Raw genomic sequence first — 72,089 nt, forward strand, 5'->3', positions numbered from 1 at the left:
TTATATAATTATTTAAAAAAAAATAAAATCTTTTATTAATTTTTTTTTTTATAAATTTCATATTTATTTCTTTATTTTAAAATAATTATACGAGGTTTGACTACCATTATCTTTTCTATTGCATCAAAGCTGACAGAGTCAAGCATTTATGTGTGAAAGCAAGTAATATTATTTTGTTTGCATCCACATACTCGAAAAAGACCCCCACCCACTTGAGCTAAGGTTGACGGGCATCCAAATTACCATGCTACCCTTAAATTTAATGCATGCCGTTGCGGCGTCTAGATAGAACCAATTTCCTTTCGTTAGCTTGCGTTGAATGGTAGTATCCGCAGCAGTTAAAAGGGTGTAACCGGTCCGGTCCTATTCGGTTTTGAATAAAATTTAAGATTAAATTGATATGTATTAATTTTATATTTTTTAAAATCGATTACGCATCGGTTACTCTCCTAAATCGATAATTTTGATTTTACCGATTTTCGGTCCTGTCCGATCCGATTTTCTTTTTTTTTAAGACTATTGGTATAATTATAAATTATATATTAGTATTAATTATAAATTATATATTTAATATTAGTATTAGTTATAAATTTTTAGTATTAATTATAAGTATAACTATAGTCTATAGTCTATTAGTATTATTTATAAATTTATATATTGTATTAACATTTAATGTAATAATTTATAAATTATAATATGAAATTATTTCATATATGAATATATATATATATGAAATTATAAATTAACATTTAATATATAAATTTATAATTATACATTATATATAAAACTTATATATATTAATATTTAATATATATATAATATTTTGTATAAAACTTATATATAAAAATATTTTCTTTTATATTTTTTTTATCAACCGGTCCGCTTCAGTCTGGTCCAGTCTAAAAAATGCCTAAACCGAAACCGGACTGAAATTGATCGGTTTTCACATTCTAAGAACCGGTTCCGAACCGGACCGGTTCAAAACCGATAAAACCGGTCCGGTTTTTCGGTTTACCGGTTTGAATTTACATCCCTAGCAGTAGTGACAAATTACAAATTGACTCAAAGAAAAAAAAAAGTCAATTTTTATAAAATTAATTTATTTTTAATTAAATTACATTATTACATTACATTATTACATTAATTAATTGAATTTATTTTCTTTTAAATTATGTTAGAAGGTCATATTTTAAAATTTTTAATCTAAATTCAGAGTAAAAAAAATTCTGAATAGAAAACAACAATAAAGAAAGTGTAAGTATTGAGTTTTGCATAATTTAGATAATGAGTAGGTAATTATTAGATGAAAAAATTAAATATTTAAAATTAAAAAAGTATTTCATATATAAATAATATTTATAAAAAAATATTTAAAAATATCTAAAAATACTTCGTTGTACAAAAAGCTAGCCAAAGTATTGTCGCTGCTGTCTCTTGTTACTAGTCAAGTTAAAAAATAAATTTACAATTCCTGGCGCTATATATGCCTAACAAACAAGGACACATCACTTTTTTTTCTTTAACAATAATTTCATATGATTTGAAATAAAACATCACATATTATAATAAAAATATTTTAATCGTAAAATGATTTCATAAAAGTAAATTTATAAATTAAAATAACTTGACGTGATATGTTAAAAATTATTTTTCTTGTAAATTAGATCTAACATAATATATGAAAGCATGTCAATTTATAAATTTATTTTTATGAGATCTCTTTGTAAATGTAGTGCTAGCTTCTCTTGTGTAATTTAGGATGATAAAATAAAAGATTAAGATTAAGAACCATTGTTTTCATTTAAAATAGGTCTGCACCAAGTAGATTTATAATGTAATTATTTCTCTATAAAGCTTAATTATGTGGCTAAAATAAGAAAGAAAATTTAATTAGATTCCAAAAAAAAAAACTTATAATGAGTGCTTCTCGTTTGTTACATGAGAAACAGCCACTCAGACACTCAAATGTGAAAGCAAATATCATGCATGCTCGGACATACTAGAACATGACCCCTATCATGCTGAAACTTCTAAGCAGATTCATGGTGTCCAATTTGGTAGAAGCAAGTTAAGCATTAACCACTTATTTTTTTTCAAATGATAGCTTGCTCTTTTGTCGAGCAGAAGCAGTGGAATAGGCTAAGATTCTCAACTTTCTTGATATCTATGAAAAGGCCTTAGGACAACAACTCAACAAGGACAAAACCTCCATGTTTTTCAGCGTAAATACAAAGAAGCTGATAAGAGAATACATCTTCAGACTGGCTGGAATTAGAGCTACATCTTGTTATGAAAAACACCTTGACTTACCTACCCTAATTGGTATGTCAAGGTATCAAGCTTTTAAAGGGATTCTGGATCGAGTTAGAAGTAAAGTGAGCATTTAGAAGACAAAACTGTTCTCACAAGTTGGGAAAGAGATTTCACTGAAGGCTATGGTTCAAGCTCTTCCTACCTATTGTACGGGGGATTTCAAGTTGCCTAAGGCACTTCTAAGGGGGCTTAATAGAGTTATGCATCATTTTTTGTGGGGCCAACAACATAATAAGCACAAAAAAGTCCATTGGGTTTCTTGGAAGCAAATGGAGAAGGCCAAATCTGCAGGTGGTTTGGATTTTAGAGAATTAGAAAATTTTAACCTTACCTTATTAGCTAAACAGTGTTGGAGGAAACTTCAGCAGCCTAACTCTCTAGCCTCACATGCTCTTAAACTCAAGTACATTCGTAGTAAAAATTTATAAAGGACAAAGAAGTAACATTAACAACTAATTTATTAAACTTAATTATGATTTGTCAAAGGAAATATCATTTTAAAACAAAAAAGGCTATGAACACAAACAAGGGGTAAATCTCATCTTTGACCGATAACATATGATTCGAAATAAGAATCTTTATTATAGTATTTTATGCCATAAATTCTATGTTTCCTCGATCTATTTATAATGGACAATATATATTACTTTTCATCATCAATTTTTCATTCGTTGTCCCACTAATTTATGAGGTACATTTCTAAAGTAATTTTTATTTCAACCATTTAAATAAAAAAATAAAAAATATAATTGAAGCTTAAGTATGTCGTTAAACTCAAAAATAAAATATAATTGAGAAATATTATATATAGTTTTAGATCTCGTTTATTTTTATAAAAATTTTAATCTTATTTTATTTAATCATTACAATTTTATCAAATTTTTATATAAAATATAATAAATAATTTAATTTTTTTAAATTTTAAAATAAAAATAATATTAAAAAAATATATTCTAATAATATTTTTTTTAATTTTTAATTTCTATCTCAATTCTGAAAGCAAACATTATTATTTTGTATTGCATCCACGTACTCGACAAGACCCCCACCCACTTGAGCTAAGGTCGACTGGCATCCAAATTACCATGCTACCCTTAAATGTAATGCATGCCGTGCAATTTGCGGCGTTTACCAATTTCCTTTCGTTAGCTTGCGTTGAATGGCAGTATCCGCGGCAGTGACAAGTTACAACTTACAACTGAAAAGTCCGCTGCATTTCAAAGCATTGATTAATAATAGTACAACGATGCACTTACACTTTTTTCATTATTTTTTATTATTTAAATCAGAACTAAAAATTTGAGAACATTACATTTTTTTATAATCTAAAAATAAATAATTTTAATCAACCAATGCAATCATATAATTTAATTAAAAAATAAATTTAATTTTATAAAAATTGACTCAAAAGAAAAAAAGAATGTCAATTTTTATAAAATTGATTTTTTTAATTAAATTACATGATTATATTAATTGATTAAATTTATTTTATTTTAAATTATGTTAAATGATCATGTTTTTAAATTTTTAATCCAAACTCAAAGAATAAAAAGAAAATAAAAATATCTGAATAGTAAAACAATAATAAAGTATGTATAAGTATTGAGTTTTGCATTTAGATAATGATTAGTTATTATAAAAAAAAAAAAAAAAAAAGATAATGATTATTTAATTATTAGATAAAAATTTTAAATATTAAAATTAAAAATATATATTTCATGTAAATAATATTTAGAAAAAAATATTTAAAAATAACTAAAAATACTTCGTTGTACAAAAAACTAGCCGGAAGTATGGTCGCTGCTTTCTCTTGTTACTAGTCATACATGCTATATCTGCATATCCAAACAAGGACACATCACTTTTTTTTTCTTTAGCAATAATTTCAAATGATTTGAAATAAAATCTCACATATTATAATAAAAATACTTTAATCGTAAAAAGATTTCATAAAAATAAATTTATAAATTAAAGTGACTTAATGTGATACGTTAAAAGTTTTTTTTCTTATAAAGTAGATCTAACGTAACATATGAATGTATGTAATTTATGAGTTTATTTTTATAAGATCTCATTGCGGCTGTAGCGTTTCTCTTGTGTGATTTAGGATGATAAAATAAAAGATTAAGATTAAGAACAACTGTTTTCCTTTAAAATAGGTATGCACCAAGTAGATTTATAATGTAATTATTTCTCTATAAAGCTTAATTATGTGGCTAAAATAAGAAAGGAAATTTAATTAGATTCCAAAAAAAAAAAAAAACTTATAATGACTGCTTCTCAATTGTTACGTGAAAACAGCCACTCAGAAACTCAAATCAAATGTGATGGTGGGGAAATCTAAATATAACACATTCAGAGGCATAAAGGATAGGGTGTAGAACAAAATAAGCAATTGGAAAAATCATTTCCTTTCACCCTCTGGAAAAGAAGTTTTGTTGAAGGCAGTGGTACAATATGTCCCAACTTATGTAACATCCCGCTCCCTAATAAAAACATTTTAGAATTTTTGGGGAGCCAGTGTGCTACTATTAAACTTAAACTTAAAAGTTTTTTTTTTAACAAAGTGCCAGATGCAAAAAATTTTCATAAATAAAACAACATCAATAAATATTGAAAATCCAAAATAAAGTCTGCGAAAGCACTTATTTAAAAAAAATACGAAAGTCTCATGTCCTTATCAAAAAATAATTTATTTAAACCTTAAACCATAAAACAAATCATAGCATAATTTGTCTAGGCCTCTTCCTCGCCTCCCGGGGATCAAGTCATGTCCTACAGTCTCATCCTCATAAATGTCATTACCTGGATGGTTTAAAAACTTGAAAATAAACTAAAATGAGTCGAAGATTCAGCAAGAAATCCATCACAACGTAAACATAATAAACATAAGGTTTTCGTAAAAGTTTTCATGATGAGGGTTTAAAATTCATGACTGTTCATACTGATGCACGCTATGCACGACTGATTTATCTGAATTAACTGTAACAGCCCGCTAGAAATTCATTGGCGAAATTTCTATTGACTTTAGGAATCTCGTGAAAATCCCATAAGTTTTTACGAATCGACCTATTGCATAGGTTTTAGTCTGTCAACATAGTCAGTGTTATCACTCACTATGCTGTTAGAAATATGAGTTTTATTTATTTGAGGTGGTTAGAAGGGTCAGAATGCTTTATGGTCTACGCCATTACACTCAGTGGATTATTTAGGATTTTATGGCACAATATCTTATTTTCATAATTCCGGACAAAACGTCTGTTGGAAATTGTGAATTTATTTTTTAGGGATACTTCGAGGTTAAATTTCGGTAAAAGATTTTCACTATAAGTTAATATGAATATTTAGGAATTTTTAGTACTAAGTTTATGATTCACTTTTTCGAAGTGAATAGTAACCTCGGTAAGCGCACCGATTGCAGTGTTTCGAAATCACAGTGTGGAATGTCCAAATTGGATTAGAGAAGTTTTATTTGGACACTTGGCAAGATCTTAGCCACACTTAGTGAATAATTTTAGACACTTGGCACCATAAGGAACGTTTGTTGGATTTGAAGGAATGAAGGTGTGAGATCATGTCGCTTAAGCAAAACTTTGTTTCATCTGCTCAACCAAATTGTGCCAGATCAAAGAGGTTTTCAATCCTAGTGAAATTCTAAATGGTGGGAATCCAATCGAAAGCCCAAAAGCTTGGTTGAAATCGAAACCCTAAACGGTTTCCCCAAAACCCTAAAGTTGGCCTCTAAATATTTTCTAATCCGATTTTTAGCATTGTATTTAATCACTTGATTAAATCACTTCCACATGCTATTAATCCTTCAAATTTGTGTTAGAACATCATTATCCAACCTTGTTAACCTTGAAAAATTGATTGGGCCAAGTGATATTGGATTTGGGCTTGATAGCAACCCAAACCCTCTTTAAACCCCAAATTTTAGGCCCATTCGGTTTAGGCCCATTAAGGCCCACGAATTTGGTCACCATAGGATTGCTTCATGGCTAAGTTTTGTACCCCCACTTGGTTGGCCAGATCTGTACAAGAAGAGCCTAGAAGGTTCTTGAAAGACAAAGCAAAAGGGCCACCTCACTCTTTCACTCTCACACTCCACCTTGAGAAAAGATCTTGGTCTGATTTTTATGAGAAGAAAAGGCCAACACTCAACCATTCCTTCAGTCATATCACTTCCCATAACTTGTGTAAGAGGCTCTTCAGTCCACTTCCCACGAAAAAGCAACTCTCCTTTACACTTTTCCTTCCTAGAACACAAAAGACACTCTCGGACAGTTTTTCGTACCTCTTTTGAATGCCTGTTTCGAAGCTTTTGTAAGTGTTTCCTCGCAACGTTTCCTTCATGAAAGTTGTTTCTTTTGGAGTCTAGTTTACGTGGATATCTTATTTGTTCCATTTGGAGATCATTTGATTGGTAAAAAGTTGTTTAGACCCCAGAAAGGTCATTCTGGGCGATAAACTGGAGAGTGTGTTATATTTTGGAGTTTTTGACCAAGCTAATGAATAGATCTTGGTCCGAAATTTTTATGGAGTACTGTTAACATGTGTATATGATTATTGGTTGAGGATTTGTTGCATGATTACAAGTTTTGGTGAAATATTTTCTTAGGTCTAGAAACTTAGAAACTGGAAGAGGAAAAACAGTTTCTGTTTTGAGAAAGTTTAAATCTTTTATGGTTTAATCTTATTCCAATGGCTTTGATATTTTTATTGGAAGATCCTAAGCATCTTATATACATGTTAGAATGTTATTTTGAAGATATTTGATGTTAGTTTCGAACATATGAAATTTTATGGAAGGAGATATTCGGTTAGGCCAAAGTGATGATGTTCTTGGCTAAATTTATGTTTTGGTTGATGTTTACCCATGTGATCTTGAGTTTGAAGCTTGGATCTGTTTTAGGACACCTTTTTGAACCATGTGATGTTTTGGTTTGAAGATCACTTCTTTATAAGTCATGGATCAAGAGGTTGATCAAAACAAGTTAGAAACAAAATTCTGTTTTGAACTTAGAAGAGAAACCAAAAAGTTCAAGTATGGTTTTAGTGATTTTGATGACTTTTGTTCATGATTCAAAACATTATTATTCTTAAGAATATGTTATGAGTGTAGTAGAAGAAAAATTTTGGTTTAATCATGAGTTTTGAGATTTGAAAGAATTACAACAAAAAGCAAAGGAAATAGCCTTTGTAAGTTTCGGCCATATAGAGTTTTGATGGTTGTGTTTAGTTTTAAATTTTTATGAATTGATATTTGAGTTTAGGACAAAATTTACATAAGGTATGTAAATTTTGGTGATTTTTGAAGTTATGATGCAAAATCCTTAAGTTAGGGGTAAAATAGTCATTTTCCCACATGTAGAGGGTAAAATGGTAATTTTACTCTAAGTTGATATTTTTCCATATTCCTAATTGTTAGTGATTAAGTTCTAATTTTTAGAAATCACTACTTTCAGTTTCCCGTGATCGCACTTGAGTTTTGTCTCGAAGCGCGAAGATCGAGGTAAGTTAGCTTTTAACTTACTATCAATTTAATGTGTATGTGTGATAAGTAAGGGAACTAAATTGTATGTATGCATGTTATCATATGTGCCATGCCAAGTCATTACATATTTATCTGTTACACAGAATTTATTCTGTCATGAATTATTCATCTGTTACACAAGATATTCTGTCACGTATTGCTATACATGCTATACATTGCAAGTATGTCATGTTAAGTTAAGTATGCCATCTGTTACATGTATTTCTTGTCATGTAATATTCATTGTCACATGTTACGCCACGTTAAGAAATGTTGTCTGTTATATGGTATGCCATGTTACGAAATGTTGCATGTTACATGTATGACATGTTATGAAATGTTCTCTGTTACATTTATGTCTCGAAGTATGTCATGTCTGTCGTCCTACGTTCATGTCACGTTATGTTACGTCAAGATTTCTGTCTTTTATGTCACGTTCATGTTACGTCACGTTACGAAATGTCATGTCTGCCAGTTAAGTCATTCATGTCAATCACGACCCTAAGCGCTAGGATGGGGTAATATCCTAGTGGAACTCCTTTGTTCACGCTGGAGTGTCTAAATAGGTGTGAAATTCCCTGGGTTGACGAAGTACAGTCAACAGGTTGCGAATGGGGCCTAATTAGCTGGTCACCGGAGCGCGCCAGGCACTAACGCCGATGGTGCCACACATTATGTTACGTGTGTCCACAGCAAGTGTGGCACAAACAGATAAGTCATGGGGCCACAACAACTGTGGAGCATGAAGTATGGGGCCACAACAACTGTGGAGCATACACTACGTGAGACACAGCAATTGTGACACGTAGAATACGTGGGGCCACAACAACTGTGGAGTACGTATTAACGCACTCACAGCTGGTATAGAAACCTGTGATGTGATGCGGTAATCGGCAGGGACACACGGCTCAAGGGGACCTGTGTAGCACCCATATGGTCACGTTAATGATTAAGTCTATTGAATAAGATTCCAAGTTCAAGTCATGTTTCACGTTATGTTATGTTCAAGTTTACGTTCACGCAATCATGGTAATCCCATGAGACAAGAATATGTTCCAAGTTCATGTTATGTTATGTTCACGTTTACGTTATGTTCCAAGTTCACATTTATGTTATGTCATGCTCAAGTTCAAGTTCAAATTATGCATGTTCACATTCATGTTATGTTCAAGTCCATGTTATGTTTCAAGTCACGTTCATGCTAAGCTTCAGTTTCAGTTTAAGTTATGCCAGTTATGTTATGTTGTATGTCAAGTTATGCTATGATTACTTACGATTTGATTATGCATTCATGCTTTTACTGCCATGCATGCATCATTAACCTGTGTGGAAGTTTCTTGTTAACTTGCTGAGATTTGTAATCAAATCTCACTGTGGTAGTCCCAACTACCATTCCCCCCGAATGGTAGATTTTGTTACAGGATCTGAAGGAGAATCGGGAATCGACCAACTGGAAATGGTCGACTAAGCGACGATGCGATGTAGGTGTTAATACAGTAGTTACCTCAGATTACTACTTGTATTTGTAGAGTTCAATCTCCATCACTCTTTTGATCACAACCATATGGATTAATATTGTGATCTCAGTTGTTTAGTATGTCATTATGTATGAAGTATGTTTTAAGTATTTGGGATATTTCGGTTTGGTGCATAGTATTGCTAAAAAGAAAAATTATCCGCTGCGAATATTGCATAATGCTAGATGCATGTTAGGAATATTGCATCTTATATGTCATGAACGGGGGCAGGTAACCTTGTGTTGCATGTCTCGACGCTTCAAATGTCCGTCCGATCCCAAGCGGAATTTGGGGGCGTCACAGGGTGGTATCAGAGCAATACGTCTCTGGGTTTAAATCCACATGTCCTTAGGAAATGCACCAAATATTAGGCTTGAAATTTTAGTCTTTACTAGGCTTGAATTTCTTGAAGTATAAGAGATAGTATGTGGCTGTAACACGTGTACTCGTGTGATTTAGGAAGTGACATGACTCGAGGTAGGATACCTCAAAACCCTGAGGGAGTTACAAATTAGGATAATCAGAATCCCCCGATGGATGGAGGATTAGTTGAAGCCGTACGTTTGCTGACTGACATGCTTAGACAACAGCAACATCAGCAAGCACATGTACCCAGACTCGAAGTCAGGGATTGTCTGTGTGAGAAGTTCTTGATCCATCATTATCCAAACTTTTCTGGTAATGAAGAGCCACTAAAAGCCGAGAAATGGATTATGGATCTCAAAAGGACAGACGAGATCTGTGGATGTACTGAGGACCAAAAGGTTCTATATGTTGTATACCTATTCTAAGGAGAAGCTGGAATATGGTGGGATACACAAAGGCAACTTCTAGTTAGGGAACTAGGAAGTTTGGATGCATTGTCTTGGGAGAGATTTAAGGAAGAGTTGACAACGGATTCTACCCAGATTCTATCAAACAGCTAAAGGCGCAGGAGTTCGCGACTTTAACTCAAGGCAGTTGGACCGTAGAATAGTACGTCGCTAAGTTTATGGTGTTAGGAAGGTTTGCACCACACTTGATTTCTACTCAAAGGATGCAGGCAAGAAAGTTTCAAGCTAGACTTTAGCCATGGATCCGTAGCCAAGTAGCTTGCCTAAGAATAAAGAATTACCAAGAGTTAGTAAACGTGGCCACGATAGCAGAGACTGAGCAAAGAGGTCTAGCCATCCAGATCAATACCGAATGAAAGAGAATTTCATTGTATGCTACTGAAGAAAATCTAGAAATGAAGAAGATGTCTACTGGACCAGATAAGGGAGAAGGCATCGAGACTGGTAGCTCAATACTGACCACGTACCCAATATGTGGGATGTCCGGAAAGAATCATGGAGGCAAGTGCAAACTTACCCAAGGACTCTGTTTCAGATGTGGCCAACTTGAGCACTTGATCAGAAATTGTCCTAAAAGAGGCCAGAGAAATGGAACTGTTCCCATTGGAGATTCCAAACCAAAGCCACGACCTCCAGTACTAGCTTAAGTGTATGTACTTCTAGAGACGCAGATGCTGACGCCCCAGGAACTAAAGGAGTTGGCGCCGTTATTGATATTTTTCTAAGACCTCTGTATTGTTAAGCTTATTTAAGGTTGATTAGATTGCAATTGATGGTACTATTGCATTATTGATACTTTGGGTAAGTTAAATCATTGAGGTTTATAACTTGTACACAGTTTGATTCAAGCGAGGCCCTATTTTTAGTGATTGTGGTATTGCACGAGAGTTTAGTTCGTACTCTGAATTGTTACTAGGTGATAAGAGTAACATTTCTTATTAAGAGTATTTCCATTCATACCAGTGCAGATATGGAATACCTTTTAGTAGTACGAGGAAGTATATTCAAGGTTGATGAATTAGTATCCCAAGTATTTGGAGTTTGTTGTGATTCGAAGGTTACAATGAAAATTGTGTTCGGAAGAGTACAATGTGTGAGATAAGCTTTGGCTTTAGTAGGATTCACTTATGATAATAGTTTTATCCAATCGCGAATAAATGGTTTTTGGCGAAACATCGTGTTTGTGGAAACCTAGACTGCCCTTATATTGGAGATATTTATATGGGGAGTAAAATCTTGTCTTAAGGATTTACGTGAACAGTATGATCAAATTCTTTGGATTAGAGTCAGAATAAGAGGCAACTCATGATGGATAGAAGAGCTATGTTAATCATAAGAGAGAAACTCTTGAGTTGAGGTTAATAGCTGATCGTTTATCAAGGTACCACCTAGGAGGAGGAACGATTCGTGGTGATTATGAAGGAGTAAGCTAGTCCTAGGTAGATATAATTCCTTGAGGAAATAGAGAATGTGAATTCAGTTGTGTATGGATTAAATTCTTCCAAATTGAACTGCATGAATACTTGAAGTTTTAGATTTAGAGAGTATGCTGGTACGATTTGACCTACCTTGTGGAAGGACTCCAGTACAAATTGATATGATTTGAGAGAGAAAGAGTTAAGAATGGTAGATATATATACACATTGTGGTAGTTCTTTGAATAGTGAAGAGAATAGTGATTTCTTTTAAGCAAGGAGTCAGTATCCTAAAAAGTCTAGAAGTCATTAAGTTTAGGCAGTAATCTTTGGGATTGTTATACCTTAATGTTATAGTGATAGTCTTTTTGTATAACCACGTGATGGTTATAGATAAGAATAGTGTTGACTACGAGAAGAAGGCGTTATTTCAAGAAGAACGAGACCTGCCCCTTGGGCGTGATGAGGCATCCAGTGATGGGCAATAAGTTGGTAAGCAACTTTTTCATTTGAGCGTATTTTATGTTTGTACTTACGTTGATTTCGAGGACGAAATCTTTTTTTTAGGAGGGGAGGATGTAACAGCCCGCTAGAAATTCATTGGCGAAATTTCTATTGACTTTAGGAATCTCGTGAAAATCCCATAAGTTTTTACGAATCGACCTATTGCATAGGTTTTAGTCTGTCAACATAGTCAGTGTTATCACTCACTATGCTGCTAGAAATATGAGTTTTATTTATTTGAGGTGGTTAGAAGTGTCAGAATGCATTATGGTCTACGCCATTACACTCAGTGGATTATTTAGGATTTTATGGCACAATATCTTATTTTCATAATTCCGGACAAAACGTCTGTTGGAAATTGTGAAATTATTTTTAGGGATACTTCGAGGTTAAATTTCGGTAAAAGATTTTCACTATAAGTTAATATGAATATTTAGGAATTTTTAGTACTAAGTTTATGATTCACTTTTTCGAAGTGAATAGTAACCTCGGTAAGCGCACCAATTGCAGTGTTTCGAAATCACAGTGTGGAATGTCCAAATTGGATTAGAGAAGTTTTATTTGGACACTTGGCAAGATCTTAGCCACACTTAGTGAATAATTTTAGACACTTGGCACCATAAGGAACGTTTGTTGGATTTGAAGGAATGAAGGTGTGAGATCATGTCGCTTAAGCAAAACTTTGTTTCATCTGCTCAACCAAATTGTGCCAGATCAAAGAGGTTTTCAATCCTAGTGAAATTCTAAATGGTGGGAATCCAATCGAAAGCCCAAAAGCATGGTTGAAATCGAAACCCTAAACGGTTTCCCCAAAACCCTAAAGTTGGCCTCTAAATATTTTCTAATCCGATTTCTAGCATTGTATTTAATCACTTGATTAAATCACTTCCACATGCTATTAATCCTTCAAATTTGTGTTAGAACATCATTATCCAACCTTGTTAACCTTGAAAAATTGATTGGGCCAAGTGATATTGGATTTGGGCTTGATAGCAACCCAAACCCTCTTTAAACCCCAAATTTTAGGCCCATTCGGTTTAGGCCCATTAAGGCCCACGAATTTGGTCACCATAGGATTGCTTCATGGCTAAGTTTTGTACCCCCACTTGGTTGGCCAGATCTGTACAAGAAGAGCCTAGAAGGTTCTTGAAAGACAAAGCAAAAGGGCCACCTCACTCTTTCACTCTCACACTCCACCTTGAGAAAAGATCTTGGTCTGATTTTTATGAGAAGAAAAGGCCAACACTCAACCATTCCTTCAGTCATATCACTTCCCATAACTTGTGTAAGAGGCTCTTCAGTCCACTTCCCACGAAAAAGCAACTCTCCTTTACACTTTTCCTTCATAGAACACAAAAGACACTCTCGGACAGTTTTTCGTACCTCTTTTGAATGCCTGTTTCGAAGCTTTTGTAAGTGTTTCCTCGCAACGTTTCCTTCATGAAAGTTGTTTCTTTTGGAGTCTAGTTTACGTGGATATCTTATTTGTTCCATTTGGAGATCATTTGATTGGTAAAAAGTTGTTTAGACCCCAGAAAGGTCATTCTGGGCGATAAACTGGAGAGTGTGTTATATTTTGGAGTTTTTGACCAAGCTAATGAATAGATCTTGGTCCGAAATTTTTATGGAGTACTGTTAACATGTGTATATGATTATTGGTTGAGGATTTGTTGCATGATTAAAGTTTTGGTGAAATATTTTCTTAGGTCTAGAAACTTAGAAACTGGAAGAGGAAAAACAGTTTCTGTTTTGAGAAAGTTTAAATCTTTTATGGTTTAATCTTATTCCAATGGCTTTGATATTTTTATTGGAAGATCCTAAGCATCTTATATACATGTTAGAATGTTATTTTGAAGATATTTGATGTTAGTTTCGAACATATGAAATTTTATGGAAGGAGATATTCGGTTAGGCCAAAGTGATGATGTTCTTGGCTAAATTTATATTTTGGTTGATGTTTACCCATGTGATCTTGAGTTTGAAGCTTGGATCTGTTTTAGGACACCTTTTTGAACCATGTGATGTTTTGGTTTGAAGATCACTTCTTTATAAGTCATGGATCAAGAGGTTGATCAAAACAAGTTAGAAACAAAATTCTGTTTTGAACTTAGAAGAGAAACCAAAAAGTTCAAGTATGGTTTTAGTGATTTTGATGACTTTTGTTCATGATTCAAAACATGATTATTCTTAAGAATATGTTATGAGTGTAGTAGAAGAAAAATTTTGGTTTAATCATGAGTTTTGAGATTTGAAAGAATTACAACAAAAAGCAAAGGAAATAGCCTTTGTAAGTTTCGGCCATATAGAGTTTTGATGGTTGTGTTTAGTTTTAAATTTTTATGAATTGATATTTGAGTTTAGGACAAAATTTACATAAGGTATGTAAATTTTGGTGATTTTTGAAGTTATGATGCAAAATCCTTAAGTTAGGGGTAAAATAGTCATTTTCCCACATGTAGAGGGTAAAATGGTAATTTTACTCTAAGTTGATATTTTTCCATATTCCTAATTGTTAGTGATTAAGTTCTAATTTTTAGAAATCACTACTTTCAGTTTCCCGTGATCGCACTTGAGTTTTGTCTCGAAGCGCGAAGATCGAGGTAAGTTAGCTTTTAACTTACTATCAATTTAATGTGTATGTGTGATAAGTAAGGGAACTAAATTGTATGTATGCATGTTATCATATGTGCCATGCCAAGTCATTACATATTTATCTGTTACACAGAATTTATTCTGTCATGAATTATTCATCTGTTACACAAGATATTCTGTCACGTATTGCTATACATGCTATACATTGCAAGTATGTCATGTTAAGTTAAGTATGCCATCTGTTACATGTATTTCTTGTCATGTAATATTCATTGTCACATGTTACGCCACGTTAAGAAATGTTGTCTGTTATATGGTATGCCATGTTACGAAATGTTGCATGTTACATGTATGACATGTTATGAAATGTTCTCTGTTACATTTATGTCTCGAAGTATGTCATGTCTGTCGTCCTACGTTCATGTCACGTTATGTTACGTCAAGATTTCTGTCTTTTATGTCACGTTCATGTTACGTCACGTTACGAAATGTCATGTCTGCCAGTTAAGTCATTCATGTCAATCACGACCCTAAGCGCTAGGATGGGGTAATATCCTAGTGGAACTCCTTTGTTCACGCTGGAGTGTCTAAATAGGTGTGAAATTCCCTGGGTTGACGAAGTACAGTCAACAGGTTGCGAATGGGGCCTAATTAGCTGGTCACCGGAGCGCGCCAGGCACTAACGCCGATGGTGCCACACATTATGTTATGTGTGTCCACAGCAAGTGTGGCACAAACAGATAAGTCATGGGGCCACAACAACTGTGGAGCATGAAGTATGGGGCCACAACAACTGTGGAGCATACACTACGTGAGACACAGCAATTGTGACACGTAGAATACGTGGGGCCACAACAACTGTGGAGTACGTATTAACGCACTCACAGCTGGTATAGAAACCTGTGATGTGATGCGGTAATCGGCAGGGACACACGGCTCAAGGGGACCTGTGTAGCACCCATATGGTCACGTTAATGATTAAGTCTATTGAATAAGATTCCAAGTTCAAGTCATGTTTCACGTTATGTTATGTTCAAGTTTACGTTCACGCAATCATGGTAATCCCATGAGACAAGAATATGTTCCAAGTTCATGTTATGTTATGTTCACGTTTACGTTATGTTCCAAGTTCACATTTATGTTATGTCATGCTCAAGTTCAAGTTCAAATTATGCATGTTCACATTCATGTTATGTTCAAGTCCATGTTATGTTTCAAGTCACGTTCATGCTAAGCTTCAGTTTCAGTTTAAGTTATGCCAGTTATGTTATGTTGTATGTCAAGTTATGCTATGATTACTTACGATTTGATTATGCATTCATGCTTTTACTGCCATGCATGCATCATTAACCTGTGTGGAAGTTTCCTGTTAACTTGCTGAGATTTGTAATCAAATCTCACTGTGGTAGTCCCAACTACCATTCCCCCCGAATGGTAGATTTTGTTACAGGATCTGAAGGAGAATCGGGAATCGACCAACTGGAAATGGTCGACTAAGCGACGATGCGATGTAGGTGTTAATACAGTAGTTACCTCAGATTACTACTTGTATTTGTAGAGTTCAATCTCCATCACTCTTTTGATCACAACCATATGGATTAATATTGTGATCTCAGTTGTTTAGTATGTCATTATGTATGAAGTATGTTTTAAGTATTTGGGATATTTCGGTTTGGTGCATAGTATTGCTAAAAAGAAAAATTATCCGCTGCGAATATTGCATAATGCTAGATGCATGTTAGGAATATTGCATCTTATATGTCATGAACGGGGGCAGGTAACCTTGTGTTACATGTCTCGACGCTTCAAATGTCCGTCCGATCCCAAGCGGAATTTGGGGGCGTCACATTAACTGACTGATCAGACTTAACTGATTGATTTGACTTAGCTAACTGGCCAACACACTTAACCCTGTGTGCGAGGTTGTGCACTAGCCCCATGTCTCACTGCAGCAAGGGGAGCCGCTGATAGTATTCTGGCATATTATGGTGGACCACGCTTGAGTCCGTGGCTTGCACATCCACCCTGAAATTGAATTGTATTGGTACTATGCATCTGAATGGCCATCTGATTATCTGATCTGATTTGATCTTATCTTATCTTACACTTGAGCTTAAGATAGCTTACGTGTCTTATATACATGAGATGCATGGCATAGTATATACATAATTATAATTTCTGAATCTAAATATGATGCGGAATGACATGATCGTATGCTATGTTGGATGACATATTTACATATGACACGAGTGGTTCATAAATAATGGATGTCAATGAACTGGCTTGAATAATACTTATATATAAGCTGAACTGTGATGATCCTAATTTATGATCAAAATTACTTACTTTGCAGCGTTAATCCACTATTTTCGGCACGTAATCGGTCACCTATAAAAAATAAACACGTAATTTGCATAAATTTCTAATTAAACATGTAATTTTATTTAAAATCTAAACTACTAAAATAACCTATATTTCCTAAACCTAAAATCTTCCTATACTAAATTATTCTCAAAACTCTAAAGTATCACAACTCTCATACTTTGATCTCCACATAACTATTTCTCTTAAAAATTTATGATCAACCTTCAAATCACATAACTCTGTATATTTCATACACGTATTATAACTCCAACTTCATGAATAATTTCCGTCAAAGGCCCACAGCATGTATCATTCCATTTAACATTTTCATGCAGTTCGTTTATTCAATATATATACATATATAAATATATATATATATATATATATATATATATATGCAACATAACTGGGGTAGCCTGACTGAAGGAGAAGAAAAATAGAGGGAGAGAAAAGAGAGAGAGAGACTTAATGCCGTGAGTGATAGAGGGAGAACAGAGAGTGAGAATCACGTTATGAGGGAAATAGAAACTTACTGTGAGACGAAGAGGATGCGTGCGATGGTCTGGGGTGGCTTAAGCCTTGAGGTGATCGGTGGCTCTTTCCATGCAGGTGGAGACGACGTGAAGGGGCTGGCGAGGTGTAGTTGTTTTTTGGCTCACGGTGGGGTATAAAAACTTTGTTTTGAGGGGCTAAAAACAGGGGTTTGCCGTATGGGGTTGTCCATGGTTTATAGTGGACTAGGGCGGATCTAGGTGGTTCTTCGTGGTGCTGTGGCTGAGGGAGGAGACGTGGAGGAGCTTCATGCGGCACCGGTGCAAGCACGGGTTGGATTTGTTACTGCGACGTGAAGTTTCCTTTGGCTTGCTAGCAGTGGGTTCCTGCTAGCAAGCAGTGGTCCTACGGCAGAGTGGCTCTCAATTTGGTTGCTAGTGATGCAACCGGTACTTGACAGCTTACCAAGGTGCAGGGGTTGTGGCTACATTGGGTTATTGGTTGGACGTGCGGCTTTCGCAGTGCACTTTCCATGCGGTGTCGGGGAGTACTCAATTGCCTTATGGTGTAGCGGCGTGGGTCATCTTTGATGCTTCTAATTCTGTCGCACGACAGGAGGTTGAGGGGAGTGGCTGGCAGTTTACTTCATGCACTGATCATGCATGGATGCTGCTTGTTGTGAGAGAGGAAGGGATCGTGGGTCTTGTTACCGTGGTGTTGCTAGGGCTGGGTGCGTGGATCTGGTTTCTGTGGTGGTTCATGGCTAAGGGTGTAAACCGGTCGGTCTGGTTCGGTGATGGACCAAAATATTCACCGGACCAGACCGAACACCCCATAGGGACCGGACCAGACCGGTAGTTATCAGTCCAGTCCAGTCCAAACACCCCATAGGGACCGGACCAGACCAGTAGTTATCAGTCCGGTCCGGTCCGGTCAGTCCATTCAGTCCGACCTTTTTTTTTTAAATCAATTAATGAAAAAATTTATTTAAAATACTAAATTAAATTAAGTGATTTATTAATGTGGATTATGTAACAAATTCAATAAAAAAATATTTTATATGGTCAATGATAATAAATTAAATGAAAATTACATTATTAATTTATATAATTACTATATAATTAACTAATTGATATTATATATTAGTTAATTCATAGAATATTAACAAGTGTTAATAACATATTTAAAATTTTATATTGTTAATAGTGATAGGTTAGATGAAGATATATATAAAAGATTGTTAGTTTATAGAATATTAACAAGTATTAATAATATATTTAAAATTTTATATTGTTAATTGTACAATTATTATATAAATAATATATATAATATAATATTTTATTTATTTTTATTTTTTATTTGGTCGGTCCGGTTCAGTTCGGTCTGAAAAATCTCCACCCCAGGACCGGACCGAAGATCGAAATTTTCCTATTTATTGGACCGAAACCGACCATGCATTTGGTCGGTCCGGTCGGTTTCTCCGGTCCAGACTGACCGGTTTACACCCCTATTCACGGTAGAGGAAGAGAAGAGGGGCAGTGGGTTGGATGTACTAAGCCTCTATATATAAACCAACGGAAACTCTAGTGATGAAGAAAAAGACGTACGTGCATGAGAGTGGATTGTTTGAAATTCATAAAAGAAAATCCGGTAGGTAAGAATTTTATTATGAAAAGGAAATAAGAATGGTAATAGTGTTTGGACTCTAACTCTCATGAGCTTGAAGAAAATATTAATAATAATAATAATGGAGCCTTAATTCAAAAAAATAATCTATCCGATAAATTATTTTATGGGCTTTAACTTATTTATTGAGCTTAAAAAAAAATTATCCGTAATTTATTCCTAAAAAATATAAATGTAGGATTGGGTCGTTACAACTTATCACATAAATGTTTTTAAATTACTTGTGAAATTGTGTAAAGAAATAGTTGCTTTAATGGCTAAATTCTAGTGGGGTTTCCAGCAAAATGAAAGAAGAATTTAATGGAAGAGTTGGGCTAAGAAGGATTTTTGTTGATTTACAGAGTTTGAAGGTAGTTAGTTCTGGTCATAGTCATGTAGAATCAAGTTTAAGAAAACAGAAAACTAAAGATAGAATTAACTTAACCGAAATTTAGCCGTGTGGCCTTTGGTGAGAAGATGTAGCGGGAGAGTTGCTCGACCGTGGAACTCTGGCGAGTGGAGTGTAGTGGGAGAGTTGTTCAACCGATTAACTCTAGCGAGTGGCGTAATGGGAGGGTTCCTCAACCGTGTAGCCTTGGTGAGGAGGTGTAGCGGGAGGGTCACTCAACCACGTAACCTTGGCAAGTGGAGTGTAGTGGGAGAGTTACTTGACCACAAACGTCTGGTGAGTAGAGTGTAGAGAGAGAGTTGCTCGATGGCATAACTCTAGTGAGTGACGTAATGGGAGGGTTCCTCAACCGTATAGCCTTGGCGAGAAGGTGTAGCGAGTGAGTCCCTCGACCACGTAACCTTGGCCAGAAGGTGTAGCGAGAGGGTCCCTCGACCGCGTAACATTGGCCAGAAGGTGTAGCGGGAGGGTCCCTCGACCGCGTAACCTTGGCGGGAGGGTCCCTCGACTGCGTAACCTTGGCGAGTGGAGTGTAGTAAGAGAGTTGCTCAACCGTGTAACTCTGGTGAGTGAAATGTAGCGGGAGAGTTGCTCGACCACGTAACTCTAGCAAGTGACGCAACGGGAGGGTTCATTGATTGGGTAGCCTTGGTGAGTGGGGTGTAGCGGGAGAGTTGCTTGACTGCTTAACTCTAGCGAGTGGCATAATGGAAGGGTTCCTCGACCATGTAGCCTTGGCGAGAATGAGTAGTGGGAAGGTCCCTCGTCCATGTAACCTTGGCGAGTGGAGTGTAGTGGGAGAGTTGCTCGATCGCGTAACTCTGCTGAGTGGCGTAACGGGAGGGTTCCTCGACCATGTAGCCTTGGCGAGAAGGTGTGGTGAGAGGGTCCATTGACCGCGTAACCTTGGTGAGTGGAGTTTAGCAGGATAGTTGCTTGACCCTATAATTCTAGCATTCTAAATATGATCCTAAAGTGGCAAGATAACATGTAAAGAAAGAATATGACATGAATAATTGAGTTTACCAAAATTCTTCAATAAGAATATTTCATCGAAAATGTCTTAAAAAAAATTTTCTTGAGATTTTCATAAAAAATAACTTAACAAAACATTTCCTCAAATGTTCAACATTACAAGGGTGAGGCAGTTTGCGCCCTACTGCGTCCTTTAGGTGATAAGCTCCCTGGCGACTACTGCATGTGACTACGTATGGCCCCTCCCATCTTGGGCCTAGCTCTCCTTCTTCTGTGGTGGTCACTCTAGTTTCTTTTAACACTAGGTCGCCAACCTTGAAGGACCTCAGGCTTACTCTCTTGTTGAAGTATTGCTTCGTCTTCCTCTTGTAGGCGGCCACCCTTCTCTCGGCACTCACTCTTCTTTCTTCCAGTAAGTCTAAATGCTCTTTCAACTTCCTTCTATTTTCATCGACGTCAAAGCTCTGCCTCCTATTGCTTGAAATCCCCACTTCTACTGGTATGATGGCTTTGGTTTCGTCTGCCAGAGTGAAAGGAGTCTCCTCTGTTGATGTCTTGGGTGTTGTCCTGTACACCCATAAGATCTCGGGTACTTCATCTGCCCACGCCCCCTTATTCTCACCTATATCTCCACTATGGTCTTGTTGGTTGATTCGACTTGTCTGTTTGCCTGTGGGTGTCCAAGAGATGAATACTTGACTTTGATCCCGAGTTCTGAACACCACCTACAATAATGCTCTGAATTAAAATGCTTGCCATTGTCAGAGATGATGCTTTGTGGTATCCCAAATTTGCATACAATTGCCTTCCATATAAACTTCATCACACTTTGAGCAGTAACCATCGCCCTTGTCTCAGCTTCTGCCCACTTGGTGTAGTCGATGACGATAATGATGAATTTGGTTCCTCCTTTGCTCGGGGTTATAGGATCGACCAAATTTATCCCCTATTGAGCAAGCGACCATGGGGAAGTTATAGATTTCAGTTCTTCAGGAGGCACGCTCAGGACTGGTGCGTGTAGCTAGCACTGGACACACGTTTTTATGAACTCATAGAGTCTTGCAGGGCTTTGGGCCAATAGTAGCCTGCTCTCATGTTTTCTCAGTAATCGACTCGCAAAACCCTGCTTGTATAGTGTTCGGTCTATCAAGGTGAACTGAGCTGCCTTGTTCCTGACTTTCCTCACCTCCTTCCTGGAAGTGGGTAGCTCCCCAGCTTTCAAGTACCTGATGATGTTATCTGCCCATCCTAGTGAGTTCCCTTCGATTTCAAAAATTTTCTCTCCTATGGCAGCCGTGGCTACTGCCCTGAGAGTTACTTCCCATGGCAACATCTCCTCTTGCCTTGTCGATGACGCTTATGCTAACCGATCTGCCTTCCAGTTGTCCACTCTGGGAATTCGTTCGATCCAAAAATACTGGAACTGACAGGATCTCTATTGGACATGACAGAGGTACCTTATTATCTTTGGTCCCCTCATCAAATATTCTCCCATGATTTGGCCCACCACCACCTAGGAGTCTACCCTCATTACTACTGCCGTTCCACCTGGCATTTCAGCTACGACCAACCTTGTGAGCACCGCCTCATACTCCACTTCATTGTTCATTACCTTGAAGTTCAGTTGGACAACATGAAATGACTCATTGCCGTCGTCCGCTTTCATGTGGAGGCCCACTCCCCCTCCTGCTCGACAGGATGAACCATCGACTTGCACTAGCCACAATTCCTTCCCAGGTGCCTTCGGTGTCTTTTCAGGAAAGTTCGTTAGTTCTGCGACAAAGTTGGCCAGGATTTTTCACTTAACAGCAGTTTTGGAGACATAACTGATGTCATACTTACTTTGCTCAATGGACCATTTCACCAATCACCCCGAGGTGTCAGACATTTGGAGTACTTTCTGCAAGGGTGTGGAGGTGATGACCCTTATAGAGTGAGCTTGGAAATAAGAGCGCAATCGGCGTGCCGATGTCACTAGTGCAAAAGCGATCAACTCGATCTTCAGGTATCTCTTCTCGGCCCCTCTTAAAGCTTTGTTGACATAATATACTGGCCTTTGCTCCTTGCCATCATCTTTGACTAGAGCGGCGAAGATAGAGTTTGGGGTGGCGGCTAGATACAGTCATAAGGGTTCCCAGTGCTTGGTCTGACTAAGTAGCGGTGGGTGGGTCAGGTATTTTTTTAGCTGTGTATATGCTTCCTCACACCGTGCATCCCAATTTTGGGCCTTCTTAATTAACTAAAAAAAGGGCATGCACTTGTCCGTTGAGTGGGACAAGAACCTGATGAGTAAGAGTCGTGGGCGACTTCATCTCGATGATCGCCTTGAGCTTCTCAGGAGTCACCTTGATGCCCCTCTCGGACACCATGAAGCCCAAAAACTTGCCTGATTGCACCCTAAACTCGCACTTGGTTGGATTGAGCTTCATCCTGTACTAACAAAGCGCATTGAAAGCTTCCTTTAGGTCTTCCATGTGTTGCCCAAACTCCATGTTCTTTACCAAAAGGTCATCCACATATACTTTCATGTTCCGGCCTATCTGATTCTTAAACATTTTGTTGGCTAGCCTTTGGTAGGTTGCTCCTGCATTCTTCAATCTGAAGGGCATAACTGTGTAACAGTACAAGCCCCGATCGGTTATGAAGGCCATCTTATCTTGGTCAGCACTACCCATCTTGATTTGGTTATACTCGGAGTAGGCATCCATGAAACTCAATACCTTGAGACCCGCTTTGGCATCGATTATTAAGTCTATCCGGGAGAAAGGAAAGCTGTCCTTTGGGCAGGCTTTGTTGAGGTCCGTGAAGTCTACACACATTCACCACTTGCCATTGGACTTCTTCACCAACATAACGTTCAATAACCAGTTAGGGTACTGAGTTTTCCTGATAAATCCTACTGCTAGCAATCGATCCACCCCCTCTACCATCGCCTTATACTTCTCAGTGCTGAAATTCCTCTTCTTCTGCTTAATAGGCCTTGTGTCCGGGTTAATGTTTAGTCGGTGCTTTATAACCTCTTTGCTTATCCCTGACATATCCTGATGATTCCATGCAAAGACGTCTTTGTGCTCCAGGAGGAGCTGGATTAGCCAGGCCCTTTCTTCTTTCGCTATTGTAGTTCCGATCCTCATAAGGTTATCAGGCTGGGTTGGATCAAAGGGGACAAGTTCCAATGGCTCGTTGACTTCTCCCTGTCTCAGCGTTTCCTCGTCCCTTGTTTTCACCTCCGTTATGAACACTTCAGGGGGCAGTGGCTAGAGGGTCTCATCGTCGCATTCCCGTGACTCTACTGTTTTCACGTCTTGCTCTCCTTTCCTCAGTTCCTGCATGAAACACTTTTGGGCAAGCACCTGCTCACCGTGCACCTCGCCAATTCCCGCTTTTGTGGGAAACTTCATCTTCAGATGATAAGTGTAAGTGATAGCAATCAAGGCATTCAACATTGGTCGGCCTATAATGGCATTATATGTCGACTGCGTTCTCACTACTAAGAACTCGGTTAGGGTGGTGGTGAGGTGGGGGTCAGTTCCCACTGACACAGGTAGCATAATTGACCCCATGGGTTAATCTGCATCTCATGTGAACCCCTTCAATGTGGTTGGTGCTGGGTGAAGCTGACCCATACTTAACCTTATTCTCGTGAAAGCATCCAAGAACAAGATGTCTGTTGAACTTTCATTATCTATCAATATCCTCCAAGTTGTGTAATTTGCTACCACCAACACATCATTGTGTGGGTATACTACTCCTTGAGAGTCTTCATCATCAAAAGAGATTGGGGGCAAGGTTTGTACCCTCACCTGCTTGATAGGTCTCTCCATGCTGTATATCTCCTCATATCTCACCCATCTTGCATAGGCCTTCCTTCTCGATGAGGTTGGCCCACCTTCTGAACCCCCACCCTTGCAAAGGTGGGTTTCTTCGATCCGTATCTTGTCTGGGTTGGCGATTTCTTGGTTCCTACGATCTCCTCGCCTTTTCAGGTGATTCTCTCCTCCTCGGGCTTTCGTTTCGTCTAGGCTTACGCTCCTGCCTTTTGTCCTCTAAACGTCGCGGTGGAGAGGCATTTTTGGCGACAATGCATTCTAGCCCCCCGTTACCCTTTATCTCCTCAATTTTTTATTTAAGCATGTGACAATCCTCGGTTCAATGACCATTTGCCCTATGGTACGTACAGTACCTTTAGGTCTGCCACCCGCAGTCCTCATCATGCCAGTCCCTTTCGCCTTGTCGTAGTCTTCCCCTCATACTGACTCTTTCTTGGTTTTAGACCGCTTTCTTGATCCTTCCTGGGGCCTTCCTTCGAAGTGCTCTCCTCTTTCCACCCTTGCTTGGCGGTCAGGGCGATCAACGTATCCTCGGCATTAACAAAATCATCCGCCCGATTCATTAATTCACTCAAAGTGGAGGGGATTTTCCTCGCCAACTCGGTCATGAAAGGACTCCTTGGCCAAATTCCCCTGAGTAGTGCGGCCAACATGATTTCCTCATCTTGGTCGTCGGCAGTCATTCTTTTCTTATTGAATCATGCCAAATACTCCTTCAAACCTTTATCCTCCCTCTGCTTTATAGTTAACAAGTATGTTGCTGGCCGCCTCCACCGTCAGCTGGCCATAAACTGAGTGATGAACTGTCTTCCAAGTTCCTCAAAACTCTCGATGGAGCCTGGCTGCAATGCTCCTAACCAACCTCGGCTGCTCCTAACGTCAAAGGAAAAGCCCTACATGCAATCTCCCTTGAGAACCTATGGAGAGTTGTGTGGGCTTGAAAAGTCTCCAAGTGCTCCACCGGGTCCTTGGAACCGTTGTACATGTCTATTGATGGGACCTTGAATTTTGGTGGTAGTGGTATCACCATGATCTTCGAGCTGTATGGCAAGTTGGTGCTGGTCAGTACCTGATCAACTTAAGATGAGGTCTCTATCTTCTTGGTCATTTCCTTGTATTTGTCCATCAGGCTGCGCAGATCATGATGCATCTTCTTTGTCTCCTCGTTCTCCTAAAGTGCTTTTCCTGTGGCAACGTTGTGGGCCTCCATTTCCACCCTGTCGGCTTGACTGGGCATTGTATCTTCTCTTGATAGCCTGTTCTTTGTCTTGAGAGCCTCATTCTCATTCCGTAGCGATTCGACTTTGGTGGTGAGCCTCATTGCTACTTCCTCCATTTCCACGAGCTTTCATTCCATGTTTCGCGATGTCTTTTCCTGATCTCTAGTTACCTGAGATCGAGTGGTGGTGGACATGTGAAAAGCATGCTAATTTCAAGATAGTTGGATCCCACAGACGGCGCCAACTGTTAAGGATGTGTTTTACAGCTATGCAGTCCCGATCTTCTGCAACCAAAGAGTAAGGTGGCTCAAGGGATTTGATGGGGCGCCTGCAGTGCCTAAGTCAGTAATGATAGGAGTATTCTTAGAGTCAAATTATTCTAGAGTCCTTATTAGCGTACTTGTATTCTTTAAATAGAGTTTCTGAATTCTTAGGATCACCTAGATTAACTTCTTTGCCCACTATTTGAAATTTGAACCCCGAAACATTCGGGCTATTCACTTACTTTGAATGAGTGAACATCGACTATCCCAGGATAAGCGGGCGGACGTTCATGTCCTTAACAAACTAGTATAGACCCTATCGGGCCAAAGGGATTTGAGCTTTAAGTGGAGTGATTCGTCAGGCTACCATGATTTGGGTCCATGGTAGCACCTCGTATCATTATATATATAAATATATATATATATATATATATATATAGTTCAGAGCATCGTTCAAAGCATGTTTGCCTAGTTGGATCAAACAGTTGTTTTACAAAATAATATGTTTTTTACAAAAAACTGATTAATTTAATGCATAGAAAAAATGAGCAAATTTTAGTAAATATTTTTGGATAATGATAACTTAGTGAAGTATAATAATTACATGTTTGATAGATTAGAAACCAAAAAGATTAGTTCTAAATACACCATAGTTTAATACAAGTTTAGCAAATTGATCATACAAAATTGTTATATGGCACAAAACATATTTCATATCTATGACCCACTCAGAATGACTTGTTGGCCTAATCAAATCCATATTTTTACCCTATATATGTGTGTCGAATATAATGTTTTTGAGTAATATGCAATAAGTAAATTAGTGACAATACAATGCAAATCTGCTGAAGGGAAATATTATATTGAAAAAATAGCATATCCTCATTGTCCTAGCTCTGGGAGTTCAATCAACACATCCTTCAACTGTTAGTACCTTAGCATGCATAAAGTCATAAGAGTTAGATTATCCTTTTAAGTTATATGATTGTGGATAATATCACGATGGTAGAAATTATCAATACAGATTACAATTGAGACATTGATGGCAACACTAGCATCAAAACCAGCAAAAGTTATATAGAATATACAAAAAAAAAAAGGCCAATGAACATAGTTTGAACTATCTCATTCGAATCTAACATAATAAGCACAAGGGAGTAGCAATCACTGCTATCAAAGTAGCCCATACAGATTTCTCAACCACATTACTCAATAAATCCTTACTGTCTATCAGAAAAATTTTCTCGACGTTAACAGGATCTGACCTAGAATCTAGAACAACCATCATAGCTTTCTTTCCAAGAACTGGCATGGTCATTCGAAAACTCTTCATTTCATACAAATCTTGTTGCTTTGAAGAAGCAAAACTAAGCATGAAAAATAAAAAAGATTGAGCATGCAGTAATAAAGAAGGAGCAATTACCATTACAAGCTCAACGAGTGGCGTGCTTGTAGTCCCCTAGTAGCCCCTAGTAGCCTCACGCGATAAACTTGCATTAAAAAAAAAAAGGTTATTGCCATTAGTGCATTTCTTGCAATTGATAATCCAACTATCCAAGCATAAATAAGAAATAAAATTTCAGAATTATATCACAAGGATGATCACACACCTCTCTAGCTACGGACTAATTCGAAAAAGAGTTTGACATTGGCCTGAGAAACCTGTGCCAAATGAAACAAAAAAGTTCTGATAAAGATGATCTTGCAAGCACGCCACTGACCATATAAACTCATAAATCCAAACTGTATAAATCCATTTAATGATGTCTCATTAATTCCAACTCGTTAATACAAACTCATTAATCCAAATAGCACAAGTCGGTGACTCAACCCTTATTTGGATTCAAAATTCATCTCAATTCATTTCATCTCATCTCAATATTATAACTTTTTTAAATTCTCACAAGAAATATAATAAACAGTTCAATTTTTTTAAATTTCAAAATAATAATAATATTAAAATAATATTCTATTAAACTCATCTGAAACCATTTCAACTCATTTCTGAATTCAAACGGGATTAAGAAACTAAAAACTACACATGAGAGGCCAGCAATAGAAAATGCATGACAGAAATAAAATTTTGAAATTCATTAATCCAAACAATATAAATCGGTTTAGTGGATTTTTTTTTTCAAACATTTTTAAAAGATAAATAAAAATCACAAACTCATTAATCCAAATAGCATAAATCAGTTTACTCATTTTAAAATAAAACTGCAGATGAGAGCTCAATAATAGAAAAGACAAACGGAACCAAAAAAATAGAATCGATAACAAAATATACAAACCCAACAAAATATATAAAACAAAGATACCTATAATTTTTAAAATAAAAAACAGCAACTTCTATCAATGCAACAAAAAAAAAAAAAAAAAAAAATCATAAAATAAAATTGTAAAAGCCATCTTTTTTTAAAGAAGCTGCAAATCAAAGCCGAATAACAGACAAAACAAATGAAACCAAGAAACCAAATCAATAATAAAATATACGAATCCAACAAAATATAGAAAAGAAAGATACCAACTATTCTTAAAATAAAAAACACAACAATTTCTATTAATGCAAAAAAAAAAAAAAAAAGATAAAAAGCATCTATTTTTTTATACCGAAAGAAATATTTTTTTTTTAATTATAAAAAAAAACTGAAAGACATGCATGTTTTCTTTTCTTCAGAAATCTGGAAATCAAAATAATCACATCAAACAACAATAGAAAAGTAGGACTCAATAGATCAAGACCCATCTAACATCATCATAACAAAAAAGACAAACCAAACTAAGAAACTCAATTGATTAATGCAAAACAATGGGTAAATCAGACAAATACAAACCCTGAAGCAGCATAAACTTCAAGCCAAACAAAGCAGATTCCCTACAAAAACCAAACCATGAAGTTTAAAAACCAAAAAGACCACAAATTTAAAATTCAAACCATAGAAAGTCGCCAAGGAAATCAAAGAGAAACACCAAAAGACTACGAATGTAAAAACAAAACAGAACAACTTCTATTAATGGAAGAAGAAAAAAACCAGTAAGAGCCATCTACCTCAAAATTACTAAAAATGTCACATTTTCACTCTTAAAAGCTGTTTTTTTCCACTTACTTTCTCCTTCATATTTCTCTACCATTAAAAACACAGTTTGAAGATACTTTTTTTTTATTTTTATCTTTATTTTGCAGCAAATATGCCATAAAGATTTGAAGCTGGAAAACACACTTTTAGATGGATGCATCTTTAACAAAATAGATAAAAGAAAAATAATATAGCAACTTCTCAAAATATACAAATCCAACCAAATATATTAAAAAATAACATAGCAACTTCTTTTAATCCAACAAAAAAAAATAATAATTAAAAAGCATATTTTTTTCTTCATACCCAGAAGAATATCTACCGCGACATACAACCTCAAAGTAGCATAAACTTCAAATCAAATAGTCCATATCTCCTGCAAAAAGCAATAACCATTTGTTAATTTAAAAAATAAGAACTTAAACATATTAGAGAACACCAATTTTTTCATGTAGTTCATGAAAAAAAGAACTTTGGGTTGTGTAAGAAAAAGAATCTAAACTCCTAATAGAGTCTACCAAACTCAACCATCTCGTGAAGCAGGATTCCTTGAATGTGATATAAAAATAGAGCCATTACTAAAAATGCTACATTTTCACTCTTTAAAGCTATCTTTTTTCATTTACCTTCTTTTTTATTTTTCTCTACCATTAAAAGTATAGTTTGAAGATGCTTTTTTTTTTTAATCTTTATTTTGCACCAATTGTGCCATAGAGATTTGAAGCTGGAAAACACACTTTTCGATGGAAGCATCTTTAACAAAATATACAATTTCAACAAAATATGTAAAAGAAAAATAAAATAACAATTTCTCAAAATATACAAATCCAACCAAAAAAAAAAAAACATAGCAACTTCTTTTAGTTCAACAAAAATAAAATAAAAAACATCTTTTTTTCTTTATACCCAGAAGAATATCTACCACGACATACAACCTCAAAGCAGAAAAAAGAAGTAAACAAAGAAAATGGAAGATAATAGAAGTAATAAGCAAGAAAAACATGTATTAGCATAGTAGTCATGACATCCTATAAACACTGTAAACACAGGAGTAGCACTGGTCTTGCCATTTGTGACATGTGTGATGGGTCAAGAGGTGAAAGCGTGAAATGCTATTGGGGTAGATCTCAATTCTATAAAAAGTAGAAGAAAATGGTTGCATCTATACAGTCCTAATTCCTAAATTTGTAGTGACAATGAAACCCCCCAAATCAAGTTTTGTTGGATATAAAAACATATTGCAGGAAATCACAAGCAAATATTGCACCTAATACCTTTATCATCAACCTTTCATGCTACATATTAAACTTGTCAAAACACAAAAGAGCAATTAGATATTCTAGAACAGGTTATAATCTTACAGAGTTAGGTTCATTCTCTTAACTATCCAACTACAAACAACGAAACAATCAATTTATAAAAACACATGAAAATTCTGAATTGTGGCATGTAACTTTGAGTCCCACACACATATAGGAAAAACCACTTGAGTGAAAAATGAGACTTATCCAATAACAAAAAGAAGTGGGGTAAAGAGAAATTTACTCACACATTAAACCTACAATACAATATAAGCGACATAAATGGTTGTATCAACAATGCAAATCTCACCCTCGAGAGCAAAGAGCCTATAGAGGATTCCATTGCCTGGATAGCATCAACAACAGAGGAAATGACAACCATCAAATATTCAATATCTACCTGTAAAAGTAAAGATCTAAAAAGTGCACCAATTATGCCATAGAGATTTGAAGCTCGAAAACACACTTTTAGATGGAAGCATTTTTAACAAAATATACAGTTCCAACAAAATATATAAAAGAAAAATAACATAGAAATTTCTTAAAATATACAAATCCATTCAAATATATAAAAAAAATAACATAGCAACTTCTTTTAGTCCAACACAAAAAAATTAAAAAGCATATTTTTTCTTCATATCCAGAAGAATATCTACCACGACATATAATGTCAAAGCAGCATAAACTCCAAACCAAAGAGTCCAAATCTCCTGCAAAAAGCAATAACTATCTATTAATTTAAAAAATAAGAACATAAACATATTAGAGAATACCAATTATTGTCCAATGTTTTAGCCTTACGTGGAGAGGAAGGAAAAAGGAGCAGTGTAGGGTGAAGGAGATTACGTAGCAGAAGAAAACAGAGGAAGAATATGTCTAAAGTTGAAATATATTCTCATATATTTTCTGTATGCTATCGACTAATATATATATATACAAAAGAAATGAAATATAAAACAAGGAAAATATTGTTTACAGCTCATAACAATTGTAACTAACTAACAGAAGAATATTCACGTCCACGTTCTGCCAACTCTGCAGCTGTCCATGCAGTATCCATGTAGTGCGTATTCTGTTGTGGAGAGTCCGTGTCAAGGGGTAGTGGAAAGTTCTTTTCTGGTAGTCTCAACATCCCCCCGCAAGATGGAGAGTATATGTTAATTACTCCCATCTTGGATAAATGTCGTGTGAAGGCAGGAGAGTGTAGCGGCTTAGTGAACAAGTCAGCCAACTGAGAGTGAGAAAAAACATGAGCTGTGGCTACTTGTCCTTCTGTGATCTTATCACGAATTAGATGACAATCTAATTCAATGTGCTTTGTTCGCTCGTGAAAGATTGGATTTGCAGCAATGTGAATTGCTGCCAAGTTATCACAATATAATGTGGCAGGGTTTAAGATTGATATTTTCAGATCAGCAAGAAAATATCTAATCCATGTGAGTTCACAAACCACTGAGGCCATAGCTCTATACTCGGATTCCGCAGACGATCTGGACACAGTTGTCTGTTTTTTTGATTTCCATGACACGAGTGATCTGCCAATGAAGATGCAGAATCCTGTTGTAGAACGCCTCGTATCAGGGCAATTAGCCCAGCTTGCATCCGAGTATGCTGAAAGTTCCATCTCCGAATTCGCAGGAAAGAAAAGTCCTTGTCCTGGAGTTCCTTTTACATATCTAAGAATTTTGAGAACAGCATTGAAATGAGGATCACGGGGAGTCTCCATGAACTGACTTAACAGGTGCACACTTTGGCTTAAATCTGGCCGTGTATTGGTGAGATAGAGTAGCTTGCCAATCAATCGCCGATATAGTGCTGGATCTTTGAACAATTCCCCTTCATCTTTACTTAGTTTGACATTTGGCTCCATAGGCAAATTAGATGGCTTTGCAGCTAACAATCCAGTTTCAGCAAGTATGTCCAAAGCATACTTCCTTTGGCAAAGTTGAATACCTCCTTTTGTGCGCCCTACCTCAATACCAAGAAAAAATCTAAGACTTCCAAGATCTTTGATTTTAAATTTTGTTTCCAAGAATCTTTTGACATCAGAAGTGGATTGAGGATCGGAACTCATTAGGATTATATCGTCTACGTAGACAAGAAGTGCTATAAAAGATGTGGTTGTAGCCTTGGTGTACAAGGTGTAATCTGCCTTCGATTGAACAAATCCAAATTCAATTAAGGAAGATGAAAGCTTGGCATTCCACTGCCTCGAAGCTTGTTTGAGACCATAGATGCTTTTTTGTAATCGGCACACTTTGTTCAAATTTGAGGATGAATGACCAGGAGGTAAGCGCATGTATATTTCTTCATCAAGGTCTCCATAAAGGAAAGCGTTGTTCACGTCCAACTGTTGAAGATCCCATCCTTTAATTGCTGCAACTGCAATGAGACAACGTATAGAAACTAACTTAGCAACGGGTGAGAAGGTGTCATGAAAATCAATCCCCTCTCGTTGCGTAAATCCTTTTGCAACCAAGCGAGCCTTAGCTCGCTCGATGGTCCCATCCGCCTTAAATTTGTACTTGTAGACCCATTTGCAATCAATTGTTTTTTTGTGGGAAGGTAGATCAACAATAGTCCAAGTTCCATTATTTTCAAGAGCATCGAGTTCTTCTTTCATTGCCTTACACCAAACAGGTTCTTGGATGGCTTGAGTATAGGAAGTAGGTTCAGTATGTAAAGAGATAGAAGTAGTGAAGGCCTTGAAAGCATGTGAAAGAGATTTATAAGAAAGTGAAGCAGATAAAGGAAATGATACTTTTGAACCTTCAGCATTGGAGAGGGAGGAACCTTGAGTCTCGGATTTTGACTGAGAAGGGTCAAGTGTAGCAACCTGTTGGCAATGGAAATCCTGTAGGTAAGCAGGTGCTCTTCGAGTTCTATTTGTCCTGCGGAGAATGTTTTGATGAGAAGTAGAATCAGAAGATGAAGAAGGGATAGGAGCATGATCTTGTTCTTCAAGCTGGAGAAGGGGAGTGAAGGTTTCGGTTGAGGGAGCAGAATTTTCAAGAGATGTGGTTATTTCAATATTCTGAAAGTTCTTTTCTGGTAGGCTGTGAGAAAAGACAAAATCTGTTTTGGAATATTGTGGTTGTTTTAAGGGAAAGATAGCTTCATGAAATACCACATCTCGTGAAATGAAAATCTGATTGGTGGATAAGTCGAGCAGCTTGTATCCTTTTACACCGTATGGGTAGCCTAAGAACACACATTTTCGGGCCCTGGGTTCAAACTTAGTTCTAGCATGACTAAGTGTAGAAGCATAGCATAAACTGCCAAATATTCGAAGATGGGAGTATATAGGTTTGACTTGATATAGGAGCTCAATTGGAGACTTGTAATTAAGGTTGGGAGTGGGGGTGCGGTTGATCAAATATACTGCTGTTATGACAAATTCATTCCAATACTTTATGGGCAAACCAGATTGAAACTTTAAGGCCCTTGCCACATTTAAAATATGTTGATGTTTACGTTCGGCTAATGCATTCTGTTGGGGGGTGGCAACACAAGTAAGTTGATGATGGATCCCTTTTGTTTGATAAAATATTGGCATTTGAAATTCACCCCCATTATCGGTTCTAACAATTTTTATTTTGGTTTCAAATTGATTTTCAATAAGGGAGCAAAAATTTTGAAGAGCAATACGTGCCTCTGATTTGGTTTTTAACATGTAAATCCATGTACATCTTGTAAATTGGTCTACAATAGTGAGAAAATATTTGGATCCATCATGAGCTTGAGTATTATTTGGACCCCAGATGTCTACTGAAATCAGGTCAAAAGGCTTTGTGACTTTGTTCTCAGTGTTTGAAAAAGGCAATTTATGTTGTTTTGCAAGTGGACAAATATCACAAAGGAATCTGGTATGAGCTTTAGGTCTATTAGAAATGTCATAAACTTCTTTCAAAACATGCTCAGTCAAGGAGCTATGTCCTAGCCGATAATGCCATAAAGTAAAGTCATCAAAGTTTGTAGTAGCAGCAGTATTAACAGAAGTAAAATGAAGTAAGGTTTGAAGATGAGAAGTTAAAGCATTAGGTGAGCTTTTCTGGTGTTGAAAATGGTAGAGGCCATCCTTCACTTTACCCTGCCCAGTCGTCGTCCAAGAGAAAAGGTCCTGAATATAACATGAGTTAGAAAAGAAAATTAGGCAACAATTGGAGGTTTGAGCTAAAGACTTGGCAGAGATGAGGTTAAAAGAAAACGTGGGAACACAAAGCACATTTTTTAGAGTTAGATTTTCTGATATTTGAACATCGCCAACATGAGTGGCTGAGGCAGAGTTACCATTTGGTAATCTTACTGCATTTGAAATTGTAGCAGTGATGTGAGTGTAGAACCGTGGGCTACAAATCATATGATTTGTAGCTCCGGTGTCAATAATCCACGGTGCAGCAACATATTGTGCAGCAGTGTGTGTTTGTGCAGAAAAACATATGTTGATACCAGACATGGGAGGGACATCTTGAGAAGTAGAGGTAGAAGTCATTTGAACTTGATTTGCAGCAGGGACATGTGCTTCAGGTGGCTGTGTTTGGAGCAGGGCAATTAAACGACTATATTGCTCTTGAGTAATGGCTGGAGTATTGCTGACTTGTTCCTGTTCAAAAGAAACATGATTAGCAACTGGTCTGTTTTTGTAGAAATTTTTGTGTCCAGGGGGGAATCCATGAAGTTTGTAGCACTTCTCTTTGGTATGTCCAGGAATGTGACAATGTGAGCAAACCGGGAGACCAGGATTGGCCTTGAAGCAGCGTTCCAAGGAGTGGCCAGAAATATTGCAATGTGAGCAGAAAAGTTTGTCTCTCCGTGAGTTTGGATGAAATCTCTGATCTGGTCCTTTAGTGATCATTGCAACAGGTGTGGAAAGTGGAAGGGAATGCAGTTGCCGACGCCTTTCTTCCTGTTGTACTAAGGAAAGAACACGATTGAGCGGTGGAAGAGGGTCATAAAGAAGGATTTGAGCTCGAATATTATCATAAGAGTCATGAATCCCCATTAAGAATTGCATAACCTTACTCCGGTAGTGGTAATCTGCCAGGATCTTGACAGAACCACATGTACATAGAGGCATTGGTTCATATATTTCTAGTTCATCCCAATATCCTTTGAGTTTATTGTAATAAATACTCACAGAATCATCATCTTGGATCAAAGTAGAAACTGCTTTCCGAAGCTGAAAAATGCGTGGTGCATTTTGAATGGAAAATCGTTCACAAAGGTCATGCCATACGGTAGCAGCATTGTCAGCATGTGCAATAGTTGGTCTGTGCTCGATACTTACAGAGTGTTGAATCCAAGAAATTATCATATCATTACATCTTTCCCATGCCGTAAAAAGAGGATCAGATGCATTGGTGGGTTTAGTGATTTTACCATCGATGAAACCGAGTTTGTTTTTGATATTGAGAGCTCGACGCATGGTCCGTGCCCAGGTGACATAGTTTTCTGTTGTCAACAGCTCGGGAACTAACAGAGAAGAAGCTCCTTCACCAGGTTGGATGAAATAAGGACTTGCAGGATGATGAGGGTTGGATTCAGGGTTTGAAGGGTTTTGGTTTTGCATGTTTTGCTCTGGTGAAGTATTGGAAGATGAGGAAGAATCAGTGCTCATGGCTCTCTGATACCATGAAGGAGATTACGTAGCAGAAGAAAACAGAGGAAGAATATGTCTAAAGTTGAAATATATTCTCATATATTTTCTGTATGCTATCGACTAATATATATATATACAAAAGAAATGAAATATAAAACAAGGAAAATATTGTTTACAGCTCATAACAATTGTAACTAACTAACAGAAGAATATTCACGTCCACGTTCTGCCAACTCTGCAGCTGTCCATGCAGTATCCATGTAGTGCGTATTCTGTTGTGGAGAGTCCGTGTCAAGGGGTAGTGGAAAGTTCTTTTCTGGTAGTCTCAACATAGGGGGTTGGGTCATAGCGAAAGGGAGTCTACGTGGCTTGGTACAATGGAGCTGCTACTACAACATGGAGGCGTGTGACGTTGCTGAGAGCTGAGAGAAAGGAAGAGAGAAACAGGGAGTGAGATACAAAGAGTGCGAGGCTGTCAGAGAGAGATCTATAGAAATGAGCTTCCTGACATGAGGCGGACGCTTGGTGTTGGTGCTAGAAATCGCCTAGGTTGTGACCGAGATGAAAGAAACAGAGGGAGAGAGAGGTGTTGTGACTGGGTCTCACAACTTCGATGGTTTAGGGGGTTGAGTTTGGCGGCGTTGCTATTGTGGGTGGCTAAGTTGGTGGTTGGAAGCGGCACCGATGTCACTAGTGGCTGCTGAGAGTGAAAATGAGAGAAATTGAGGAGTGAGAGAGCTATGGGATGAGGGGGTTGCATCTGGTGGTTGGAGGCGATGCACGACGTCACTGGGGGCTACCGTGATCCATGGCTGTTGATAGTAACAAGGGCCATAAGGTGGAGAGAGAGAGAGAGAGAGAGAGAGGATGTTAGGTTGAGAGATATCTCAAAGGAGAGAGAGAATCAAGAATGAGAGAGAGAGAGGGATTTGCGTATCTCTCAAATTCTTAGATAATATCACTGCACTAGATAGAGAAAACATCCCCTCACCTGAAAATATAGGGATAATAATGAAAAATAGAGAAACGAAAGTACATAAAAAAAATTTGCACTAACACAAGTATTCAACGGAGATACAAAATTACTGATACAAGCAAAACCATTCCCATTTCCATAACTAAAATGATGCACTGACACTTACTAACCCACTGATGCAAGTCTGAAAAAAAAAACTCAAAAGATATTTATATTCTCATATAAACGGACACAAAAGAATAAAAAATAATAATTACATAACACGGATTATATACGAAGGACAAGAAAATCACTGTCGACATGGATAGAAACTTATTATTATAATAATAATAGAATAGATATATCGGCGAGCTGGACAGGATCACAATAACGATGATGCCGGTCAGCCTCCGTACTTAAACGGAGATTCTGAAGTTTTTGAGGCAAGCGAATCCCAGAGGTTGTGAGTTTACTTTCTCTCGCTTCGGCAATGGAAACGCTTGTGCATAATTTCAACCCAGTCCTCCCAAATTCACTATTTTTCACAAGAAACTCCTCACCTAGATTTTCCTTTAACCACGTGCGAATCATCTCCTCAGGCAATCACCGCCACGGTGGAAACTTGAGGATGGCCCTGGCTGCACAAGACCCTGGTAACAAAATTCATTATCTCGTTCATGAATATCGATACGTGAATGTATTTGCGCATGTATTCCCTTGTGTGTGAATGAGACTTCTTTCTTGGCTTTTTGGAATTGATAGTCCTGTATGGAAATTAACAAATCTTGAAAGTAAGCATGACCCACTCGCAAATGATAGCAAATGCACGCCTTTAGATGTTAATGAATTTATATCATGGATTATTATTTGAGACCTAAAATGGTAACCGATGGTTTTCAGATTTGGATCCTGTTCTTGACCGAATGAACTCTAGGGCCTAGAGTGGAATACGAAGGACACATGAAAGTGAACTGCACAATATTTAGGAGAGGTTTGGATAGTGAGTTGAGATGGGATGAAAGTTTAAAATTGAAAATTGAATAAAATATTATTAGAATATTATTTTTTAATATCATTTTTGTTTTGAGATTTGAAAAAGTTGAATTGTTTATTATATGTTGTGTGAGAGTTTGAGAAAGTTATAATGATTATAGCTTTCCAAGTGAATTTCTCGGGTAAAATTAAATGTTCAATAAATATTGTGAGGGCTTACTTCAGTGTTTCTCTCTCTCCCACTCTAGGCAATAGATTTTGGTCAAGAACTCTAGGGAATTTCTATGCATGGTTTTTATGCTAGATTTTGTATGACGAAGATGTATGAGTGATTGAGGATTACTACCGTGTCATGTTCTTTGTGCTTCATAAAAGTTTATAGGGGTCGAGTCTGCTGTGGGTTTGCTGAGAACCAACAAAAATGCTGCTTCATTTTTATGTTGATCCTCCTGCTTGGCTCATAAGCTGGCTAATTATTTACAAACTGAATGTGTGTTGGCTAGAAGTTTAGAAATAATTATAGTGTTCGGCTTGGTTTTCAGGTTGGTCATTATGGTTAAAATTTTATTTATTTTTTCTTCTTGTCCTGAGGTGTTAGAAGAAAGCTTTTAAAATTAGGAGCAACAATGGGTCAGTTATACATTCTTGGTTTCTGAAATTTAGCCTAAGTTTCAAGCTTGTCCCTAAAATTTAAAATACTTCAATTTTGTCAATAGAAAATTTAAAAGGTAACATTTTTAATCCTTTATCTGTCAACCATCATTGAAAATTTACATGTAACTGAAGGAAGGTTGTTGTACTGGTACATCAGCCTCCCACCAGTTACATGTAAATTTTCAATGGCGGTTAATGGATAAAAGAATATCTGTGGCACCACATTTATAGTTGGAAATGATATGTACAATTGATGGGTGAAAGGAGGACAATGATACCTTTTAAATTATTCAGGGATAAAAACTGAACGTAAACCAAAATTTAAGGATCAAGTATATTTCAGATGAAGAATTTATTTCTGATCAATTTAGTGCATTTTTTCAGTAATTCAAAAGAAAATCATCATACCAAACAAATATGGTGAAAAACTTGTGGGCGTATTGCATGAAACTGAATCTCCGGAGATTGTAATCTTATGCCATGGTTTTCGGTCCTCAAAGGTTGGTGCTTCTAACACTCAAAGTGGTCCCTTTCTTCTTTGTGTTTTAATTAGTTTTTCTTCCTCTGAGTTTGATTATATGCTCTCATACTTGATATTTTCCAAAAATCAATAATGTTTTGCAGATTATTCTTGTTTTTTCTCCACAAGATTTTGATTGTTGGATGTAACTTTGTATATATGTTTAAATCCTATTTACTTGAATTACTATATTTTTACTTATCATATATATATATAAGCATTCATCATAACTTGGCTTCGTTGTGGGAAAAGTTGTAGAGCTTATGTTTTTCTGTCTCCAGGAAAATAAGACTATGGTGAATCTTGCTGTTGCATTGGAAAATGAAGGAATAACTGCCGTCCGCTTTGACTTCGCTGGGAATGGGTAAGCTGGTAGAACCTCGGGATGTTAACCACTTGGGTTTTAGAGATTTTTTACTTTTACTTTCTTTATATTGTAATTGTTTGGACACAGTCTTTACATAATTATATGTGGTTTATGCATAGCTACTGTAGTAAGAGGGAGGCATTTAATTTGTAACGGTGGATGGCTAGACAATGTGATGTGAAAGGTACTTGAATGCAAATTCTGACCCTCCAGTTAACGAGGTTCTTAGCTGGTTTCATTAATCAGAAAAGCATCTAGAAGTAAAATTTGAGATAATACAAAACTTTCTTTGAATTGCATTGTTGCCTTCAGCCATAGTTTTATTAACTGACAAGCTAGTGCACATCATATTGGGCGTTGCATGGATTCATAAAAAATAACTAAACTCGGAATCCATCATCTTAATTTAGTGATTTGTTTCCAAATAATTATTTCCGTCTCACACTTCTAGTTTCCATGTTATCTATGCTGTTTTACGGTGGTACAAGAAAAATCCTAACCAAATGAGAAGCCATTGGTTCTTAATGTAAGATGCAATAACTTGGATTGATGAGCTCATAAACCCCTGGCCAGCAATTTTGAGGCCTATGTAGTATGTACTGCAGAAAATGAGATTCCACTGCATTTATGTTATTTATGTGGGCTTGTTCCTCCATTTCAGTCATGATGTTCTTTTGGCACTTAAACCCGTTGTACATGGTCCAGTTTTGAATGTCAATCTTGGTATTTCTTACACCTCACAATTTCATTTATGTTGATTTAATGTTCTATTATGCACTTATAAAAAAAAATGTTCTATTATGCTTTTCCAGTGAAAGTGAAGGTTCCTTTCAGTATGGTAACTATTGGAGAGAGGTCGAGGACTTGCGTTCTGTAATCCAATACTTCTCTGCAGCAAACCGTGTTATAAGGGCAATTCTCGGGCATAGTAAAGGTATGCTAGATTATTTGTGATTGTCAGTCTATGAGATTTAGTCCGCAAATGATGTTTAGTGAGGAGAAAGAAGAGAGATGGACATTTTTTGTCCTTTACAGGAAGAATTCCCACTTAACACTTTCTATTTTCTCCCACTCATCATAATTGCCAACGACTTCGTTTACCTTATTTACATTGTATGAGTCTTTTAATTTCCAAATCAAGAGTTATTTCTCTTTCTGTCTCTCTCTCCATTTGCTGTGATAATGTTCTTCGGATAGAAGCCAGACTTAAATAATGTTTCTTCTAAATTTTGCTTGGTGATGCTACTAGTGATAAAGGGGAAGCATCAGGCTGAATTTCATGGGAGGTAATGGGTGGTGGATGTAGTGGTGGTGGTGGCTGCAGCAGTGGTGTTATTGTTCACATGGCAGTGGTATTGATTCTTTACATGCTTGCAGAGGGATGGATCAAGGGGCCTGGGGGTAGATGTTTCTGGTGGTGGCTATCAATGCATGCACAGACTGACACTGATAATTTTGCTCCAGTTTCTGCTTATGGGATATCTCTATAGTAGGAAATTTGAATGATTTCTACCTACTTCATCTTCTGAAATGCACAGTAGATTAACTTGGTGTGGAATAAAAACTTGTTATAAAATTCACCCAACGAAACAAGAAATTATCAATTTGTGATCTTCTGATTCAAGTTCATTAGTTTGCATCTACACTTCAAATCTCACAAGGCTCTGTTAATTATGTAAATACATTTCCTAGTCTTCACCCTAAACTCTGTTAATATTTCACTTCTGTATCAGTGTATGTATTGGCTTCATTAGGTGGTCTTATTTTGGGTGTAGTTTCCACTCTTGAAAGCACTTAAAAACGTTATTGCTCACTGAAAAATTGCAGGAGGCAATGTGGTACTACTGTATGCATCTAAGTACCATGATGTCTACAAAGTTGTCAATGTTTCTGGCCGTTATGATCTGACAGGAGGCATTGAGAAACGCCTGGGAAAATCTTTTATGCAAAGAATTAAAGAGCATGGATTCATTGATGTAAAAAGTATACAAGGTACCTGTTAGTTTATATCCAACATGATCACGTATACTTGGTCTTCTAAAATCTTTCAGTTTCATACTTGTTTCACATGCTTTTCTGCCTCAACATTTTGGCATGTTCAAGTTTCTTGTTCAATTTTTAAGAGAATTTTCGATAGGACATTCCAGTTTCAATGAGAAACTACATCCAAAACTGCTTATTTTCTGCTGTTGGGATTTTGGAAAGAAATAAGCACAATGCGAGTGAATTGAAAACTTAATTTGACTTATACATCAATGCTTTGTAGGAGATTTTATTTACCGTGTGACTGAGGAAAGTTTAATGGATCGCCTGAGTACAAATATGCATGAAGCATGTCTTCAGATTGACAAAGAATGCAGGTGAGGAAAAAATTTGTCTGGCATTTTGCTTTTTCCTGTTCTTTTATTTCTCGTTTAACCAAGTTTATCATGTGCTATGAAGACATACTATTCTTAACGTATTAATGTGAAAACTCAATTACTTGGAATATTTTTTCTTCTTCTTTTTTAAGGAAAACTATGTAAATTTATTGAAAAATCCTCACTTATGGCGGACGGAACCTTGTTACAGATTATATCACCAGCCAATCCAAAAACAAAAACCATAAAGGATCATCTTCCCTCTATCTGTACATCCTATAGTGAATTTTTACAAATATAAGGGAGCCCAGTTTTATTAATTAACAAAATGCCCCTTGCCTAATGTTGAAGTTCCCACCCCTGGGTAACAATCTCAAGACCCCTTTTGCTCCTATCTTGGCCAATTAATCCACCACTTGATTCACCTCTCTTAATAAATGCTGCAGAGTGAACAGAATGCCTTGGCCCAGCAACTTCTCCTCAAACTTCCATAAGAGCCATGGAAGTGAATTCTGCCCTTGCAGCCAGTCCACAATCACCTTGGAGTCCATCCTGAAGGGCTAAAAACTCAGCCCTTGTATTTTTTCTCTTTCAATAGTACTGAGAAAAAGTCCCAACTAATTTTCCCTTTGCATCCCGAATTATCCCACAAGCACCATACTCTCCTGGGTTACCCAAGCAACATCCATCTATATTTAACTTTACTATCCCACTTGATGGTTGCCTCCAATACAAAATTTTCATCTCTGTGTCTTTGATGCTTAACAAAGGAAGATCAAATGGTGGAGCTGCATGCACATCAATATAAGTCCGGGATTTAACCTTACCTTGGACATGGCTTCAGCTAGCATCAGTCTCACTTTAAAACAAGTTGCTTCGTTTGTTTCTTTTTGTCCATTCATTCTTACGTTACATCTGTGTAACTAAATAGACCAACTGATTAAAGAGGGAAGAACTCAGATTTTGGAATATTTCTTCCTGCTAACTTATTTTGCTATATATTGTGCCCTAGTCAAATCCTATTGCACTTTCTTTTTGTATCTAACGTCCTATTAATTGTTTTCCACTTTCTTGGTTCCCAAAACTTATTACCTTCTTGACACTTCATTTGAAACCTGAATAATGACCCATGAATATGTAGTAGACTGATTAGCACATACTGTGGGAATTGCTTTTGATGAATAAATGCTGCATCACATGGGATTGATCCCCTGACCTATTTGAACATCACGAACTTAAGGGGAAGGGAAATACCTTCTGGTCCTGAGAGGAGAATAGTGACAAAATCATTGAACATTATAATACTTGTAAAAAACTTACTTTAGGGATAAAACTCTTTAGCTCAAGCTTTGTACCTGTTTGTTGTTTGCCTTTGCTACTAGGAATTTTTTGTTGATCCTTTTGCATAATATTAAAAAGTATATTTTACGTTTACTGGTGTACCCTTTTTTCAAATGGTGTTTTTGATTTTATTTTGTAGAGTGAAACTGGGCCAACACACCATGCATATGTGCATTTCTGACCGTCGTTGATATGTGATAAAGTGCTTTGTATAGAGTCACCAATACTCTCTGTTTTTCTCTTTACCAATTCTCTTTGCACAGGGTCTTCACCGTCCATGGATCGCATGATACAATCGTCAGGTCTTTGGATGCATTTGAGTTTGACAAGATCATACCTAACCACAAATTACATGTTATTGGAGGATGCGATCATGGATACGTTCACCATCAAGGATATTTAGCCTCAGTTGTTTTGGATTTTATTAAGGACGCCTCTGTGACAGAACAAGGTCGTACCACTAGCTAAATACTTCTGTGCCGGTCCCGTTTGGATACATAGGTAAGATGAAACCATCTCATCTCATCTTAGAGTTTAGCAACTGGCATGAACGGTGCGTTTTATTTGTAGAGTTTGCATTTTGGTTATACGGTGCGTTTCACTGGTTTGTAAAACTCCATGACAGTTTTACAAAACAATAAAAAAAAGATGAAAATTGTGTTAAGAGAAGATGAACATCATATTGATTCCTTAATAAAACTTTGGCGAATCAATATATATACAGCAATGTGTCCTAGCAGTAGCAAAATAGAAAGAAAATCTGGTGATAATGTTATGATTATCTTACTCCTAGCACTTACAGCTGCCAATAAGCTGATTTTACAAAACAATGTTTGTGCCCCAGCAGCCGAATTACATCAACCGTTGACGATCTAAGTTGATGAAAAATATGTTTGACAAGCTCTCCATTAACAAGCATTTGCAATCATATTTGTAACCATCTCGTAAAATGCTTGACCTCGGTAATTAATGAATTTTCTTCAGAATCCGCAATGCTTAATCTTCAAGAAAATAATGGAGGATTAAACTCGTCGAAACTACATATTTTGATCATTGATATCTTCACGACCACCGTCATATATTTCAAGATATGCTTCTTCCCCTTTGTCCTGAGTCCATGAAATAAAAAACTAAGATAAAACTAAAACTCACCCAACATAAGGAATTTAATCTGACGAGATTCAAAGAAAGGATCCTACTACAACAATATGACAAGACCCCCACACTGCAGACAAATGCTAGGTCTATTGGGTTGGAACTAAGTTCTCAATTACCTCTTCCATGTCATCATCAGAAACATTGGGATCATCCAATCTTGAGTACAAGGTTTTTGAGGCATCAATGTCTTTCCCATTACTCAAATCTTCCTGAAATCAACAGCAGAACATATAAATTCCTCACAGAAAATCAAAGATTTCTTTAGCTAATAATTTTTGTTCGTAAATATCAAAATGTGTCTTGTGAAGCAATGTCACTAGTATACCAGTTCAGATTTCACCAACTCAATTCTCTCATGTAAGTCTGAGATGTGATGCTTAAGTGCCTGCAAAAATAGGGAGATCAATTCAATGGAAGCGTAAATCATGTAATTTATTCAAGAAGACGGGGGGGGGTCAGGAAATTATTATAATGTTACCTCACTCCTTTGAAGTTCAATTGACCGAGCCAATGCCTGCCTTCTTGTCAATAGATTCTTCGGTTTTAGTCCTTGAGGCTGTAGATAGTTCTTCCCACGATATACGATAATTGCATACCCTTTGGTAGTTTTATCTAAAGATACCAGCACTCCACCACTCTCAGCTTCCAAAGAAATAGCAATGTGCTTGACTTGTTCAAACCTTTTTCCTCTCACAATTATCTTTACCAACTCACGATATTTCCAATGTAAGTGCATGTTCTGAATGGTACCATCGTAAACCCCTCGCCTCCCTGAAACAGAACACACAGCTTTTAACTCCTCCTAGAGACCATCATCAAGCAAAGAAGTAAAGTGGATATTCATACCAAGAAGCAGAAAGGGTTTCATGCTCAAACCCATCTTACGAAATAAAAATCTCTCCTCATCAGTTATGGTTTCTAAATCAGTAGGGAGATCTGCTGGTTCCAGATACTCCTGCACTTTTGCTAAAGCCTTCTCAGCCTTCTTAAGCTTCCATTTTGCCTGGGATCATTCAGAATTAGGTAAGGTATACATCAGAGCATTAAAAGTCTTAGAATTTTCTTCCAGACAGTAGAGCTGGAAAATGTTTTTGTGTCCTAGAATTTTTATATTATATTTGCTTTAGTCTCATTGTAACTTACAAGAGCTAGTTTACTCTGAAGGTATCTGACTAGCAAAGCATGTCTAGTCAAAGCTGAATCTCTGATCATTTTCTGAACATCTTCACCAGTTGGCTGGTTTCCCCAGCGAGATGTTGCTGCCATGGTTTCAGCAAGTGTTCCAGCCACCAATGGACCTTTGGAAGCTTTGGCTTTTGACTCAATTAAGGCCAGGGCCCTTTGTCGTGCGTGATCTTCCTCATCTTGTTGGAGATCAGCTAGTTTCCGCCTCTCTTTCAATGCCTCTGTAACAGATGGAGGCAAGAAATCATTGCCCCTGTAAAAAACAATATATTCCTTGTTTCTGGAAACCAATGTGCCCCCTGTCAATTTCTGCATGCATAGAAATGCAACTTTCAAAAGTAGGACAAGATTACCGTCAACATTAGGGTAGTAGCCACAATCTGATTGCTATAAGACAGAAGCGAGTGGAACAGAGAAGTCGGACCAACAGTCTTCAAAGCTTGAAAGCAAGAATAAAATGAACAGTAGCCTGCCTTTAAAGATAACATAACTATACAGTTGACTACCATATCTTGAGCACTAAAGAATGTGTGGCAGCATCTCTTTGCTATCAAGTCATGTCATAATCAGATTCATAAAATGTGTGTTTGCTGGAAATTTATGAAGAGATGGCATAGTAATTTCAAGCAATTGAATGCGTACTTCCTCTTCACTAAGTTATATGAAAATGAAAAGATAGAGTTTGCCACTTATGCCTTATGTTAATATGAAAACTAATCACAACATACAGAAATCAATCAATGGCACAGTAAATAAACCACTCCCAACTTATCAAGTCTCCATATCTAGCATTTTTCATCAATTCCAATCTCTCCATTCACACTAACAAAACCTCACAATTGGAAATTGAGTTGTTTTGCACACTCAATACATAAAATAGCAGACGATTTGCATCTAATATTTTAGAAAAGAAATAATCCAGATGATCAAATTCACATATGAAGTACGATAATTATCTTAAAACAATGCAATCTGCTCCACCATACTTGACGTTCTACTCTAATGGTTTTTTAAGCAAAGATGGAAACCTAAGAGATCTATTTAAAATACTCCATATACAAATAGCAGGAATGTTTCTAAGCCATGTTATAACAGATAATGTTTCTGAAGTGTTACCTTCAGTTCTTCTGCCATCCTCTCGTTCCGTGTATTCAGTACACCACGTTTGATGGCTATCTTTGCAATAGCACTTCTTTCCCATAGTTTTGCCATAGCCCTTGCAAGACCTTGCAGTTCTCTGCTCCTTCCTACAAACATTAAGCAAATTCAAAGTATTAAGAAAACATGATTTAGTTAATACGACCATGAATATGTACATTAAGTATTACGTACCTAAAGCAAAATGTGGAGGCATTGTTCTAGCAAGCCTACGGATGAATGTCATCTCCTTGTTTCTTAGACAATGTCTTAATCCATAAGGAAGAAGTCTGAATGGAGGTCTATATCCAGAAACCACTGCAGGAAGCAAGTCTGCATCCACAGGCAATGGTTCACGACCTGTCCAATCAGTAAAGCGTGGACCCAAATCATCTAACAAATGGTCGAGATCACTAAATTCCATCAGTTCGTCTTCAGATAGATCCTTCAAATACTTTGCAGAATCAGGGATAAAAGGTTTTCTAGCTCTATATGTGTCTACTCCCATGTTATGTGTAGTGTCACTACCAGCAACCTTTGAATCTTCCAACATAGTTATGTTAGTCTGACTTTGTTTGGTATATGATTGTACACAAGGAAGTTTGTAGGCTATTCCCCTGTACAACACAACAGAACTGCCTGACCTCCATATAACCAAACCTCCCGTTTTAGCCTGATAGAGGCACAAAGATAGTTAACAAAAGATGCTAGAAGATTAATTTCTCCACATATCTGGTTATCAAAAGAATAAAACACAAGAAGACAGGACAGGCGTATTTCAGAAAAGGAAAGAAAGCCATGAAGAATCCCATCTTACCATAGATTTTTGAGTTCTATCATTACTTGGGGTTACAAAAATATCAAAATCATGCTTCAATTTGAATATGAACATATATATAGAACCGTGTGATTCAGATAAGCATTGGCCACCATAAGTGTGGAAGCTCCAAAATCATCAAAATAGTTCCACATATACGGAAACAAAAAATGTGCAAACACTGACCTCTAAAATCTCATGGGTCCTTTTCATGTCAACCGCAAGAGGCCCTTCAAATTTCAACTTCACCACTTCATGAGATTTCCACTTTTCATGCATAGAATCCACCAAAGCCTGTGTAATTCCCGCAACGCCAACCGTTGTCCTCTCCAGCATCCTCAAAGCTACATTCCTTAGTCTCCGCAGCTCATGTTCCGGAAGTGTTCTCTCAGCCAACTCCGTATTGCTCCTCCTCCTCATACCACATTCCTCTCTCTTCCATGGTAGCCTAATTGAGCCACTATTACCATCCACAGAAGCCACATTCTTTTCAAAATTTCCAGCTTCCCCAGATGGCTTTTCCTTCGAAGAAACTGCATTTCTGCCAATCCACACCTTTGTCTCCTTGCCTTTTTTAACCCCAATTGGAATTTCGGCAAACATATCACCTTCTCTCTCACACTCGCCATTACGAACAACTTCTTGTTGACGAATTTCCACACTTTCATCTCTTTCAGCAACTCCTTTAACAACACCATTTCTCAATGGCCCGCCAGACCCATCAGAAGCTCCCTTTTTTTCACGACGCTTTTGGGGAGCTTCTGGTTCAGAATCAATTCGAAAATTCTTGGTATTACTTCTATGAACCCAAGGAGCCGGAACAAACACGTTCGATAAAACAAAACTCGCTGGCTCACTCACCGACTCTTTATCATCAACTTCTGATTCAGATACGGAAGCCCCAGAAAAATCCCGGTTCTCCTCTTGTTCCTTCTGCTCTAGCTTTTCTCGTTGTTCAGGTTCCTCCCATGGAAATTTCTTTCTCGTAGAACCCAGTTTGAGGGACCATTTCTCCCTGATTTGCTCAAAGAAGCTCGGCCTGGGCTTCCTCTTCGTGTTTCCGGTCTCGGAAGATACTAATCTGGTTCTCCGAGATTGAAGGGTATCAACCTGGACCGTCTGCTCAGAACAGGAAATTCTGAATCTGACGAGGTTTCTGGGGTTGCTCAAAGAATGGTTTTGGGGTTGGATAAGAAGGTTGTAGAAAGAAGGGGATAAGGGGCAAGTGCAAACCGATGAAGCAGAAGAAGTGCGAGAATTCAGTGACAAGGGTGGAAGCGCCATGGTGTTCGTGCAAATTCTTTAAGCTATTTCTAGAACGGGATTTACGCATATCTTCGACTCCGTGTACCCGATTCTATTATACGACATGTAGCACAAATGTTATTTCTTTGCTGAAGTAATTTCTTCGGTTAAACGACCTGCGCCAAACCCAAGTTTTAGCTAATAAGAGTAATCTCATTAAGAATAGCAAAAACGAAATCCAAGTTTTAGCTAATATGACCTGACTTTCTCTTTACCTATTCTATTCAAATCCAATTTTCACATTGGATTATCATATATTCTTTATATAATAATAAAATAATATTAATTTATTTTTTTAAATTTATTTTTTTAAATTTATTTTATTTTATTTTATCATATTTTACCATTCTATCCATTATATGTTAATTAGTAATAATATTTTAACCCTAAAAAAACTTCTGCAACCAAATGACGGTTGGAAGAAAGGAAAGAAAGGAAAAAAAAAGAAAGAACAATGAAACACAAGCTGCTGCTGGAGAGGAAGAACATGCGAGAATAAAGGAAAAGAAAAGCGAGAGTTCAATAGGAGCCAAAATTGAGGGAAGAGAGAGAGTGTTCACACGGAAGAAAATATTTTTATTCCTTTTGATTATGCTACAGTGACTATCAAATTTGACCCACAACACTAATTTACTGTAGCAAAAAGTCATCCATTTTACATTTGCATAATCCAATGCAGCACATTTTGAGACTCTATTAGCCAAACACTTCATTAGATTTGCATTTACATAACCCAATAAGAGAATTTTTCCTTTAAGATGTTATTTTAGCTTTTTTATAATATACAATATTAAGCAATGTTATCTTTCAAAGTAAATTTTATAATTCTTTTATAGATATAGTTTCTCTCTTTTCAAGCTTAATAACCCTAGCTTGTTTAAATTTATTAAGCTTCAAGCGTAAATATTCAAGCTTGAGGTAAACAAAGCATACATACATATATATATATATATATATATTTATATATATAAGTCGAGCTTGAACTCAGCTTAATTAGCACGAGTTTGAACTAATTTTTTTTCTTAGAAATAAATTAAATTTATTTATTTATCACAAATTCGAGTCTTTTTAATAAGGTTCTGTTGTTTCTATTAATGAACATAAATTCTACAATAAATTCAGGTATTTATATTAAATAAGTAACAATTTTCTTAATCTAAATATTAAGAAGATCTAGTGTTATAAAGATAAATGTTTGAATTCAAGAAATTAAGGTTTCTAGGATTTTTTTTTTCTTTTCAATCTTTAGATCTTTTAAATACTAAAAAATTATATATATATATATATATGAAAAAGTCTCGGGAGCAGCCCCTGTTCACGCATCATCCAAAACACATCTTATGTGTCAAAATAAATTGACAAATTTATCCTTAAACAAATTCACAAAGGCCCACGAAAACCCCCCTCCCCCCTCAAATTCGAAAAATTGAAAACACTCCATTGCTACCGAGGGCTGATCTGAGCTGCGATGGAGAGGGAGGAGGGAGTTGCTGTGACTGGGGTTCGACGGTGGGGGTTGTTGCGAGGTCATGAGGCTCGGTGGTGGTTGGGCTGGTGTACGGTGGTGGCAAGAGAGGGGGAGACCCATTTCGGGTTAGGCTGATCTGAGCGGCGATGGGGGGTTGCCTTGACTTGGGTTTAGCGGTGGGGGTTACTGGGAGGTCTTGCGGCTCGGTGGTGGTGGTGGTGGCTGGGCTGGCTTACGGCGGTGGGTGGTGGCATTTCGGGACTAAATCCGTATGAGACCCATTTCGAGAGTGGAGAGGACGCTATGCGTGGGAGCTCGAAGGTGGCTGGAAGGTCGCCGATGTGAGGGAGAGCCAGTGAGGTGGTCGATGACACTGTTGGGTGGCCGACAGTGGCGGAGAGAGGCCGAATGCGAATTGGTTGCTTGGCGAGGAAGGAGTACACGGCGCAGCAAGGGAGGAGTACACGAGCATCAGCGGTATCGACGGTGGGGCTGGACGCTGACGATGGTGGTGGTCGAGGACTGCAGGTGGCACACGGCAGGGTTGGGTGGGCTAAGAGAGGGAATCGGGTGGGGGTAGGGGCTGGGCGGGGTGAGAGAGGGTCGGTTTTGGATTTAAAAAAAAAAAAACGTCACGTGTGCTACAAATCAGCCGTGAAGAGGCTCTCTCTCTCTATATATATATATCAAATACGTATGCATGGTATAGATCATAATCTATTAATACACATCAAATTAAAATTGTTAGCATTTTGAGGCCATAATACATGCAGCAAGGTAGCCCTCACAAAGAAAGCTAGCTAGCATTGCATTTAACATATATAGCTTACAACTTAACTGAAAGTGCTAAAGCAGAATGACAACACAAAGCTGAAGTAATACAACTTAGACAGAAGAACCATGTTACCAGCAACAAAACTCAAAGCCAAATTAACCATCAAACCAGCTAGCACAAGATCAAGCTGAGATCTAAGACGGCAGGAGCTAGACAGAAAGGGAGCTCGATCCAAGTAAGACAAGTACCATTGCAGTAACAAAAGCAGCTAGCACAAACAACCACAGCACTACATCATGATCAATTAACAAGTTGCAGGAGATCAGGCCGACATCTAGCTAGCTCCACCCCTTTGCACTGCACAACCAGCACAAACTAGCACAGTGAGAGAGCACAGCAATTTCAGGTGAGAGCATGTTTTTGAAAGAAGAAAACTCATGGATTACTTTTAACTTCCCCTTTTTCTAATTCCTTTACATGAAAACTGACCTCTAAAGATGAATAAAACGTACGAAATTTTTTTTTTTGGTCTTGTTCGAGGAAATTAAACACTAGAATCTGACCGATATCACTTGTTATAGAACTCCGTAAATTATAATTTATGACTTTGTAGAAAGATAATTAATGTTAAGTCTATAAATAAAATTACAAATATAAAATCTATAGATTAACGTGACTTGATCATGTAGGACGTCCTTAGATTTATCTTACAATATAAAAAACTTTACAATTAATTAATGCGTATCACACCAAACTATATATATATATAAGTAGGTATGTATTTCAGTTTGTATGAAAACTGTTTGTAATTTCTATTTGTGAACCAAACATTTATCTTTGTATTATATGATCTATATATAAACATATACTAATTTTAAGAATAAAGTCGTACTAGGCTATTAATTGTGTTATTTCTTTTAAGAATGAAGCTAAACTATAAGAATCAATTAACCCAACATATTTGTGTTATTACTCCTAATAATTAGGCTATATATGAAGCCACCACCCGGCCATTTGTGTAATTACTAAATTAATGACAACTAAATAATATATAGCTAAGAGTTAAATTTATAAAGTAAAATATAATGCATTAAAGTTAAAATTTATTATAAAATGAAAAATAATTTATACAATTAAGTTATTAATTCTTATTAATTAAATTTTGAAGGTCTTTAGTTTCCAAACAGTACTTGCTTTACGTATTTTCTCAAGATAGCCCTTTTACTTTGGGATGTTATAGAAATAATTCCTAATTTTGGAGTTGTCCCTCTCTTCACTTGAGCAAAATTTGTAAAAAATTATTTAGTGCACGTAAGGGGTACGTACAGAAGATAGATCAAGTTGTTCAACTAAAACCAAAAAAAAAAAACTGCCACTGAAATAAGTACGAATTAAGAAAAAGGATATATATATATATATATATATATATTTATAAATATATAACCTTATTTATTTAATTCCCCTTCAACCCCATCTTTAGTTGTTATTGAAAATTCTTTGTCCTGGTGATAGTATCATTTTGGGATCAAACTGAGCTTTTCTCTCCTGAAAAGTTTCCCACTTCATGCCAAAATGCAGGTTTTTCCATTCTTCCTTTGTCTTGTAGTTGGGAAGATACTTCTTAACCTTGATGCTGGCATTATAACAAAACTGAAGTATGTCTTTGTTTTGTACATCAAGCATCTCCAAGCTGGAATCAAACCCACTTGAATGCAAAAACCCAACAGTGTAGAAAACATCTTCATCTGGTGTAACTGCAGACATTCTGTCATCCCACCTGTACGTAGTTTATATATATTACAATAATGTAGTACTACTCTTCATCATCATCATCGCAATATATCTATCGAGAAATTAAGATGTGTGTATGTTATAATTCGAGAAAGTTCACGTCACATCCAGATCATGATCTATGTTCTAGAATGACTAATCAAGGTTAAAATTGAAGTCCCTTCGAATCATTGTAAAGGGCAGAATTGAATAATATAATCCATTGCCTTTCTATACTACTTAATCTCAATATATCGGAGCTTGATTATAATGTAACTATATATGGAATTAATTATGCAGTATTTAAGAACATGACTTACTTGTTTCGGTTCATGGGGTAAACAAGGACAAGTCCCGTAGTAATGTTTCGTTTAAGAACAATGTCCTTGAAAACACCAGAGTTGAAGTCTGAGATATGGGATTTTGGTAGAAACAGATTCAGCCATGGATGAAGATTATCATCCCATTGTCGACCTTGTGACGACTCATGAACTCTAATTTGCTGATCTTCAATCTGCGCAACTCTGGTCAAAAAATCTGCATACGAGAAGTCTTTCTCGAACGTATATCCTGGGATGAAGCTCAACATTTGGAACAAAACTTGGAGTTCCTATATATAATATTCAGATGGAGCAACAAATTAAGACAAAAAAGAAGATATTTATAAGTATATATGAAAAATTTTAATGTCTTTAATTAAATAAAAAGAAAATTTCTTCTCATCAGCTACTATTCACTACTATACACCCTATGAAAAATACTCACACACTATGAAAAACACTCTCACATCCTATTAAAAAGCTGTAGGTGTGGGGTGTAAGAGTGAATAGTGACTGATAAGTTAAATTCATCAAATAAAGATCGTGTCTAAAAAGAGATTTTCAAGTATTATTATTACCTCGTCCACTGAATTAAGAGTGGAATCATCATAATATTTGGCTATTTCTAGACAGTATATGATGCCATATTTTGTAATTAGAGAACTGATTCTGAAGTGATCCTTTGATGGAAAAAAGGATGTTCTCCAATGATCGAGGGGACCATGGTTCATGAGAAGTAAACCTTCTAAATAATCAACTGCAATCATGTACTTTTGCTCATCAACCCTTCCACTAATTGAAATCAAGTGTTCTTGGTCTCTAGCAAATGCTGAGAAGTCGTTGTAAAGCATTCGAACCCACTTAACCTACCAAAAAAGCTAGAGGTTATTCATGCATGCACATTATATCAATGAAAAATGACACTAAGTAATAATTTACCAGAAAATTTGAAAAATAATTAATATTTACTCTTAATTGAATATTTCTGATGCCTCGAATTACAAAAATTACTAACAGGTCTAAAGTCTAACAAACCCTAATAAAAATAGGATTTACAACCACGATTTTTGACATCGAATTTTAACACTAAAAGCCTAACAAATTAAACCTAATTAACAATGAACTGATTGATCATGTTCTTAATGATGCAAAACTGATCTTGCATGGAGTAGTGGTCGTGTGTTGCAGTAACCAGCTTTATAATTTCTTCAATTTTTCATTTTATTTTACCTTAATGGTACCCAAATTGAAAATTCTTTTTCAGAAAGGAGAAATTTTTTTTTTTCTTTGGTGGTAAGACATAATGATCTTCTGGCATATTGAAATTAGATTAAATTTATAATGAGAATGTTTTATTTCCAAAAAAGATATCACAAAAGTAGATTCACAAATTGGTATGGTTTGATATAATACGTCTGATTGCAAAGTTATTTTTATTTTAAAGTAGATCTGATGTATCTTATCAAATCACGTCAGTTTGTAAATTTACTTTTGTACGTGAGTTTACTTTGTGGATCTAGCAATTCGGACTTTTAATACATCCCAATGTCCAAAATCTATGCATAACAAAAAATTAGCAGACCACCCCTACGGTTTTATGAGGGTGGACATTCTTCTCATTTTTGAGCTTCAAAATAATTAGGAAATATAGTGGAGGTTTTTGAGGATTGGAATATCCGCTCCTCTATTTTTCCTAGGGGAATATCATTCTTCATTTTAAGGAATGGTTATTTTGAATTGAATAATTTTATGGAATAGATGTAATCCCACTAGAATCAGATTCGAAATCGGTAAAGAACAATTAATTCAATAAACCAAGCAATTCAACAAATCAAATAGAGCAATTCATGACAAATTTGATTAGGTATTTCACTCTTAATAATTAAAAATACAAATAAAGCAAGGAAAACATTTAAAATGTGCATGCATGTATTCATTTCATTGACTAGTTTCAAAGAATATGATATAAATATAGATAGTCTCAATAAGCATGCATGAATTCTTGCAATTAACCCCATTATTCTTAGATATATATATATATATATATATATATATATATAAGATCATATATTAAAATCGATCTGAATTGACAGGTTGAAGAGATTTAATGAAGGATTAAAAACCGCATGAAATAGTCGAGATCTAAGTCTTACCCCTTATTTCGAGTCTTGATATGAAATGACTTTTCCACATGAAATAGTTAATATTCCATTCTAGATGTCTATTTCGTGTACCAAATTACGAACCCCAAGTTGTATCTTAAATTCCTAATTATTAATTAACAAATTATAAGTAGTCGAGATCGACCGATGGAATTACCCCAATATCAAAGTATTTTGAGGAATCCAAGATTTAATTTCTTGATCTAACCTCAAACATGTATTGTATATAAGTGCTGATGAAATAAGGAAGATGATTAGAAATAATTAGCATTAAATTGATCATGGATCGAGACTAGTGGGAACAATTACTGGGAAATTTTTTAGCCATTGTTGTACTACTTCTATATATATTATATATATATATATATATATATAGACACACACACACACACTGACACACACACGTAGGTACGCATGCATACCCTCTTTGGTGCTGACTGCAACGCGATTCTTGCTCTGACTATAATCCCAAATTGGCCTAAACCTCCAAGAACTGCATAAAAGACATCGGTGTTTTTTTTCGGGGAGCATGTCACAAAATCTCCTTTCCCTGAATCAAATGATCATCACAAACCTCATTAAAAACAAAAAAACGGTAGATATATGTTGTTGTATAACTGATCGCTTGATGTGTTTATAAGAAGCTGATACGTACGTACGTGGCATATATGCCTCTACTCTTAAATTTAAAAAGAAAATTGAACAATTTAACCATATATATGAATATATTCACAATATTATACCTTATGGAAAAGCATATATATATATATGAATATATTCACTTATTATAATTACTAGTTTTGTCCTGAATATATTCACAAAAATAAATTCCTGAATTTGACAAATTAAAGCTAGCTAGCTCGGACTTGTCGAAAAGACAAGAAAATAAAATAAAAAGAAAGCACTTAGGTCATTACGTACCCAAATTAAACATAAGGACTGATATGATCTAGTCCACATGATCCCAAAACTAATTAAATAGTTGAGTCTTGATAATTAGCATAGCAGCATGCATCATGCTACTCTTATTCTACTATGATTAGGTGATTTAACCCATTAGCCTTAAAAATTTTGATTTTAAAAAAATGAAAGATACCAAAAAAAAAAAAAAAAAGGTGTCAAGTGATCATAGTACCAGTGATGACATCCATTTCATAGACATTGCTGATCTGAGGACCGTAACGGAAGGTTTGCCCACTAATCCCAGCATTCGAAAGTGTCCCCCCAACAGTGAGGTACAAATAATCTGTCCAAGATACCGGTGCAAGCCCATGTTCAAGTGTAGCATTCAATACATCTACCCAAAGCTGCTCTCCCCCAACATCTGCATACCAACGTCCCATTGATGATACAGCAGCAGATGAGACCACCTTAACTCCATTCCCATTTCTATTGTTTTTCAAGGAATTCATGTTCACCACAACCCCATTTCGAGCCATTGCTTGTCCATGAACAGAATGGCCTTGTCCTCTTGCAGCTATATTAAATGGAGCAGAAGCATTATTACTGTCTGCAAATTTGATTAAGCTTGCAATATCATTGATGGAAGTTGGATAAAGAACTGCAGCTGGGATCTCTTTAACTATATTTCCGTAATCGCTCGAGGCTAATTTGATGGCACTAGGGTCATCTCGAAGCCTATATGCAAGATGGAGATTTTGTAGCTTGGGTGGCAGAAAAGTTGTGCTTGCCTTTGGCTTTCCAAAGGTACTAGACATCAAATGGGTTAGATGTATGAAAACAAGGGGAAGAATATTATATGTCCTAATTCGAAGGCTTTGACCCATTTTCTGAGAGAGAAAGAGAGGCCGAAACGATATCTATATTGAAGAAGGAGTTGGTGGTACCGTTTGCTGTGTAATGGTGGAGGAAGAGTAAAGATTGGGGTATGTATATATAGAAGAAAGGAGTGTTGCTAATAATTATATTCCAATGAGTCTATATATATGTTTAATTACTATTAATTTCAAAGAGATTGTTGCAAGATCTTCGATTTATTTTTCCAGCGTCATTAAAATCTAACAGTACTCTGACAAAATCTTGGACTAAAATATACAAAATCTTGGACCAAAATATAGATTTGAATCCTGTATATATATATAAATGACGCCAGAAAATAACAATTATATAAAGACTTTGGGAGATACGCAGGCAGCAACCCACAGAAAAGTCAACTTAGGTTCATAATCTCATGTTGTTTTCGAATCTAGGCAATGAGAATTGGTCAAAATTTAAGATATCATCCAAGGATCTTTGAGATTTTCTTTCGATTTGGAGGAATACTCATCGATCAAGAAATTCGTGTTGATCTCGTACTTGAGAATATTCATCCGCTTTTTATCTTTGTGCATCTGTTTCTAAAGAGCCCTACAGTACCTAATCGATGGAAGTACTCAAACTCGGGTTTGAATGATACTGCGCAATTAAGATGTTTCCATGAAGATACAGGAAAAGAAGAAAAGAAACAGAAGGATCGATATTCCCAAGTCAAAGTTAAAAGTCTACCTGGCAGGCCAGTAGTTGATTCGGCAATTACGTAAAGAAATAAAAGTACATAATAAAGGGCATGCATTTAGTAATAGAATTCTGTAAATAATGTTGTATTGGCATGCATGCATTTGAAGAATTAAAACCAAATTTGGGTATCAGTAACTAAAAGTTTCGTTTCAAGTATGGATGTAAATAAACGATATTACTCTAGAAGCTGCTTGAGATCGGCTTGGTAAAATTCGATTTCAGCTCAATTCGAGTTTGTGAACTAGAATTATAATTGATTATTAAACGATGCAATTCGTATAAAGCGTGGCTCAACTCGTATAAACTTATATAATTAACTCAAATAACATCGTATTCTTTTAGTATCATCTCTATATTTATAATTAATGAAGATATTTAAACTATATAAATAGATTAAACAAAATCATGTTTCTAATACTAGACATATTATAACTTGAATTCTTATGAATCTAATTATTAATATATTATTGATATATAAACTTCAAAAGGATATTACGAAAAGGTAAAAGTTTGTTTGTCAAAAATTGTAGATAAAGTTACAAAATGAAATATAGATAGTCCATTTTAACTTTTATCTAAATGAAGCAACTCGATCGTGAACAAGTTCGAACTCGTTCAAATATTAAACAAGTTGTTAGCTAGTTGTGAACCCCAAGAGTGAATTCTAAGTGGGTTTTTCTTTTTAGTGTGTGTATGTGTGTAGCGGGCCCAGCTCGTGTGGAAGCCCAGCTGAGGAAGAGAAACACAAAAAAAAGCCCAGCCCCTTACCTAAACGACGTCATTTGATTTTCTAAGGATAAACCCTAAGTTTCTTTTTCCTCTTCTCTTCTCCTCTCCCCTCCCTTTTCTCCTGTGCGCTGCACCACCCTAGCCTCTCTCTTCCTCTTTTCTCCTCTGCACCATGACCCTGCATGCCGCCCATGCCTCCACGCGTCCGAAATGTGCAACCCCATCACCACCCTCTGGCCACCGCCCCTTTCTCCCCCAATCCGTGCCATCCCTCTCTATCTCCCAGTGATTTTCCTTCTATTGTGCGGCTGCGCACCAGTCATTGCGCGCCACACATTATACACCTTGCTCACCTCTGTCGTCTTGCCCATCGTCTAGCATCTCCAATGGCAATTGAGGCTGCGTTTGTCTTGCTCTAGCTGCTCGCCCTATAAATAGGCCGAGCCTCCACCCCCTCGAACCCATCCTGAGCCGTTCTCTCCCTCTCAAGCTCAGCCTTTACCTCCCTAGATCTCTCATTCTCCCTCTCGGCCTCCTCCCTCGTTCGTTTTAAAAAAATTTCCCTTAGGGTTCCGTCGTCACCAACCACCACCAATGACCGTGAGCCCCTCTATCCCAACCCTTTGTGTTTGTTAGATCCGACCTCTTTCTAGCTCCCTCACTGTAGTGTCTCTCGACTTCAGTTTAGATCCTCCGTTATTCACAGTACTCGCCACTGCCTTCGCCATGCTCATCCCTTCCAGACGCCACCATAATAAGCTTATCCGCCTATTAGGTTGCTTTTTGTATTTTTTGTCTCCGTTCATACTTTGTTTCTCTAATCCTATTCCTTTGTGCAACAACACGTATACTTTTTTTCTCTCAATCCGAGAGGAACACCACGGTCACCGCACTTTGATGATCCAGAATTTTCCTTCCCCCACTATGAGTAAGCCTCAAACTAACCTTTAAAATACTGTCATTGGAGATTTGTGAAATTGTGATGTGCAGTCTAGTTGAAGCGGCCAAGGGCAGTGTGGAGTGTTGGAAAAAATTGGTAGTTGGTTGTAAATCGTTGGTCGAGGACCCGGTGAAGTGTTGGGAATGAAATTTGAAGTTGTGATGTTGTGGTTTAACTTGTCGTGTAATTTTATATTTGTTTAGATTTACAACTAATGTTGTTATTTTTTCATTCATTTAATTACATGTTGCATAACTGCATTATATTTGTTGCATGTCATTAAAATTTCAGTTAATATGCTCTGATTTTGGTTATACTAAAAATATGGAAAACTGGTAGTTTTGGTGTCAAAGAATGATTTTTTGGGTGTGTGTATCACGACCCCAAGCCGAGATGGTGTATTATCTTGATGGAGCTCATTTGTTATTCGGGATCATATAAAACTGAGTGACATCTCTTGGGTTGTCGTCGGGCGACATTAGGCTCAAGCGCGACTGTAACACTCTCAGGCCAACTTCGTGGCCTCTCTGTTGGCGAAGGCTAGAGAGTGTTTGGTGATGTACGCGCTGAGCATCGCTCGTTACAAAGTCACATGTACAGTCATTACTTGTGGTGTGACGAAAGGAGTGAGAGTGTGCAGGTGATCCATAGGGGAGACCATAGTGCATATCTTAATTAATTCCGACTTTTCAAAAGAAAACGGGATTTTGAGTGCGTGGTAATTTCTATGAAATTTGGGAGAGTACTGATCTTATTTCCCCATTGTTGCAAAATTTCATAATTTTCCATGCTTGTTATTTTGGTGTTAGTTTTTGGTTTCACTTACTAAGATTTTGCGAAATCTCACTGTGGTGTCCCCACATGTGGTTCCACTTGACGGAACTGTAGACTTTGATGCAGAGGATGGTTATGAGCATGAAGGTTCGGCTCCACCTAAGTAGTGAAGACTTGGGAGCCCTTTTTCCCCTTGGTGTTGATTAGTTGTTTTGATTTTAATTGAATGACTATATTATTTTAAATGTTAGTGTTTGGAAGACGGGTGGCTTATGGTTTTTGTTTGGGTGATGTAACTCTAAATTCTGGTGCTAACAGTATTCCTAACATTCCTTTTATTATTTTTCCACTACGAATTTACTGCACACTATTATGTTGCATGGTTGCGCACACACTTGCTTCAACAATGCGTTAGGAGTGTTTGACCCGAGCGACCAACATCTCAGTGTTGCGACTTCTGCCAAAACACAAGCGGGGGTCGACAGTGCCACAGATGGTATTAGAGCTTTACGGCTCTCGCTAAATCCATAAGTCACCTAGGAATAGTTCCAGACAATTCTAGGTTGCAATCTCGAAGTTTTATTTTGATGTGAGATTAAAGAAGTTTGTAGGAGTAATGGGGTTGGATTTTGGCAGCCAAGCCGAAATGGTGCAAACAAGATTTATGCAAGACAAACCCTTTAGCCAAGCCTTGGAAGATGACATGCCATGTGGTGATGTGAATTACACCATGGCGAGAGCATTGAACCGCATGACCTAGTTCTACCTGCAAAATTTCCAGCAACAACCCTAGGGCTAACAAAAAGGGTGTTTTTATGAGCATTTTCTAGCTTAAGGGACCCTTGGATTTTCTGGTGATGATGAACCAATCAGGGTAGGGAGAAGGATAAAAGATCTTAAGCAGACCTTTGAGATTTGTGGCTACACCAAAAATCAGAAGGTGTAATACGCGGGGTATCTATTTCAAGGAGAAGCGACAACATCATGGGAGACTAAGAGGGGGCTTTTTGAAAGGGAACTCGGATCTATAGCAAAAGTGACATGGCAACATTTCAAGAAGGAGTTTGATGACCTTTTCTTTCAGAACACCGTGAAGTGACAGAAGACTAGGGAATTTGCTAGCCTTTTCCAAGGTGATATAACTGTAGAGCGGTACACCAAAAAGTTTATGGAACTTGGGAGGTTCACTACGCATCTCATAACCATTGAGGAGATGCGGGCCAAATGTTTTCAGGAAGGGTAATGATAGTAGATTCGTAGACAGGTCGCCTGTCAACAAATCCAAAATTTTCAGAAGCTGGTAGAAGTGGCCTCAATAGCACTATGTGAATATGGCAGCGTGGTGGCTTCTCCAATTGGCCAAAAGAGAAGAAACTACATAGGAGAGGGTAGCAATTCGAGGTCACCCAAGGAGTTCGTGTTAAGGACCAGGGCGTGACCTTAAGCATCTAGGGTGGTCACATGGGGGTCCGAGCTCTAGTTTGTAGTTGGTGCAACAGATCCCATGAAGGTGACTGTCATCAAGGTGTAAATCTTTGTTTTAAATGTGGCCAAGTGGAAAATTATGCTTAAGAATGCCCCAATACTGCCTAAGGGAATCGACTGGGACAATGTGGGGGAAGACCAAGTCAAAGGCAAATAGTGCAGGCACAAGTTTATGCTCTAATGCCTAGAGAAGTAGATGATGAAGCTCAGAGACCTAGGATGCGGGAGTCATTACAGGTATGAACTTGTTCTAATCTTTTTAAAGCTGATGCATTGTGTGGCATGATATTTAGATTGAAAGTGTTTGATCACATTAGGGAGAGTTCGCCTGTATGAATATTATGCATGTACCTTGTTTGACTCGGGAGCATCCCAATCCTTCATATACGTTGCATGCACCTGAATGTGTAGCCAAATTACAGAGCCCTTGCAACAGTCTATGGTAGTGGCATTACCATCTGGAGAAGTGGTAGTATGTTCGAAGGTTGCCTGAGGCTATCCTTTGGACTTTAGAGAGAAGGTGTTGGAAGCTAATCTGATAGTGTTCAACCTTATTGGCTTTGACATCATCATGAGAATGGATTGGTTGTTTTGAAATTATGCTAGTATCAAGTGTCAAAGTCGGATTGCCAGTTTCCAACTACCCAGAAAGAAATATATAGAGAGTTTAAGGATAGCAAATTGAAGGCGAGACCCACTATAATATCAGCAATTCAAGCGAAGAGAGATTTGGCCAGTGGTGATGAAGCCAATGGAAAGGAAGTTGGTGATGGGAATTCTGGTCGTCAAGGAGTTTCCAGATTTTTTTGGGGATGATCTTCCCGACTACCTCCTGTTCGAGAATTTGAGTTCATGATTGACTTGGAATCGGGAGAAGCTCTGGTGCACAAGGCTCCCTACCGGATGACACCATTATAAGTGAAAGAGTTGACAAATTGAAGGCAAGAACTTGTGGACAAGGGTTTATTCAACCCAGTTCATCACCTTGGTGAGAGCCCATTTTATTTGTCAAGAAGAAGGATGAGACACTTAGAATGTATATTGATAATCGGGTGCTGAACAAGGTAACCATAAGAAGCAAATATCCACTACCCCGAATCGATGATTTGTTCGATCAACTCCAAGGCACAACTGCATTTTCCAAGATTGACTTGAGATTAGGGTATTATCAACTAAGGATAAGGGATAAGGATGTGCCCAAGACCGCGTTCAGATCAAGACATGGGCATTATGAGATTTGGAGGACCATCCGAACCATCTACAACTAGTACTGGGAAAATTGTGGGAGCATCAGTTGTATGAAAAACTTAGCAAGTGTGAGTTTTGCCTTAGTGAAGTTAAATTTGTTTGGCATGTCATCTCTTAGGAGTGATTGGCTGTGGACCCCAGTAAAGTTGAAGTAGTAATAGCCTGGCTATGTCCTACAATAGTGCATGGGATCAAAAGTTTTTTGGGACTTGTGGATTACTATCGGAGATTTGTGGAAGGTTTTTCTAGGCTTTCTGGACCACTCAGAACTTTGACCAAGAAGGATGTCAAAGTTTTTTGGACCAAAAGGTGTGAAAGAAGCTTCCAAGAATTGAAGAGAAGGCTGACTACTACAACACCTGTTTTGGCACTACCAAAGCCGCACAAGCCATTGGTAGTTTTCAGCAACGCTTCCAAATTTGGTCTAAGGTGCATCTTGATGCAAGAAGGGTGGGTTGTGGCGTACGTGTCATGTCAATTAAAGGATCATGAAAGAAATTATCCTACGCACGATTTGGAGCTAGCTGCAATAGTCTTTGCCATAAAAATTTGGCAACACAATCTGTATGGCGAAGCATGTGAAATCTATACAGATCACAAGAGCCTGAAGTATCTCTTCCCTAAAAAAAATATAAACATGAGACAATGGAGATGGCTAGAGCTAATCATTGACTATCGGTATGAGATCAAGTACCATCTAGGGAAAGGCGAACTAGGTTGTCGATGCACTAAGTCAAAAATTCTAGATGGTGGATGTAGCCAAAATGTCAGAGGTAGATTTTCTCCTTTATTGAATGAAGCGGCTGCTAGTGGAGAGTTCACAACAGGAGGAGTAATAGCCTCTATGTAGGAAGTTGGAGTTGTAGACTTCAAATAATTAAAGACCCAATAGAGGAGTGAACCAAAACTATTGGATATTCAGCAAAGAGTCAGGAAATTGGGAGGGCCTATGCATTACAACCCGAATACTGATGGTACCTTATTGTACAAGAATCATAGAGTGATTTTTGCTGATTCAAAGATTAAAGAGAAGATACTAGCAAAGGCCCATCTGGCACCTTACTCAGTACACCTAGGGAGTACGAAAATGTATCAGGATCTAAAGAAAATTTCTTGGTGGGAAGGAATGAAGAGAGATATAACCATGTTCGTCAAAAGGTGCCGTACTTGTCATCAAGTGAAAGCAGAACATCAGAGACTTGCCAGGAACCTACAGCCTCTCTCAATCCCCAAATGGAAATATAACTACATGGCTATGGACTTTGTAGTAGGGTTGCCGAGAACTTCAAGTGGGAAAAATTCTATTTGAGTAATTATTAACCATTTGACCAAGAATGCCCATTTTCTACCAGTTACAAATACTGACACCTTGGGAATTTGACTCGACTATACATGAAAGAAATAGTCAGGTTGCATGGGATACCTAAGACCATCATATTAGATCGGGACCCGAGGTTTACATCGCATTTTTAAAAGAGCTTGCAAGCTGCGATGTGCACCAGGTTGAAGCTCAGTAGCACATATCATCTATAGACAAATGGCCAATCGGAACAAACTGTTCAGACTCTTGAGGATAAGTTGAGAGCATGTGGTTTTGAGTTCAAAGGTAGTTGGGAACATCACCTGCTGCTCATATAGTTTGCCTACAACAACAACTTCCAAGATTCTATTCAGATGAAACCCTCTGAGGCCCTGTATGGGAGGAATTGTAGATCACCTCTCTACTGGGTTGAGGTTGGTGAAAGCCAGCTCATTGGGCCAAAAATAATGCAAGAGATGAAGGAACATGTTAGGATCATAAGAGACAAGATGACGACAGCTTAGAGCAGTCAAAAGAGTTATGCAAATACGAGGAGAAGATACTTATCATTTGAAGAAGGTGACGGGGTATACCTCAAGGTGTCGCCCATGAAGGGTGTTAAACGGTTTGGATAGAAAGGAAAACTTAGACCGAGATATACTAGGCCATTCTAGATAATGGAGAAAATTGGCCCCATGGCCTACAGGATTGCACCGCCGGAATATTTTAGAGATGTACACGAAGTATTCCACATCTCCTCACTAGAGGAGCTTCGGACAACACGAACCTTGATTACTCAATATCGATTGCATCCAACTTTAGCCAAACCTTACAAATGAGGAAGTTTCGATGCAGATTTTGGATTGGAAGGAACAAAAACTAAGATCTAAGACAATACCCTTAGTGAAGGTTTCGTGGGTTCATCAAGCAGCTCAAGATTTTACGTGGAAGAGAGAAGTTTATATGAGAGAGCATTGCCCGCACTTGTTTGGGTATTATTGATTGTATGTTTTGTTCCAAGCAAGTGTTGAACTATATCTTGTAACTTGTATTTAAGTTCTTAATGGATAAAACTTAGCAATTTCAAATATGAAATTCTTTTTCAAGGAGGGGAGGATGTGAAACCTAAGTCTGAATTTTAACTGTGTTTTTCTTTTAGTGATGTGAAGCCCAAGTTTGAATTTTAAGTCGGTTTTTCTTTTTAGTGTGTGTGTAGCGAGCCCAACTTGGGTGGAAGCACAGCTGAGGAAGAGAATAAAAACTCAGCCCCTTACTTAAGGACGTCGTTTGATGGTCTAAGGGAAAACCCAACGTTTCTTTTTCCTTTTTCTCTTCTCATTTCCCTTCGTTCTCTCTTGCATGAGACACCACCCCAACCCCTCTCTAACTCTTTTCTCCTCTGCACCATGACCTTGCATGCCAGCCATGCTGCCACAACCTAGAATCCACATCTCCGAAATGCGCAACCCCACTACCACCCTCTAGCCACCGCCCATTTCTCCCCTATTCCGTGCCATCCCTCTTTGTCATGGTCGAGCCTCCACCCCTAGAACCCATCCTGAGCCCTTCTCTCCCTCTCAATCTCGACCTTTACCTTCTCAATATCGGCCTTTACCTTCCCGGATCTCTCATTCTCTCTCTTGGTCTCCTCCCTTTTCATTTAAAAAATTTTTCCCTTAGGGCTCTGTCGTCGCCATCCACCACCAACCACTGTGAGCCCCTCTATCTTGACCCTCTGTACTCGTCAAATCCGACCTCCTTCTAGCTTCCTCACCATAGTGTCTCTCGATTTCAGCCTAGATCCGCTGCTATTCACAGTGCTCACCACTGCCTCCACCTTGCTCCTCCCCTCTAGACACCACCATAATAAGCTTCTTGTCCTCTTGGGTTGCTTTTTGTATTTTTTGTCTCCATTCATGCTTTGTGCACCAACATGTACACTATTTTTCTCTAAATCCGAGAGGAACACCACAGTTAGTGCACTTTGATCATCTAGAATTTCCCTTACCCATTATGAGTAAGCCTCATACTAACTTTAAAATACTATTGTTGGAGATTTGTGAAATTGTGATGTGCATCTAGTTGTGAATTTGTGAAGCGGCCTTGGGCCATGTGGAGTGTAGGGAAAAATTTGTAGTTGGTTGTGAATCATTTGCAAGGGGCTAGGTGAGGCGTTGGGAATGAAGTCTGAAGTTGGGATGTTGTGGTTTTACTTGTGTAATTGTTTGCTTGTTTAGATTCACAATTAATGCTGTTATTATGCCATTTATTTAATTACATGTTGCATAACTGCATTATATCTATTGCATGTCATTAAAATTTTAGTAATTGTGCTCTGATTTTGGTTATGTTGAAAGTTTGAAAAACTAGTGGTTTTGGTGTCAAAGAATGATTTTGTGGGTGTGTGTGTATCACGACCCCAAGCCGAGACGGGGCATTATCATGGTGGAACTCCTCTGGTCACTCAGGGTATTATAAAATTGAGTGACGTACCCTGGGTTGTCGCTAGATGACAATAGGCTCAGGCACGATGGTAACACTCTCGGGCCAACTCTGTGGCCTCTCTATTGGTGAAGGCTATAGGGTGCCTGGTGACGTACGCATTAGGCACAGAGCTAGCTATCGCTCCTTACGAAGTCACAAACACAATCGTTATCGGTGGTATGACAAAGGTTGCCAGAGTGTGCGGGATGTTTTCTCTGAAATTTGAGAGAGTACTGTCGTTATATATTGTTGGTATGTTAGAAATCTTTGATTTCCCCATTGTTGCATAATTTCATAATTTTTCATGCTTGTATTTTTGGGTGTTAGTTTTTTGTTTCACTTATTGAGAATTTCTGAAATTTCATTGTGATGTCCCCACCTACAGTTTGCGAAATCGTAGATTTTGATGCAGATGACAGTTATGAGCTTGGAGGTTTAGCTCTGCTTGAGCAATGAAGACCTATAGAGCCTTTTTTCCCTTGTGTAGTGTTGATTAGTTGGTTTTATTTTAAATGTATGTGTTTGGAAGACCGGTGGCTTATAGTTCTTGTTTGGGTGATGTAACTCTAGATTTTGGTATTGATAGTATTCTTGACTGTCCTTTTATTATTTTTTCGGAGTGAATTAACTACACACTATTATATTGCATGCTTGCGTACACACTTACTTCCATAGTGCGCTAGGGGTGTGTGACTCGAGCGGCCAACATCCTGGCATCGCGATGTCCACCAAAATACAAGTGGGTGTCGAGGGTGCCGCACTAGTAAACATAAAATCCAACTCGATAAGAAGCTTGAGTTGAATAAAAATTAAACGAACGAGTTTTGACTATTCGCTATTCACTCAAACTCGAGTTGTTTACATCCCGAATCGCAAGTAACTAGAGTTTTGCGGATGATAATATTAGCAACTAAAAATTCAAAAACTTTAAAATGAAAAACTCAACAAAGGGAGGAGAGTCTCATCGCTAACCTCCAACTAGCAGGCGATGAGACCTCCATAGTTGAAAACTCACAAATTCGATCCGATCCCAAGCTTAACATAAAATATACAAATGAAAATTTTATTGTGATAATATAAGTTTGTCCCCTTAAAGATGAGTTTCTTGCTTTCTCAACCTATAAGCCATTCCCCACGAGCTTGAACCATAATATACATGCAATTTAATGAATCTAAAGTTTCAATATTGCTTAACCTTCAATCATCAACATTCCTTGATCGGCATCTCTTGTTTTTTGTTTCCCTGAAATTCCTTCCACATCATCCACATGCAAATTAAACAAGAAACAAAAAAGAAAGAAACTTTAGAAACATAGCAAACAAATTTGGTGGAGAAAAGCATAGGTTTGAACTATTACCAAATAAAAGTTCAAATTTATTTGAAATGATGTCATTTACCGACTCCAACCAGTAGGATATTCTTTTTTCAAAGCCGGCCTCATAGTTAGTTAGGACATTCACGTTCGTAAGTAATCCAAAAGAGATAAATGTGAATCTTGAATCGAACAGTCAGATAAATTAAGCATGCACCTTGCCCCAATTTTGAGTAGGCTGCGTATTCAACTCCATTCCATGCACGCTTCTTTCTTTTCTTTATTTTTATTTTTTATTTAAGGTCGTATTTTTTTGTCGTTCCATTTCAAAATATGATATCTTGTTTGCTGGTAATTATTATATGAGTAATATATGTGCAAGTCTTGCACATATATTGGAGCACACCTTTTAACAAAAGGTATACAAATACATTATATCAAAAGTTCTATATGCAGCTAGTTTTACGTACTCATTGTGCACTCCATTAATGTGATTGGTTGCATTATTTTTTTAATATAAAATAACTGTTTTGGCCAATTAATGATGAGTACTGGAGTGCACAAAAAGTATATAAAAATGACTGTATATAACAAAATTACTATATATATATATATATATATGCATTTCTGACTGATGTTCAATGATATGGACGTGCTACAAGATCTTGGTTTCATTTTCCAGCCTCATTAAAATGTAATCCTATATATCATCACAAGATCTTGGACTAAAATCTGAAATTTACATTTTCAACCCTATGACACCAGCAATTGATGATATTGCAGATTTGAAGCAATCCACATGCATGATCACGATGTGCAGAAGTTTAATTTCATTATTCATGACTAGGGCCTATATATATATCAAGGACCAAAAGTACAATACCTATATATAAGACCATTAGGAAAACAAAACATCTCATCTACATTGTTTTCAATATATAAGAAATTAATCCTAAATGAATTCGTCAAAATTACAATATCATCTAAGGATCTTCGAGATTTTCATTTTGATTTGGAGTTCTCATTGATCAAGACATGATTGTCTTCAGCCTTGGAATATTCATCCATGGAAAAGTAAAAATTCGCCAATTTCCGGCCAACAGCCGCAGTAATGTTTTTGGTTAGGAGGTAGCACAATAAATTTCATGCTATATATGTAAGAGGAGAAGAACATTGCACTGCATGCAACTCTCAGATCCAAGGGAATGGAACGAGATATTTGAGTACTAGTGACATATATTTCCTAGCTAGCAGCTTGTTTGTAGTTAATGATCAAATTGCTAGTTATTGGAACCTTTCGCTGATCTTTTTGTCTAATACTCTATTGAATATTTCGGTATCTATGTACTATTTCGAGATTAGCTATATATATATATATAAACTGATAATTAATAAAAAATATACAAACTATTTTTGACAGATTATTTACTACAAGAATGATTATTTACAACGAAAACAGATTTATTTGAAAAGAAAATAATCATTTTTACAGGAATATCTGACCACAAATAAGCAGTTTTTTTATAGTATATGTATTAATTTGTATATATGTATGTGTATATACATACATACACACACACATATATATATATATATATATATATATATATAAGAATTGAAGATTTTTAAAGTTAATATACATTGAAAAAATTAAAAAAATAAAGATATTTATGTCAAAAAATAATACTAAAAAAACATAAACTTGAGTTGAGACACACAAAAATATTAAAAAATAAAGAAAAAATAAATTATTAAAAATATTAAAATTTTAAAAAAATGATGATGGAAGTTATGTAAAGTTTTTTAAAAAATAAATTATATAAATCACTTTTAGATTTTAAAATCACATGAATGCATGTTATCTAGATTTAAAATTTACAAAAGTATCATTCAAATACAAAAAATTATAAAATTATTATTAAAACAGTTCAGAATGGAATCTAGACCAGAATTGATAGAAACTGGTCGGATTTGAAACGAAATAAAATGAAGATGTATTGTATATTAAATACTATATATACTAAAACAGAAAATTCCGACCATTCCTATTTTTGTTGTACGTCGCATGATTTGTCCTGTTTTTGTTGTAGCTGACTTTAATTTCCTGCTAATTATACCAATATATCACACCATCTATATGCATTTCTGACTGATGTTCAAAGATACGGACAAGATCTTGGATTTATTTTCAAGCCTCTCATCAAGTTAAGGATCTTTGAGATTCTCTATGAATCGTACAATCACGTCATCTTCATCCTTCGAGACAATCTAGATGAGAAAATCTAAACCCACCGAGATCCATCCCTTTGGTCCTGAATTTTTTTTTAATTTTTTTATTTAGTAATTAAAAAATATTTTTTAATAGTATTGTAAATTTTTTTTAAATATTTAAAAGTATAAAAAAATAAAAAATATAAAAAGGACTATGGCTAGTTTGGATAGTGGAGTATTTCATTACTATTTATTATTTTATTATTATTTTTCACATATTTTATATTATTATTTAATATTTTATTTTTTTTATTATTATTTACAGAATATATGATATCAACTCACTATCAAATACAATCTAAATGATCTTGTTCGGAGCCATTCTCGTGCAGGTCTCATCTGAGACATTGATAAAAGTAAGGATTGTTCCAATACATGAGCAGATTTGGCCTTTTGTAAGGACCTATTTGAGATTTTATTGTTCTTATTATTGTTAGCAATGCATTAGCAATGTAGTATTTTCTATGAATATTAATTAATTTGTACTTTTTACTAATTTATTTAATTTATTTATTTATGATTAATGAGTTATTACTTATCATTTCTATGTTTTTTTTATTCATGCCATTTCACTATTTAAAAATTTATTTTATGAATAAATTTTTATTCTAACTTAAGGGTATTTTGTAATCTTAACAACAATCTACTAAAAATCTAGTAGCTCATTAATGCGCAGGGTGTACATAGATAAATTATTGTAGTTTGAGTTGTAAGTCGAAGAAGGGTTAAAGTTGGAGGAGCAGAAATAAATCTCCCCCCAACTTCTACCAAATTGGCTTCTAATGGAACATATAAATTATAGTCATTGGTCGAATCCTTGGCACTCGAAACACTTGCTAGAGTTGGCATTAGACAAACTTGGGGCGAATTTCTAGTTTCATCTTAATTTGTTCTATGAAAGTTGGGGACGTACTTCGTACCTTGTTGTGGACTTACCTGATGCAAGAAAGCTAGAATGGCTTAGAGTATTAGGAAACTCCTCCAACGCTTAAGTTGGTGAGTATTTTGAGAGAGAAAGATAGAGAACTCGAGAGAGATTGATTGTACCTATACCTGGACTTTTATACTGACCCCTACTCTCGGGGGACAACCCTTCGCATTTAATAATATGGTTATTGTGGGGGACTGGATCCCTTATTGAGATCCACTGTCAGCAATCCCATTGTCACAATTAATGTGGTTGTACTTTGCGATGAGGTCCCGAGCTTCCCTATTAGTTAAGGGGCTCACAGAACTCGAGCTGTGGGCGTCTAAGCTATGGGCGTTATAAGCCATCCATAGGACCCAGTTGCATGAGGGACAAATATGCCCCTCCAGTTACCCTTCAAATTCTTAACAGGCATGCATGCTAGGAATTTTAATGTCCCCGAATGTTTTGCATCTCGTCTCCTCAAGTACTCCCTTTCGGCAGTCACACGTTCCCATGCCTCAGGACGTGGCACGACGGTTCAGCATTCATGACCTTTCGTATCCATTATGATCGCGAGACTTCATTCCCTATGCGACCCTCAAGTGACAAGTGTCACCTTCTCACTTAGAGTAGTTCAATTGTTTATGGCCCTCGACCCTTTATTTAAACCCAAACTATGGCTCTCCTCTTCTTCCTTTTATAACACTAGTTTCACCCTTGTATTCTCTTTAGAAGGTTTCTACCGTCTCCCTCTCAGTGTTCCTTCTTTCCTTGAAAAACCCTAACTATCCTCTAACTGGACGGACATATTCATCCATTGTGCAACTGGGCCTTGCTGATGGCTTATAAGGCCTATTGCCCAAGTTCTATGAGCCCACCAACTAACAGGGAAGCAAGGGAAGCCCGATACCTCATCGCGGAGTACCCTG

At 36.9% G+C, this 72,089-nt stretch overlaps 3 protein-coding genes across 6 annotated transcripts; 1 reads left to right on the forward strand and 2 right to left on the reverse strand.

Moving 5' to 3' along the window:
• The first annotated feature begins 37,209 nt into the window (after positions 1 to 37,209).
• Positions 37,210 to 45,517, forward strand: LOC108995166. Of its 4 annotated transcripts, none has more exons than XM_018970666.2 (8): positions 37,219 to 37,317; positions 37,457 to 37,510; positions 38,889 to 39,004; positions 39,306 to 39,388; positions 40,204 to 40,325; positions 41,219 to 41,383; positions 41,658 to 41,751; positions 43,356 to 43,813. In XM_018970666.2, exons 2-8 carry the CDS (start codon positions 37,486 to 37,488, stop codon positions 43,558 to 43,560), a joined length of 810 nt encoding a protein of 269 aa, XP_018826211.1. In that variant the 5' UTR covers positions 37,219 to 37,317; positions 37,457 to 37,485; the 3' UTR covers positions 43,561 to 43,813. The 4 variants fall into 4 exon arrangements, with proteins under 4 accessions (XP_018826210.1, XP_018826211.1, XP_035550437.1 ...); XM_035694544.1 differs by adding an exon at positions 45,415 to 45,517 and having other exon boundaries at positions 37,229 to 37,510; positions 43,356 to 43,593; XM_018970667.2 differs by having other exon boundaries at positions 37,229 to 37,320.
• Positions 43,756 to 48,694, reverse strand: LOC108995165 (CRM-domain containing factor CFM3, chloroplastic/mitochondrial). The gene is made up of 9 exons (XM_018970664.2): positions 47,576 to 48,694; positions 46,768 to 47,245; positions 46,552 to 46,682; positions 45,394 to 45,744; positions 45,097 to 45,253; positions 44,729 to 45,021; positions 44,576 to 44,635; positions 44,367 to 44,459; positions 43,756 to 44,201 (listed from the first exon to the last, which is right to left on the reverse strand). Exons 1-9 carry the CDS (start codon positions 48,671 to 48,673, stop codon positions 44,130 to 44,132), a joined length of 2,733 nt encoding a protein of 910 aa, XP_018826209.1. The 5' UTR covers positions 48,674 to 48,694; the 3' UTR covers positions 43,756 to 44,129.
• Positions 48,695 to 52,413: 3,719 nt separating this feature from the next.
• Positions 52,414 to 56,976, reverse strand: LOC108995142 (cytokinin dehydrogenase 3-like). The gene is made up of 5 exons (XM_018970642.1): positions 56,325 to 56,976; positions 55,612 to 55,739; positions 53,606 to 53,893; positions 53,028 to 53,317; positions 52,414 to 52,714 (listed from the first exon to the last, which is right to left on the reverse strand). The coding sequence occupies exons 1-5, from the start codon at positions 56,974 to 56,976 to the stop codon at positions 52,414 to 52,416; spliced, it is 1,659 nt and encodes a 552-aa protein (XP_018826187.1).
• Positions 56,977 to 72,089: the final 15,113 nt, after the last annotated feature.

Source organism: Juglans regia, chromosome 10, assembly GCF_001411555.2.
Source record: "Juglans regia cultivar Chandler chromosome 10, Walnut 2.0, whole genome shotgun sequence".
Classification (NCBI taxonomy): Eukaryota; Viridiplantae; Streptophyta; class Magnoliopsida; order Fagales; family Juglandaceae; genus Juglans; species Juglans regia.

Bases quoted from the DNA above. Each gene is read 5' to 3' on its own strand.
- LOC108995166 (XM_018970665.2), top strand. From the start codon at position 37,348: ATGGAAACGCTTGTGCATAATTTCAACCCAGTCCTCCCAAATTCACTA. The intron at 37,511-38,888 runs GTAACAAAATTC...GCATTTTTTCAG, and splicing joins CCTGGCTGCACAAGACCCTG to TAATTCAAAAGAAAATCATC. The intron at 41,384-41,657 runs GTACCTGTTAGT...AATGCTTTGTAG, and splicing joins TGATGTAAAAAGTATACAAG to GAGATTTTATTTACCGTGTG.
- LOC108995165 (XM_018970664.2), bottom strand. From the start codon at position 48,673: ATGGCGCTTCCACCCTTGTCACTGAATTCTCGCACTTCTTCTGCTTCA. The intron at 46,683-46,767 runs GTACGTAATACT...TAATGTTTGTAG, and splicing joins GCCTCCACATTTTGCTTTAG to GAAGGAGCAGAGAACTGCAA. The intron at 44,202-44,366 runs GTAATTGAGAAC...TCATGGACTCAG, and splicing joins CTGATGATGACATGGAAGAG to GACAAAGGGGAAGAAGCATA.
- LOC108995142 (XM_018970642.1), bottom strand. From the start codon at position 56,976: ATGGGTCAAAGCCTTCGAATTAGGACATATAATATTCTTCCCCTTGTT. The intron at 53,894-55,611 runs GTATGCATGCGT...CTTTTTTGGTAG, and splicing joins TGCAGTCAGCACCAAAGAGG to GTTAAGTGGGTTCGAATGCT. The intron at 52,715-53,027 runs GTAAGTCATGTT...AACTACGTACAG, and splicing joins TACCCCATGAACCGAAACAA to GTGGGATGACAGAATGTCTG.